Raw genomic sequence first — 72,089 nt, 5'->3', positions numbered from 1 at the left:
CGCAAAGGGCGGCCTTGGCAAAAGTTAGAGCGCAAAAGGAGAGTGAAAATACTCGAGTGAACCTGAGCCTGAACTACGTAAGGATTGATTCCCATCTTTGGGATACGTAGGCAACTTCACCTTGAAGTTCAGCCATAAATTCTTCCCCGATCAACTCTGTCCATTTTGATCATCTCAGTCATCTTTATCCATCAGCATTTATCGCGATCTCCGGCACAGTGCTATTCAGACTAGGGGCAACTTTCCGTTGCCGCGACGGTGCAAAGTTACTCAGACTAGGGGCAACTTTCCGTTGCCATGCAGTGCCGCATTGTTCTTCAGACTAGGGGCAACTTTCCAGTTGCAGGGATCTGGGGTTGTGCATCTCAGTGACAGATCTTCGGCGTGTCCAGTTCTGATCCACATCGAAAATAGTTTTGAAAAGTTTTAATAAAAGTCGACTTTGTTCAAATTAATGTTTTTACGACTAAGACCATTTTTGGACCAAAGCGGAAAATTTTCAGTACCACAACCTTCAATTTCATTGATTTCAAAACAGAGTTCTCCTGCTCTTGCATACAATCGAGGTTGCTTTTTTATTACATTCATAAAGAAAACTTGAAAATACTAATAAAGCAATAAATTTGGGGCATAGTCGAGTCAAGTATCTCTGCGCCTCCTCCCAGAGCTGGTCGAAGCATCTGATGCCAAGCTAGGCCCAACCTGTGCCTCCTCGTTGAGCCAATCCAAGCACTCGTCAGACAAAGTGCAACTGAAAGTGGGAGCAGGAGCCAGAAGCTCTCTAGTCCTCCATGCTGTGGCATATCGGGCAAGCTGTGCACCTCGGACCGGGAAAGCAGCTGGGTACTCAATCCCCTCCGGTGGGCAAATTTGATCATGACCAAACTGGCGCAGGAACCGGAACGGGAAGTAAAATACACAGTGGGTGAGACCAACCAACTGGATCCCAATCAGCCGGGACATACTATAGCTCATTGCCGGGAGGTTGAGCCAAGGACAACGCCAAGCAATGCGGTCTGCGGACAAATTGCACATCCAATCAAACCACCACCTTTCGTCAAGAGCATTGACTAGGCGCTGCCGAAAGAAGTAGCCTCGAGCTGAATAGGCCGGGCAAGAGTCCACAACCTGCAACTTGTCCATTAACCATACCTGGGGGAGGGATGGAAAATGAGAGAATAAAGAACAGAGAGATGTACGATGAGAGAAAAGTAAGACAAGGGTTTTGTGAGAAAAACCGAGCCCGAGGGCCGAGTGATGTGAGCAAATATATATGTAAGGTTGGGTGGGAAGCATTACCTGCAGCAGCAGTGGACTCCCGACAAACCTAGTCGTCTCCCGGTGATAGACAGAATCCAAGCCCATCAGCGTCTCGGCCAAGGTCATGGCGATGCAGCTCTTTCCTTCTCTCAAACCTTGGGCAACTTCAATCAGACGGATGCTAGCTCCGCCGAAGCCCGAGGAAAGCAGAAAGTAAGACAGCAAACACAAGCAAAGGGCGTGTTGCCGGAAACCCTGCCAATAATGGTTGCTGCGGTCACCGGCGTTGGAAAAGCGATGGATCAAGCCGAGAATATCCAGTTCCCCACTGCAGATCAGAGATCGAGCATCATGCGCCGTGAGCCCACACATCCGCCCTAAAGCCTGGGCATGGCCAAAACGGAGCTGGGGCAAGATCACTTCAGAGCATTCAGACTCCATCAAAACCTGAAAATCTTCGAAAGTGGGACATACCTCTTGGCCGCCGAAGCTAAAAACGTGCGTCACTGGGTTCCAGAACCTTGCCGCGGCATGGAGAAAAGGGAGATGTAGCGGAGTACGGCTCAGCGTGAATAGTGCATTCAAACCAAAACCCCGGAAGTTCAGCTTTTCCGAGCCATCTAGAGAAGAGATCCAAGATGTGAGATTTTCTGCGAGAAACGCCTCCATCTTTGTGTAAAACTAAGATGAAATGAATGTTCCCGAAGTTGAGGCTTTTATAGAGGGAAAAACACTATTCAGGAGGACACGTGTCAAAATTTGGGTGGCTGCAGGGGTAAGTGGCCGGCCGGCCACCTTTTCTGGCTGGCCGGCCATTCTCTTTTTCAAAACTAGTCGGCCATTCTCTCCCTCTCCATAAAACTGGCCGGTCGGCTCCCAAAGGTGGCCGGCAATGCTCCAGTGTATCTCCTTGGCCCTGTTTTACCCTTCGAGGGAAAGTTTCGAGCATTTCCATGCGACAGATGTGTCAAAAGCCTTCGTTTCCCTCCGTTTTGGATGCATTCCGTCGCCCAGATCGTCCGGAGTATGCTTTGTGTTGTTGAGTTTTGTTTATCGAGTTGTTGTTTTGATTATCGAGTTGTCGTTTTGCTTATCGAGTTGTTTGTCGAGCGGACGTGTTTCGTGTTTTCGAGTCATTGCTCTCTGTTTAAGCAATCTTTGTTTAAGTTTTGTTTATTTGCGTTGTCAACGCTACTGCATTTTGTTTATCGAGTTGTAAACTTGCTAAAGTTCTGTTATATCTTAGTAAGTTGAGTTGTTTAGTTTGTCGCGTCGGTTCACTACCTGACTTGGTGATTACACAATGCACATTCCCATTCAATTTCATTTTTGTGCAAAATAAAATGATGCGATACGATGCTAAAAGTTTAAAATACAAACACCTTTTCAAAAGCTGTTTCATTCCATCATGTTTTACAACGAACAAAGGTACAAGTTTTACAAAAAATAAAACTACCTAACAATGTGCAAAGTGCTACAAACTACTAGCAAAAAGAAAAATAAAGCAGGAAACAGCAGCATCAATGCCCTCAGGAGCGGGAATGAGAAGCACTCCTCATCCTCTTCTGCGGGACAACCTCTGCACCATCATCATCATCCGGGTCGGAGCTGTCGTCCTCAGGATCCCCCCCAGCCTCGCCTCTGCTCCTCGAACCAAGACCGGAGCCTCCCTCCTCAGCAGATGTCTCTGACTGACGATCTGTGGCCTCCTCCTCCTCCTCATCAGGCTTCGCCTCTACAACATGTGCCCTGCGCCTGCGGGAGGACCCTCCTCGAGCTCCTCGGAAAGGCCTGGAAGGCCCAGCTCCTCAGAAAGGCCTGGATGGCCCCGCTCCCTGAAAAGGCCTGGATGGCCCGGCTCCGTGAAAAGGCCCAGATGGCCCAGCTCCCCAAGGAGGCCCAGGTGGCCCGGCCCGCGGCTGAGCATATACAGGAGGCATCTGAAAATGAAAAGTTCAATACATCAGTTCAAATATGAAAATCAGATACGAGTACAGTATATGAGTGGGGTGTGTGTCGGATGTGCTCTACAATGCAGAAGAATGTTCAAAACCAGTGTGTCATCAGAAGTGTGATAAATACAAGAAAGATGAACGGTACCTGCACAGCCATAACGGATAGGTGTGTCTCTCTCCGAAGGACCATGCCCTCAAGTGCGGCCATCACCCCGAGCATCTCGTCCACATACTCAACCGGAGGCTGCAGATACAAATGCAAAACTATCAGTAAAGGAATGAATGTCCAAGTACCCGACTGATAAATCAAAGCTATAAATCATACCGGTGGTGAATCAGGATCCCTGACATATCTATGGTTAGGAAGTGGAGGCTCTAGCGGAATCGGGTAAGGAGTCCCAAAACGCCATCCCGTCAACTCGGACGGCATGCTCGGCCATCCAGGATGAGGATAAGTCGGAGGAGTCGGAGGAACCGATCTACCCCCACCTCTCGATGTACCAGCCCTACTAGTAGAAGGGGCGTCTGCAGCCCGAGCCCGGGCCTGGCTCGAAGATGACGTACCAGCAGACCTCGTCATCGGGGTGCGAACCCCCGTCAGTGGAAGCATCAAATATGTATGACGGTAAGTGGCATAGTCCCCCTCCTCGAGGTGCAACAGGGCATCACTACCCAGCATAGCGCCGACTACCTCCTGGTGAGAGAGCCTATCAGCAGTCCGCATACTGACTGGGGGTGCTGCGGGAGGGTCCTGAGAAGTATACCCCCATACCTGATGCAGAAAGCGTTCCCCCAGAAACCATGCTCTACCAACAGGTCCTTCGAGCAGGAACCTGTATTGGGAGGTGCCCGATCCTCCGGGATACTGAAATCGGAGACCATCACCCAAGAGCGCCCAGGGCTGCCATGTAATCTGCGGATAACAAGTCCATAAACCAATCAGAAATCAGGAATATGCGTAGCAAATCAAAGATGAAAATGAAAGGGACTGAGAGTTCTGAAGTACCTCCAATGGCCGCATAGTGTCAAAGTACTGCCGAAGATAAAGGAGAGTCTCTCGGGGTCTCGGCCGGTGCGGGCCCTCGAACACCAGTGAATATGGGGTCATGGGGGGGCCTCCCACTTCCAACTCTGGGGCTAATACCGGGAAGTATACGTAAACCCATAACTGAGAAAAGCAGTGCAGAATGTAAGTACAAAGTGCTGAGGGCAAAATACAGACTGTAAAGTGCGCTGTGTGTGCAATGTACAAGTAATGAGGAGCGGAAATGTAAATCAAGAGGACAGAAAGTACCTCCCAGGCTCTCCAGTAGCCGCCAAGTAAATCTCCCTGCCTGCGGGAGGTCGCGCTCATATAGCAGTAAAGGGTAGCCAGGCCAGCGCCACCCCAGTCGTATCGACTGACCTGTGATAGGTCAACCAGAGCGCTCAACAGATATAGCCCAACCGTGTTCCCTCTATCGGCAAACAGAGTAGTCCCGAAGAGGAACATAAGGAAACCACGGGCATACTGCTCTGTCTCCTCAGAAGTCTCGGGCTCCATCTCCGCCCGCCGGAAGTGAGAAGAGAACCAAGTATATCGAACTCTCCCGGAAGCTCTGTCGACAGGCGGGCGAGCTCTTAGTAGATATATCCAAGCGGCCTCCCACTCGCCCATGTCCTCGTCATAAGGAATGGACCAACCCCCTATGTCCAGGCCGGTCAATAACGCAAAATCCAGAGGGGTCATAGTCATGTCCCCAGTGGCAGAGAAATGAAAGGAGTTGGTGGTGTCCCACCATCTCTCCACCAAGGCCGCCATCAGTGTCCTCCTGGCAGGACAACGTGACAATCCAATGCAGAAGGCCCCGAACCCTGCCAGATCTACTAAATCCCGGACAGTCTCTGGGAGCTCAACATACCAATCCCGCGCGGCGGTGGTGCCATACCCCCGTAAACTGCGAGAACCAACCTGCATTCAGAATGAATACATGTGTCAGTATAAAATGAATGAGTTGTGTGCCAATGAAATGAATGAGCTGTGTGCCAATGAAATGAATAAGCTGTGTGCAAGTAAATAAGCTATGTGTAAATGAAGAGTGTGGGCTGCGCGTTCACTATCAATCTGGGCTGCGTGTTCAGGAAATTAAAGTTTGGGCTGCGTGTTCAAATTTCAATCAGTGTGGGCTGCGTGTTCACTATCAATCTGGGCTGCGTGTTCAGGAAATTAAAGTTTGGGCTGCGTGTTCACTATCGATCTGGGCTGCGTGTTCAGGAAATTAAAGTTTGGGCTGCGTGTTCAACTTTCAATCAGTGTGGGCTGCGTGTTCAGGAAATTAAAGTTTGGGCTGCGTGTTCAACTTTCAATCAGTGTGGGCTGCGTGTTCACTATCAATCTGGGCTGCGTATTCAGGAAATTAAAGTTTGGGCTGCGTGTTCAACTTTCAATCAGTGTGGGCTGCATGTTCACTATCAATCTGGGCTGCGTGTTCAGGAAATTAAAGTTTGGGCTGCGTGTTCAACTTTCAACTAGTGTGGGCTGCGTGTTCACTATCAATCTGGGCTGCGTGTTCAGGAAATTAAAGTTTGGGCTGCGTGTTCAACTTTCAACTAGAGTGGGCTGCGTGTTCACTATCAATCTGGGCTGCGTGTTCAGAAAATCGGAGTTTGGGCTGTGTGTTCTACTCTAAGTCAGTGAGTGCTATATGTTCACCAATCAATTCGGGCTGTGTGTTCGACAAATCAGTGTGTGAGCCGTGTGTTCATTTCTTAACTAATGTGTGCTGTGTGCTCGCAATCAATTAATGAGCCGAGTGTTCAGAAATTCAAGTGCTTAAGCTACACATTCAGGATGCAAACAAAGTACTATGTCATAAGCTAAACTATGTGTTCAAGCATGGCAAAAACACGAAATTCACGAAAAATGCGGAAAATGAAGTAAATACCTCTCGTGCCTCGTGGGAGAGGTGATGCTCTGGCTCCAGCAGGAGTAGATCTCCAGGTGCTCGCTCATCAAAATCAGTGAAATGACGAAAAAACGGCCCGAGGGAGGACATGTGCTGGCGGAGCATACCTCCCGGGAATAAAGGGGCGGACCCTCGGGGGCAAAGTCATGGCATCAAAATCATCCCCAGCACCCGGAAAACCTCCACCATGAGGAGAGTTACCTGCCATTTTCAGAAAATCTGCAAAAGGGGCAAAAATGAGCAAAAATGAGCCAAAATTGGAAAAGTCAACAAAAGTCAACTCTCGGGAAATGAAAAGTCAACAAAAGTCAACTCCCGAGAAAATCTTCCAAATATTGAGACAAACTCACCTTAAGTGGCGAAAATGAGAAAAGAAGCCCCGAAACCAAAATTTAATCAGTTCAAAGTGCATGAAACTGAATATTTTTGCGAAAACAACTTGCGTGGGGCCTTGAAAAACGCGTATGAAACTCAGATCTGAGGGAGAGAATGGTGTAGGAAGCAAGAGAAGAAGATTTCGTGGCTGCATTTATAGGCTCAAAGTGTTTGGGTAAGAGAGCATAAAGAAAAGGAGGTGAAAAGACCAAATTAGCCTCGGATTTGGGCAAATGGCCGGCCGGCCACCTTTTCCGGCCGGCCAGCCATTCTCTTTATGGGAAACTAGCCGGCCACCTTCCCCCTTTCATAAAACTAGCCGGCCATGTTCCCCACAGGCTCATCTAGCTCTCTGCAAATTTTGAGGAAGATTGGAGTTCCCGGGACCTGAAAAAGTTCAAGAAAAGTGCACTTTTTGTCGCGAAATTGCTCCGCCGGAACTTCAGCTTCAAGTTCTGACATGTGTCTCATCATCATTCATCGAAATCAAGATGCATCCTTTTTGAATGTGTTGTACCCTTTCCAGGAAGTGGATTGGAGGCCGTGATCGAGTCGCCATCGCCGAAACACGCGTTCCTTGCTCGTTTATTTCGTAACAAACGGGCGCCTTGATTTATGCTCGTTTTGCACTATCATGCGCATAACTTACATTCTCATGAGCATACTTGCATTGTTTTGCACATCTCTTGATATCGCCATACCTCTGTGCTTGAGCACGCGTTGTCACGCGCGTTCCTTTCTCGAATCGCGATGCATTCACTCGCCGGCACTGCGTGTGTCGAATTTTCGGAATTACATTTGAATATATGTTGTTAGCATATTGTGCTTGTTGAATTTCTCTCTTTTTCAGGCACGATATTGTATGTACGGTTCATTTGAGGCTGGTGCGACCAGACGAATCGCACAGGTATCGTATCTTCTCCGTGTGAGACGCGACGAGAATTGAACAAATCTCCGCATTCTTAACTGCATGAAATGTAGTTGTTGCTTTGCATTCTTGCTTAAAACTGTTGCATCTATTTGCGAATACTTGCTTCATTACAGCTTGCTGCATTTGCATGATCATTGAGTTACCTCCGGCTCTGTGCATATCGCTTTGCATTTTGCCCCTGCCTGCGGGCACATCTCCGTTTATCTTGTACGTTTGTCTAAGTCTTCGGCCTTGTCAAAAATGGGTCGTCTCTGGGCTTTGACATTCACTCCCGTCACTTGTGACTTCCGAGTTCTGTCAAAGAGGGGCAACTGTAGACACCCCATTTTTGACCGACCTTAAGACTCAGACGTCACCGATTAAGCGCTTGGTGATATTGCATAATGTGCTCGTTCAGAAGTTTCAGAGTTGCGGCCGTGAGCCCTGTCTCTGGACTTCCGAACCCTCTTCTGTGCCTTGCCTCGGTTTGCGAACCAGACTCGGTTTTCTCTATTTCTTTTCCTGAGGGGAGGGAGAGATCCCGTAGACCATCTCTCAGTGGCCGTGGGCTACATTTTGTGGCTATAGGCCATTTTTCCCATTTCGGGACCCGGTTCCCGGTTTTCGGAGCCGTCAGGCCGTGTGCCTCGGTTCGGTACCGCTTAACCATCTCCATTTGCTCTGATTTTTGGCATACATCTTATTTTCTCCCTTTTGAGGGACACTGTGGTCTGAGAGACCCACTTCGTGGCCGAACGCCACTTTTGGTGCTTAGCAGCCCATTTTCGGGACCCCGAACTGTGTGTTTTGGCCCCCGAGCGTTCGTTTTGCATCGGTTTTCGTTCATTTTTGGCGGTTACCTCTGTTTTATCACCAGGAAGGTCATTGGAGGATGGGAGGCCAGCAATTATCTTGGCAACCAGTTATATTCCACTTTCGCCCTCCGACACCCGTTTTTCTCACTTCCGAGCCAATGTTGAACACCTCTGGGCCATTTTCTTGAACTTTTAACCACATATTTGTGATGTACACACATAGGAGGACCCTAAAAGTTGGTGGCCGGCCACTAGTGTTGCTTGACCCTTTTGAACCCCTCCTAAAATTGGCCTATTCTCTCTCCTGTTTTACAGTTTGCAATTTTGAACCACAGGGTTGTGATGAGGGGACCTGGGAGGACACCTTTTTGTGGTGGCCGGCTACAAAATCAACTTGACCTTTTTGACCCCTAGCCGGCCGGCTAGGGGTGTGGCCGGCCGGCCACCTGCAACTCTGAAAAGAGGCCGGCCTTGATCCTTGCAATATGAACTTTACAGCTGTATAGCTGTTTCCCCCAGAAAATATCTCAATCCGGAGGACAGCTGTTGGGGGAGAACTTGGTCTTTTTTCCCCCACTCTTTCCCTCCCTTTTCTCCCTCTCCTTGGTCCATATAACCAGGGGCCAGCATTTGTATTAGGGGTCACAAAAAAATCCATTAAGCCTCTTGCATTATATCCCCTCTCCTTCTCTCATTTCTACCCTAAAACATCCAAGTTTCATCCCCTTTTCTTCACTACCACCTAACACCATCACCACCATTCCATTTCCAGCAGCAAGGAGGGCTTCTCAGAGGCTAAAGGTGCTGCAACTTGGTCCAAGAAGCAACCAAAGATTGGTCTACAAGGGTGAGTTGCCATTTCCCCCTTTTTGAGCTTATTTTTTCCAACATTTCTTAACCATATATGCTTACTGTTTTGAGTTTCGGCCCTAACTGAAAGTGGCCTTCTTTTGAGCTCTTTTTCACTTTTTCTTAAGGGCTCAACCCTGTTTGAGGCCCCCATCTTGCACTTGCTTCAATATCTTCCTTGAATGCTATTTTCTTGCATGCTTTGGCAGCCCATTATGCTTTTGGGTGTTTTACAGAACTGAAAATAGGCTTATTTTGAGCCCCTCTTCAACATTGAAGAAGGGCTCATCACTGTTTGGGACCTCCATATGCTACTTCATGTTATATCCCTCTTTGGGTCCCATTTTTGCATGTCTTGGCAGCCTATTGTGCTTTGGTTTTTGGTCATTTTACATCACTGAAAATAGTCTTATTTTGGTCCATTCTTCATGTTTTATTAAGGTCCTTTCATGGTTTGGGACCTCCATATGCTACTTCATGTTATATCCCTCCTGGGTCCCCTTTTCTTGCATGTCTTGGCAGCCCATTATGCTTCCATTTTTGGGCGTTTTACAGAACTAAAAATAGTCTTATTTTGGCCCATTCTTCATGTTTAATTAAGAGTCTTTGGCTGTTTGATGAATATTTTGTGTACTTTGTGTTATAGCCACTTTTGAGCCTCATTTTGCATTGCATTTCTAGCATGTTTGTATACTGATTTTGGGGCTGCCATAAACTGTAAATGTGCATATTTTTGGTCCCTCTTCAGTGTTGTAGAAGGGAATTTTTCAGTTTGGATTTTACATATACCACTTGTTTCATTGCCCTCTCTTGGCCTCTATTTTTGCATGCCATTGTTGCCCTATCTTTGCTTGCTGTTTGGCCATGATTTGTACTGGTAAAATGCTAATTTTTGGGCTGCCTTGCTACTGTCTATTCATTGCATGTCCATATTGTGCATATTTGGTATAGCTATAGGCCATTTCGGGTGCCAACTTTATGTTTCGGGACTATTCCATGCATCGGGTGCACTTTCGCCCCATTTCGGGGCTGTTTTCCCCCACATTTCAGTGCTGAAATTCCATTAGCATGTTTGCATATCATTTTCCATGCTATTGCATTGCGTATGCCATTGCCTCGGTTTGCGTGCCCGTGTGCACGCATTTCGAGGCACTTCATTTTCATCCATCGGCCTCTTATGTGAGTGTGGCTGAGGCTCTCTCATGTTAGTATAAGTCCATGTCGCATTCTATATGCCATTTTAGCCATATTGCATTGCATATGCCATTGCCTCGGTTTGCGTGCTCGTGTGCACGCATTTCGAGGCACTTCATTTTCATCCATCGGCCTCTTATGTGAGTGTGGCTGAGGCTCTCTCATGTTAGTGTAAGCCCATATCATATTTCCATGTCATTTGCATTGCGTATGTCATTTTCTCGGTTTGCGTGCCCGTGTGCACGCATTTCGAGGCATCTCATTTTCACAGCATAGTGCATACTAGGTTGTATCTTAGATCCCATTCTGTCATTTTCTCAGTTTGCGTGCCCGTGTGCACGCATTTCGAGGCATCTCATTTTTACAGCATAGTGCATACTAGGTTGTATCTTAGATCGCATTCAGTCATTTTCCTCGGTTTGCGTGCCCGTGTGCACGTATTTTGAGACACCTCATTTTCATAGCATTGTGCATGCCAGGCTGTATCTTAGTTGCATTCATGCATATCATGCATATTGCATCGTGTCCGGGATAGGAGTTAGCCCGGGCACGGGAAACGAGGTGCGTTTCGTACTCCGAGTGACGGAACGTGTCTCAATTCCCTAGTCACCGACACTCCGGATCATCCATGATGGAGTTAGGTTCTTGTTATGTTTATACGTACATTCATTCTATATTGAGTTGCACATTTCGACTCCTCTGCCATCATGCATTGATATGCGCGATTGGTGGCACGAGGATCGAGGCATGCATATATCTGTAAAAATACATTGCTATGCCCCTTTCCTGCTCTCTGTTGCAGCAAATGAAGAATCAGCAAACTTCTGGAGTTTGGCGCGCTTTCCAAGAAAAATCACAAAACATAGGCTAATCGGGGCATCCCAGTGGATTTCCGCGCAAGGCAACCCAGACATGCATCATTCATCAGGAGCAAGGCAGTCCCTGGCTTGCATGCCAGTTTTACAGCTTTCTTAGTTAATTTGATTAATTAATTAGGAATTTGTATATTATTTGGACTGTAATATTCTTTTATTCGGGATTGTATATTTATTCGGACCCTCTGTGCGAGGGCATAACTGTAATAAGTGTGCGTGTGTGTGTTGTATGTCTTCCAACCCCACGTCTTTCTCCCTTTTATTTACCAGCTTATGATGGTTAGATTAGGGCATATTTCAATTAGCATACAGTATGATAGCATGTTTGCATTCATTCATCTGTTTTGCATGCACCGGGCTCGGCGCATCATACTAACTGCATTGTACTTTCAATTCCAAATTGAATATGTGTTAGCTGTAGCATTCCATATGCCATGTTTAGAATAGCCGAGCCTGCTATAGTTTGCATTCTTGCATGTGTTGCATTAGGCATTTCTGTATACTTAAGATTCATGCATGATTTCTAATGAGTTTTTGTTTTGGCTTGGAGTACTCGGTGAGTTTTATGCTTTAGCATCCTTGCATGCGTGTGAGTGAATGCCATGAATAGCATGCTTACCATGAGGCAATATGCTTATGTGATATAACTGCCTGAATGCCTGTGGGTGAAGGTTGGGTTACTTAAATTGGAATAAATCATCAAATGTTTTAGGCCCACTAGATAGTGGCAAAAACATCTTTTCCTAAGCCCACCTGCAGGTGGCAAAATCTGTATTTTAAGCCTACTTGCGAGTAGCAAATCATCTTTCAAAAATAAACATGAAATGTTTTGTTCCAATTCAGGCGACCTGGTCTATACTTATATGCTGTGTACATCACATAGTAACCTAGGCTAATAACCGGAATAAGGATACACAAAGTTTTCAAAAATAGATATCATGGTTAGTAGAGGCCGATCTTTGATCGGGCGAGCGGGGGTGCTCACGAAGTGACCTTCCCCAATTGTACCCAAGTTCCCGAGCCGAGGCAACTTTGGTGATGACAGACACGTGGCCTTTGGCACCGAGTCAGGGTTTCCTAAATTTCCCATTATAAAATATTTAGGTGGCTACTCTGTATCTGGCAAAGCAGTCCATGTTTGGCACTTCTTTCAAAATCTGTTTTTTCTCAAAACGATTTGCCGGATTTGGACTCTTTGGTTCAGACTTAAAATCGTGACAATTTGAGAGTCCTAAGCTGTAGTGACCCCAAATGAACGGAACGGGAGCTCGTTCCTCCCGGGGCGTTCGGGGACGTCTACAGTTTCTGGCGACTCTGCTGGTAAAATTAGAGAACTTGACTCGAACTCATGATATCTGTTTTTGACTACACTTGTGTGTTTTTTTGCATTGCATTTGCATTGGTGCGCCTAGGACACCGTGTTTGCCATCTGCTATTCCTGAACGGTTTGCCGGAGGCTTGTCTTGTCAAGGCATGACCATAAGGCTGACCGGTTGTGGGCTCTGCCAGTATGGGAACACAAACCCCGGTTTTACCGGGGCACCCTCTTTGACCATTCGACCTAGTGCATATTCGGATCCATAGTGACCATTCCAAACTAGGACAGATTGCTTACCCGTTTATAGGTTGTTTGAAACCGCTGTGTGCGTAGTGAAACCCTAGCTCCTGACAAAATTGGACAGGGAAACCCTACCCCAACATAGGGGTGTTTTGGCTCTCACTTATCTGTTATGTGCTTTAGAGTGCGTCTCTATAGGAATGCATGTATCAGTGTATGAGTTTGGGCATCAGGCCTGCGGGCATCAGTTCCGTATTGTGGGTATCAGGCCTGCGGGCATCAGTCAGCATTTGAGAATCAGTTATCTGCGGGTATCAGATTCAACTTTTGGGAACAAGTGATTCAGGGATAATAACCAGTGTTTGAGGACAGTGTGTATTCAGCTTATTGACTGTGTGTTGTTATGCCAGGCTGTGTGTCATGAATTTTATTTTAAGCTGTTATGCTGTCCGATTATCTGTTTATTTATTTCCTTTTCGCTTTATTTATCTTTTGCTAGGTCAGTTCTAGCACAATTGCTTCCAACCCAGCAGGCATTCCCCAAGCACTTTGGACACGAGGTCGTCGACTCAATCGATCTGAGGATCTAATCGACGGACAACCAGTGTTCCATTCTCTACCCCCCGTTACCAAAAGAAAGCCGAGAAAGCGCAGTGTGTCAGAACAGAGGTTGTCAGAGCAGTGGGTTACTTCATCAGAGGACTGTAGGACTGAGGCCTCAATTACTGCTATAGAAATAGACATACCAGTTAGACAGATGGATCAGCAAAATACATCAGGGATGGAGGCTCTAATGCGCCAGATGCAGGAGAGCATGAGACAGATGCATGATGATGCCGCCCGTCAAGCGGAGTTCTCCAAACAGCAGGCCGCGATCATGGCCCAACAGGCCGAACTAATCACCAGACTGCAACAGCAGAATGCGGCATCTGCTTCACACCAAATTCCTCCTCCGGCAGGGGTTCCATTACCCGAGCAAACACCTACCGTTCAGAATGCTCCCCCAACCACTCAGAACACCGTGCCAAATATCCAGAACCTGCAAGAGGACACGAATCTTCCAACGGGGCCAGCTCCGCCCCCGCTTCCGCCACAACTGTCCAAGGTCCATACACCCAATCACCCGGACTCTCCCTTCGAGTTCAAGATTGATCATACAGCTCTGAAATTGAGCAAGCTTGAGAAGCTCTTCAAGAAATCCCAGGGGGTCAAGGCTATCCCGGATATCGAGGATGGATATACCGACGTGGCCGTAACATTGCCCGATAGGTTCAAAATGCCTCAAATTGACCGCTTTGACGGGTCCGGGGACCCCATGGTCCATCTCCGACTGTTCTCAGACATCTTGCGGCCAATGGGCCTAACGCGACCACAGAAGCTTTCATTATTCAGCCGAACCCTATCGGGTGTGGCCGCCCACTGGTACGCAAAGTTAGAGGATGAAGTGAAGAAGAATTGGGATGAAATGTCTGAGGCCTTTGTCGCGCAATATTCGTACAACACTCAGATCGAGATTACAACTTGTGATCTTGAAACGACAAGGCAAGAGCCCAAGGAAACTTTCTCGGACTTTGTAATCCGATGGAGGGCAAAGGCGTCAATGATGACTCTAAGGCCCACGGATAAGGACCAAATCCGGATGATTGTGCGCAATCTCCACCCAAAGTTGATGCAGAGAATGATTGTAATCCCCTTTCCTACTTTCTCAGATTTACACGAGATGGGGGTGCAAATCGAAGATGCAATGAAACAAGGTCTGTTTGACCACGATAGGGAACAACCGAGGAGGACTTTCAACCGTAACAACAATGCGGGCCCGAGTGGCGCTGCAAATACAAGAGCCTCGGAAGTCAGTATGGTCACCACCACTCCCCCTCCCCCTCCAAGGCCCATGGCTGCCACACCCTTCTCCGGCGCCTCCGCAAGCAACACACAAACCACCAGATTCCAACCTCGAGGCCAAAGAACCTTCACCCCATTATACATGCCCCTGTCCAAAGCTCTAGGGGTATTGATCAGGAAAAAGCATTTGAAACCCCTGGAGCCGAAGCCACTACTGAATCCACTCCCTCCCTCTCATGACCCAGCAAAGTACTGCGCGTATCACCAACAACACGGTCATGACACCGACCGTTGTTTCAGATTGCGTCATGAGATCCAAGATCTTATCGACAAACAGGTGATCGCGTCTCCCGATAAACCCAATGTCACAACCAACCCTCTCCCACCACATAACCAAGCTCCCCCTCCCAACAGAATCAATTTTATCCAAACTGGGGTTGCATCTTACGATCCCAGTATCTATATCACCCCATCCCACCTACCCAAGCCGGAGGTGTTCCTCCCCGATTGCACTAACTTCTTGTGCATGGTGGACATCTCCAAAACCCAACCAGAACCGACGGTGGTGACCGTCGAAGATGGGGCAGGGCAGATTTCGGGAGAGAATGAGATTGTTGAATCTGGGGCTGAACAGAGTTTTGCTGGGGGAGCCTATAATCCGAGCGAGTATATCCTATCAACAAGCCAGATTGGGTTGGGCATAGAATTGCCAGAGATGGGAGAACTGTGTGTAATCCAGGGAGATGGATTCAGGCAAGGGGCAGATGATCTGACAGCTATAGAGGAGGACTTCGCCAACCTGCAATTTTTCGATGACCAGGAACCGGGGGATTCGGCAATCAACTGGTTCGACTATGAGGAATCGGCGGAGGCCACTGGATGGCTCGAGGATCAACCAGATGAAGTGGGGAAATCCCAACCAGAACAGAGCTCGGCAGGGGCAGGAGTATCAGCTGTGGCCGGAATGGCCGGAAGTCAAGTTGTATCGCCGGAGAGCGCCGGTGCTAAGAATTCCGCTCGAGACATGGGCATTATGGATACGGGAATTGTTGAACAACCAGCTGTACTGATGCAGCTGGAACGAGAAAGGTTTGAGGATGCCGAGAGAATTAGGAAAGCTAAGGGCCCTGAGGGGACTGAAAGTGCTGTGTGCACGAAGATAGAGAGTGCTGCGAGCATGTGGACAGAGAGTACTGCGAGTGCAACTGAACCGGAGCCAGACAGGTGTCTGTTGGCTGCCGACGGAATGTGGTGGGAAGACGATGACTTATGTCTTGCCCACACGGATGAAGACTGGGGAAATAATCAACCGGATGACACTTGGTACCTCGATGAGGTTGACCATATGACGAGAAGTGGGCGGTACTTTAAACCCCCACACCTAGACCAACCCGAGGCATCCGGGAAGGATAGAGAAGCCGAAAGGCAAAAGGAGAAACAGATTGAGGAGGAAGCTGTGCTGAGACAGCTAAAGAAGATACAAGCAGACATCTCCATCTGGGGACTGCTTATGGCTTCGCGGGTACACAGACAAGCTGTTTTAACTGCTATGGACAAATCCAAACTCTCCATCGATACTACACCAGAGCAGCTGGTTGGGCTGGTTTTCCCGGGAGGAGGTTCCCCGGCATTGACCTTTTCAGACAAGGAATTACCGCCTGAGGGCATAAATCATAACAAACCCCTCTACATTTCCGTGGAATGTAGAGACAAGTGGATACCGGTGGTACTTGTTGATACCGGGTCCGCTATTAATGTCTGCCCGACCAGAACAGCATATACCATCGGGTTGAAGCCCGCGGACTTTGTACCAACTACGCAGGTAATCAGAGCATACGACAATACCAGCAGAGAAGTGATGGGGACTGTTAAAATTCAAACCAAGGTTGGTCCAGGACAACACAGCATTGAATTTCATATCTTGGACGTTCCCGCAACCTTTAACCTACTTTTAGGGCGACCGTGGTTGCACCAGGTCAAGGCAGTCTCTTCCACTCTACATCAGATGCTGAAGTACCCTCACGGGAAGGGGGTAGCAATTGTTTTTGGGAATTCATCAATCCACCCACCACCGGAAGTGTCCACGCCTGTTTTGGAAATCGAGCACGGCACCGAAGATGTGTTTTTATCCGGATTCACTTTGGCTGAGGCTCGAGTGGTACAAAATATCATGGCTGTAAATGAGGGGATGTACGTCAGTGCTCAATCTGTCTACCTCATGAACAAGCTACAACATATCCCCGGAATGGGATTGGGAAGGAGCGGCCGGAAGGGCGTCTCAGCGTTGGCCGAAGTGCCACACAACCCTCACACCATTGGACTGGGTTATCTGCCCACCAAAGAGGATTGGGTGAGGAAAGGAAAGGAAATGGCCGGAAGAGCCAGAGCAAAGAAGGCTGGGAAGCCATTTGAGTTAATGCATAGGCCCATCTGGGGTACCCTAAACGGACGCTTCGTCCGGGAGGGGGAAGACTTTCCATTCTGCGGCTTCCCAGAACCATGGCTGAATGTGGAGAGGAAGCGCGTGCCTGGTTTCGAAATCTTCTTCGACTTACAATTACCTGGGGATGACGTTGCCGAAGCGCAGACAGACCCACCAACTGAGGTTGAGCAGTGTAAAGCAGTGGATTCTGAGAGCATCGAGCTTGAAATGGGGGTAGCACTGGCGTGTCTACTTTCAGATCCTTCGATCGACCAAGAGTGCTTGGGGGATAACTCTTCGGTTTCCATGATTGGAGATGAAATAGCTGCGGGCTTTCCAGCGCCTATCTTGGATGCATCTATCGCACCTTCTCTCATCTGGCAATATGAAGAAGGCTTTTTATCTAGCAGCACCGGGTCAGGTAGTGAGCCGGAATCTGATTCCACCGAATCTTGTGCGTCGGAATCAGGTTCTAGCTCGACTGAGTCTGAGTCCGGTATTCCTGGGGGTGATAACCCGGATGCCACAGTCCTGTCTAGGTCGTCATTTTCATTTTCTTTTGAGTCTGTTGTAACAGAGGAATCCGACGGCTTGGAAGTATTTAATGAGAACGATGTGGATGTGGTTTCTGAGTATTTTTCTGTGCCTTTGATTTATTGCTTCAATCAGGATTTTCAAAATTTTGATGAAAACAACGAGGGAGAAATTCCTCCGGTTTTGCAACGGTTAATTGATCAAGAGCAGGAAATATTTGTTAAACCCTTAATGGATGAAATCACTACCGTAAATGTTGGTACTGAGAAGGACCCGCGACTGGTCCAGATTGGGTCCACGTTGTCTTCGGAGGAACGCGAGCGCTTAGTCGCTTTATTAAAAGATTTCAAAGATGTTTTCGCGTGGTCCTACGATGACATGCCTGGAATCGATCCTGAGATTGTACAGCACCGGATCCCTCTTGACCCCGAGGCTCGACCTGTCAAACAAAGACTCAGAAGGATCCGCCCGGACTGGGCCCTCAAGATCAAGGAAGAGGTCACCAAGCAAATCGACGCAGGCTTCCTGCTGGTATCAGAATACCTGACTTGGTTGGCCAACATTGTTCTGGTGCCGAAGAAGGACGGCAGAATTCGGGTCTGTGTAGACTTCAGAGATTTGAACAGGGCCAGTCCGAAGGACGACTTCCCCTTGCCGCACATTGATGAATTGGTGGATTTCACGGCAGGACACGCCTTGCTTTCGTTTATGGATGGCTTCTCAGGCTATAATCAGATAGTAATGGCACCCGAAGACCGGGAGAAGACTGCATTCACTACCCCGTGGGGTACATATTGTTATAGAGTGATGCCATTTGGGTTGAAAAACGCTGGAGCTACTTATCAATGGGCAGCAACTACAATATTGCATGATATGATCCATAAAGAGGTCGAGGTGTATGTGGACGACATGATTGTCAAGTCCAAAGAAAGAGAGGGCCACTACACCGCCTTACAAAAATTCTTTCAAAGGATCAGAGAGTTTCGGCTGCGGTTGAATCCCCAGAAGTGCACGTTTTGTGTTACAGCGGGAAAAATGCTAGGGTTTCTGATTACACAAAGGGGCATCGAGGTCGACCCTTCCAAAATCAAGGCCATCTTAGAAATGCCACCACCAAGGACTGAAAAGGAGTTGCGAGGCTTTCTGGGTAAAGTGCAATTCATAAGACGGTTTATCTCAAAATTAACCTTGACTTGTGAACCACTTTTTGGTCTCCTGAAGAAAGGAAAGAAATTCCAATGGGACGGCCGATGTCAAGCAGCTTTTGAACAGATCAAAGAATATCTCCAGAACCCGCCCGTGTTGTCACCACCAGAGCCGGGGAGACCGTTGATATTGTACCCTTCGGTAACTGAGACTACCATGGGCTGCATGCTCGCACAGGAGTCAGAAGACAAAGTGGAAAGGGCCATCTACTATCTGAGCAAAAAGATGCTGGATTACGAGACCCGCTATACACCGCTGGAGAAGGCTTGTTTGGCCTTGGTATGGGCTACCAGGAAGCTGCGGCACTACCTGTTAGCTCACTCTGTAATGTTGGTTTCACGTTTGGATCCCATCAAATATCTTTTCGAGAAACCAGCACTTACGGGTAGGCTAGCTCGTTGGCTGCTGTTACTCTCTGAATTTGATTTGAAGTATGTAACGCTCAAGTCAGTAAAAGGAAGAGCGGTAGCAGAGTTCCTTGCCGACCACCCGGTTGAGGGGGATGAAGCGGTTGAGTACCTATTCCCAGATGAAGCCATTCTGCACATCGAAGATGAAACTTGGACGATGTACTTTGACGGAGCGTCAAACCAGTATGGGTATGGGATAGGGGTGTTGCTGATAGCGCCTAACGATTCCCGTATCCCTTTAGCATTCAAGCTCCGGTTCAAAGTCTCGAACAATGAAGCAGAGTATGAGGCATGTATTGCTGGCCTGGAAGCAGCCCTAGAACTAGGGGCAAGATGGTTGGACGTCATTGGGGACTCAAACCTTGTTGTATCTCAAGCAAAAGGAGACTGGAAAGTCAAGGAGGAAAGGATGATAATTTACCACCAAACCTTGGATTTATTAATTCCTCGGTTTGAGAAGCTAAATTTCACCCACCTCGTAAGAGAGAACAACAGGTTCGCAGATTCACTAGCAACTCTATCTTCCATGATAGACATCCCGTCCGGAGTCCGGATGCGTCCAGTCATTATTGATCAGAAGTTTGCGCCAGCATACGAGTCGATTTCCGCCATAGATGAGGCTCAAGACGACAACCCCTGGTATTACGACATCTGGAACTTCTTGGAAAAGGAGACGTATCCACTAGGGGCAAATGCCAAGGATAAGAGGGCCATCAGAAGAATGGCTGCTCAGTTCATCATCTGCGGGGGTAAGCTGTACAAAAGGGGTCATCTGGGAATGCATAAGCTCTGTGTAGAAGCTGAAGAGTCGAAGCGCCTGATGGAGGCCATCCATGGAGGGGAGTGCGGTGCACATATGAATGGAGTAATGCTGGCCAGAAAGATCCTCAGACAGGGCTACTACTGGTCAACCATGGAGGAGGATTGCATCGGCTTTGTTCGGCGATGCCACAAGTGTCAAATTCATGCGAACCGCATGAACATCCCGCCGTCAAAGCTGTACAACATGACTTCGCCATGGCCTTTTTCAGTTTGGGGAATTGATGTGATCGGAGCTGTCACCCCGAAGGGGTCAAACGGGCATGAGTTTATCCTGGTAGCGATAGATTATTTCACAAAGTGGGTCGAGGCCCAATCATACGCGGTGTTGAAGGCGTCGCACGTCGCAAAGTTCATCAGAAACAACATCATCTGTCGCTACGGGGTGCCAAACGAGATAATTTCAAATAATGGTTCCCACTTCAAGAAGGAAGTGATAGACTTGTTGGAAAAATACAACGTGGCTTTCCATAAGTCATCTACATACCGGCCGCAAACCAACGGAGCGGTTGAGGCCGCCAACAAGAATATCAAACATATACTGCAGAAGATGGTGGAAACCTACCGGGATTGGCCAGACAAGCTGCCGTTTGCTCTGTGGGGCTACAGGACTTCAATCAGAACTTCTACTGGAGCGACTCCGTATTCATTGGTCTATGGAATGGAGGCTGTTCTATCCATCGAGATTAAGGTTCCGTCGTTACGAGTATTGGCTGAGTGCCAAATAGCCGAAGCAGATTGACAGCAGAGTAGATTTGAGGAACTCATGCTCTTTGATGAAAGAAGACTGAAAGCACTGTACCACATTCAAGGCTATCAACGCAGAATTGCCCGGGCTTTCAACAAGAAGGTTAAGTCCAGGAATTTGAAAGAAGGAGATTTGGTGCTCAAAGACAACCGAGCTCCCATCCACGACCCAAGGGGCAAGTTCAAACCCAATTGGACTGGTCCTTACATCATCAAAGCTATCTGGTCAGGTGGAGCTGTGGTTCTGATGGATCTAGATGGCCTAGAGTTTTCACAACCGATCAACATGGACAAGTTGAAGAAATATTGTCCTTGAGAGGCTCGCTAGGCCGAAAACCCGAAAGGGCGACCCAGGCAAAAGTTAGAGCACGAAAAATTGGAAAATATAAAAACTGAGCTCGCAAGGTTGAAAACCCGCAAAGGGCGGCCTTGGCAAAAGTTAGAGCGCAAAAGGAGAGTGAAAATACTCGAGTGAACCTGAGCCTGAACTACGTAAGGCTTGATTCCCATCTTTGGGATACGTAGGCAACTTCACCTTGAAGTTCAGCCATAAATTCTTCCCCGATCAACTCTGTCCATTTTGATCATCTCAGTCATCTTTATCCATCAGCATTTATCCCGATCTCCGGCACAGTGCTATTCAGACTAGGGGCAACTTTCCGTTGCCGCGACGGTGCAAAGTTACTCAGACTAGGGGTAACTTTCCGTTGCCATGCAGTGCCGCATTGTTCTTCAGATTAGGGGCAACTTTCCAGTTGCAGGGATCTGGGGTTGTGCATCTCAGTGACAGATCTTCGGCGTGTCCAGTTCTGATCCACATCGAAAATAGTTTTGAAAAGTTTTAATAAAAGTCGACTTTGTTCAAATTAATGTTTTTACGACTAAGACCATTTTTGGACCAAAGCGGAAAATTTTCAGTACCACAACCTTCAATTTCATTGATTTCAAAACAGAGTTCTCCTGCTCTTGCATACAATCGAGGTTGCTTTTTTATTACATTCATAAAGAAAACTTGAAAATACTAATAAAGCAATAAATTTGGGGCATAGTCGAGTCAAGTATCTCTGCGCCTCCTCCCAGAGCTGGTCGAAGCATCTGATGCCAAGCTAGGCCCAACCTGTGCCTCCTCGTTGAGCCAATCCAAGCACTCGTCAGACAAAGTGCAACTGAAAGTGGGAGCAGGAGCCAGAAGCTCTCTAGTCCTCCATGCTGTGGCATATCGGGCAAGCTGTGCACCTCGGACCGGGAAAGCAGCTGGGTACTCAATCCCCTCCGGTGGGCAAATTTGATCATGACCAAACTGGCGCAGGAACCGGAACGGGAAGTAAAATACACAGTGGGTGAGACCAACCAACTGGATCCCAATCAGCCGGGACATACTATAGCTCATTGCCGGGAGGTTGAGCCAAGGACAACGCCAAGCAATGCGGTCTGCGGACAAATTGCACATCCAATCAAACCACCACCTTTCGTCAAGAGCATTGACTAGGCGCTGCCGAAAGAAGTAGCCTCGAGCTGAATAGGCCGGGCAAGAGTCCACAACCTGCAACTTGTCCATTAACCATACCTGGGGGAGGGATGGAAAATGAGAGAATAAAGAACAGAGAGATGTACGATGAGAGAAAAGTAAGACAAGGGTTTTGTGAGAAAAACCGAGCCCGAGGGCCGAGTGATGTGAGCAAATATATATGTAAGGTTGGGTGGGAAGCATTACCTGCAGCAGCAGTGGACTCCCGACAAACCTAGTCGTCTCCCGGTGATAGACAGAATCCAAGCCCATCAGCGTCTTGGCCAAGGTCATGGCGATGCAGCTCTTTCCTTCTCTCAAACCTTGGGCAACTTCAATCAGACGGATGCTAGCTCCGCCGAAGCCCGAGGAAAGCAGAAAGTAAGACAGCAAACACAAGCAAAGGGCGTGTTGCCGGAAACCCTGCCAATAATGGTTGCTGCGGTCACCGGCGTTGGAAAAGCGATGGATCAAGCCGAGAATATCCAGTTCCCCACTGCAGATCAGAGATCGAGCATCATGCGCCGTGAGCCCACACATCCGCCCTAAAGCCTGGGCATGGCCAAAACGGAGCTGGGGCAAGATCACTTCAGAGCATTCAGACTCCATCAAAACCTGAAAATCTTCGAAAGTGGGACATACCTTTTGGCCGCCGAAGCTAAAAACGTGCGTCACTGGGTTCCAGAACCTTGCCGCGGCATGGAGAAAAGGGAGATGTAGCGGAGTACGGCTCAGCGTGAATAGTGCATTCAAACCAAAACCCCGGAAGTTCAGCTTTTCCAAGCCATCTAGAGAAGAGATCCAAGATGTGAGATTTTCTGCGAGAAACGCCTCCATCTTTGTGTAAAACTAAGATGAAATGAATGTTCCCGAAGTTGAGGCTTTTATAGAGGGAAAAACACTATTCAGGAGGACACGTGTCAAAATTTGGGTGGCTGCAGGGGTAAGTGGCCGGCCGGCCACCTTTTCTGGCTGGCCGACCATTCTCTTTTTCAAAACTAGTCGGCCATTCTCTCCCTCTCCATAAAACTGGCCGGTCGGCTCCCAAAGGTGGCCGGCAATGCTCCAGTGTATCTCCTTGGCCCTGTTTTACCCTTCGAGGGAAAGTTTCGAGCATTTCCATGCGACAGATGTGTCAAAAGCCTTCGTTTCCCTCCGTTTTGGATGCATTCCGTCGCCCAGATCGTCCGGAGTATGCTTTGTGTTGTTGAGTTTTGTTTATCGAGTTGTTGTTTTGATTATCGAGTTGTCATTTTTCTTATCGAGTTGTTTGTCGAGCGGACGTGTTTCGTGTTTTCGAGTCATTGCTCTCTGTTTAAGCAATCTTTGTTTAAGTTTTGTTTATTTGCGTTGTCAACGCTACTGCATTTTGTTTATCGAGTTGTGAACTTGCTAAAGTTCTGTTATATCTTAGTAAGTTGAGTTGTTTAGTTTGTCGCGTCGGTTCACTACCTGACTTGGTGATTACACAATGCACATTCCCATTCAATTTCATTTTTGTGCAAAATAAAATGATGCGATACGATGCTAAAAGTTTAACATACAAACACCTTTTCAAAAGCTGTTTCATTCCATCATGTTTTACAACGAACAAAGGAACAAGTTTTACAAAAAATAAAACTACCTAACAATGTGCAAAGTGCTACAAACTACTAGCAAAAAGAAAAATAAAGCAGGAAACAGCAGCATCAATGCCCTCAGGAGCGGGAATGAGAAGCACTCCTCATCCTCTTCTGCGGGACAACCTCTGCACCATCATCATCATCCGGGTCGGAGCTGTCGTCCTCAGGATCCCCCCCAGCCTCGCCTCTGCTCCTCGAACCAAGACCGGAGCCTCCCTCCTCAGCAGATGTCTCTGACTGACGATCTGTGGCCTCCTCCTCCTCCTCATCAGGCTCCGCCTCTACAACATGTGCCCTGCGCCTGCGGGAGGACCCTTCTCGAGCTCCTCAGAAAGGCCTGGAAGGCCCAGCTCCTCAGAAAGGCCTGGATGGCCCCGCTCCCTGAAAAGGCCTGGATGGCCCGGCTCCGTGAAAAGGCCCAGATGGCCCAGCTCCCCAAGGAGGCCCAGGTGGCCCGGCCCGCGGCTGAGCATATACAGGAGGCATCTGAAAATGAAAAGTTCAATACATCAGTTCAAATATGAAAATCAGATACGAGTACAGTATGTGAGTGGGGTGTGTGTCGGATGTGCTCTACAATGCAGAAGAATGTTCAAAACCAGTGTGTCATCAGAAGTGTGATAAATACAAGAAAGATGAACGGTGCCTGCACACCCATAACGGATAGGTGTGTCTCTCTCCGAAGGACCATGCCCTCAAGTGCGGCCATCACCCCGAGCATCTCGTCCACATACTCAACCGGAGGCTGCAGATACAAATGCAAAACTATCAGTAAAGGAATGAATGTCCAAGTACCCGACTGATAAATCAAAGCTATAAATCATACCGGTGGTGAATCAGGATCCCTGACATATCTATGGTTAGGAAGTGGAGGCTCTAGCGGAATCGGGTAAGGAGTCCCAAAACGCCATCCCGTCAACTCGGACGGCATGTCCGGCCATCCAGGATGAGGATAAGTCGGAGGAGTCGGAGGAACCGATCTACCCCCACCTCTCGATGTACCAGCCCTACTAGTAGAAGGGGCGTCTGCAGCCCGAGCCCGGGCCTGGCTCGAAGATGACGTACCAGCAGACCTCGTCATCGGGGTGCGAACCCCCGTCAGTGGAAGCATCAAATATGTATGACGGTAAGTGGCATAGTCCCCCTCCTCGAGGTGCAACAGGGCATCACTACCCAGCATAGCGCCGACTACCTCCTGGTGAGAGAGCCTATCAGCAGTCCGCATACTGACTGGGGGTGCTGCGGGAGGGTCCTGAGAAGTATACCCCCATACCTGATGCAGAAAGCGTTCCCCCAGAAACCATGCTCTACCAACAGGTCCTTCGAGCAGGAACCTGTATTGGGAGGTGCCCGATCCTCCGGGATACTGAAATCGGAGACCATCACCCAAGAGCGCCCAGGGCTGCCATGTAATCTGCGGATAACAAGTCCATAAACCAATCAGAAATCAGGAATATGCGTAGCAAATCAAAGATGAAAATGAAAGGGACTGAGAGTTCTGAAGTACCTCCGATGGCCGCATAGTGTCAAAGTACTGCCGAAGATAAAGGAGAGTCTCTCGGGGTCTCGGCCGGTGCGGGCCCTCGAACACCAGTGAATATGGGGTCATGGGGGGGCCTCCCACCTCCAACTCTGGGGCTAATACCGGGAAGTATACGTAAACCCATAACTGAGAAAAGCAGTGCAGAATGTAAGTACAAAGTGCTGAGGGCAAAATACAGACTGTAAAGTGCGCTGTGTGTGCAATGTACAAGTAATGAGGAGCGAAAATGTAAATCAAGAGGACAGAAAGTACCTCCCAGGCTCTCCAGTAGCCGCCAAGTAAATCTCCCTGCCTGCGGGAGGTCGCGCTCATATAGCAGTAAAGGAGTTGGTGGTGTCCCACCATCTCTCCACCAAGGCCGCAATCAGTGTCCTCCTGGCAGGACAACGTGACAATCCAATGCAGAAGGCCCCGAACCCTGCCAGATCTACTAAATCCCGGACAGCCTCTGGGAGCTCAACATACCAATCCCGCGCGGCGGTGGAGCCATACCCCCGTACACTGCGAGAACCAACCTACATTCAGAATGAATACATGTGTCAGTATAAAATGAATGAGTTGTGTGCCAATGAAATGAATGAGCTGTGTGCCAATGAAATGAATAAGCTGTGTGCAAGTAAATAAGCTATGTGTAAATGAAGAGTGTGGGCTGCGCGTTCACTATCAATCTGGGCTGCGTGTTCAGGAAATTAAAGTTTGGGCTGCGTGTTCAAATTTCAATCAGTGTGGGCTGCGTGTTCACTATCAATCTGGGCTGCGTGTTCAGGAAATTAAAGTTTGGGCTGCGTGTTCACTATCGATCTGGGCTGCGTGTTCAGGAAATTAAAGTTTGGGCTGCGTGTTCAACTTTCAATCAGTGTGGGCTGCGTGTTCAGGAAATTAAAGTTTGGGCTGCGTGTTCAACTTTCAATCAGTGTGGGCTGCGTGTTCACTATCAATCTGGGCTGCGTGTTCAGGAAATTAAAGTTTGGGCTGCGTGTTCAACTTTCAATCAGTGTGGGCTGCATGTTCACTATCAATCTGGGCTGCGTGTTCAGGAAATTAAAGTTTGGGCAGCGTGTTCAACTTTCAACTAGTGTGGGCTGCGTGTTCACTATCAATCTGGGCTGCGTGTTCAGGAAATTAAAGTTTGGGCTGCGTGTTCAACTTTCAACTAGAGTGGGCTGCGTGTTCACTATCAATCTGGGCTGCGTGTTCAGAAAATCGGAGTTTGGGCTGTGTGTTCTACTCTAAGTCAGTGTGTGCTATATGTTCACCAATCAATTCGGGCTGTGTGTTCGACAAATCAGTGTGTGAGCCGTGTGTTCATTTCTTAACTAATGTGTGCTGTGTGCTCGCAATCAATTAATGAGCCGAGTGTTCAGAAATTCAAGTGCTTAAGCTACACATTCAGGATGCAAACAAAGTACTATGTCATAAGCTAAACTATGTGTTCAAGCATGGCAAAAACACGAAATTCACGAAAAATGCGGAAAATGAAGTAAATACCTCTCGTGCCTCGTGGGAGAGGTGATGCTCTGGCTCCCGCAGGAGTAGATCTCCAAGTGCTCGCTCATCAAAATCAGTGAAATGACGAAAAAACGGCCCGAGGGAGGACATGTGCTGGCGGAGCATACCTCCCGGGAATAAAGGGGCGGACCCTCGAGGGCAAAGTCATGGCATCAAAATCATCCCCAGCACCCGGAAAACCTCCACCATGAGGAGAGTTACCTGCCATTTTCAGAAAATCTGCAAAAGGGGCAAAAATGAGCCAAAATTGGAAAAGTCAACAAAAGTCAACTCTCGGGAAATGAAAAGTCAACAAAAGTCAACTCCCGAGAAAATCTTCCAAATATTGAGACAAACTCACCTCAAGTGGCGAAAATGAGAAAAGAAGCCCCGAAACCAAAATTTAATCAGTTCAAAGTGCATGAAACTGAATATTTTCGCGAAAACAACTTGCGTGGGGCCTTGAAAAACGCGTATGAAACTCAGATCTGAGGGAGAGAATGGTGTAGGAAGCAAGAGAAGAAGATTTCGTGGCTGCATTTATAGGCTCAAAGTGTTTGGGTAAGAGAGCATAAAGAAAAGGAGGTGAAAAGACCAAATTAGCCTCGGATTTGGGCAAATGGCCGGCCGACCACCTTTTCCGGCCGGCCAGCCATTCTCTTTATGGGAAACTAGCCGGCCACCTTCCCCCTTTCATAAAACTAGCCGGCCATGTTCCCCACAGGCTCATCTAGCTCTCTGCAAATTTTGAGGAAGATTGGAGTTCCCGGGACCTGAAAAAGTTCAAGAAAAGTGCACTTTTTGTCGCGAAATTGCTCCGCCGGAACTTCAGCTTCAAGTTCTGACATGTGTCTCATCATCATTCATCGAAATCAAGATGCATCCTTTTTGAATGTGTTGTAGCCTTTCCAGGAAGTGGATTGGAGGCCGTGATCGAGTCGCCATCGCCGAAACACGCGTTCCTTGCTCGTTTATTTCGTAACAAACGGGCGCCTTGATTTATGCTCGTTTTGCACTATCATGCGCATAACTTACATTCTCATGAGCATACTTGCATTGTTTTGCACATCTCTTGATATCGCCATACCTCTGTGCTTGAGCACGCGTTGTCACGCGCGTTCCTTTCTCGAATCGCGATGCATTCACTCGCCGGCACTGCGTGTGTCGAATTTTCGGAATTACATTTGAATATATGTTGTTAGCATATTGTGCTTGTTGAATTTCTCTCTTTTTCAGGCACGATATTGTATGTACGGTTCATTTGAGGCTGGTGCGACCAGACGAATCGCACAGGTATCGTATCTTCTCCGTGTGAGACGCGACGAGAATTGAACAAATCTCCGCATTCTTAACTGCATGAAATGTAGTTGTTGCTTTGCATTCTTGCTTAAAACTGTTGCATCTATTTGCGAATACTTGCTTCATTACAGCTTGCTGCATTTGCATGATCATTGAGTTACCTCCGGCTCTGTGCATATCGCTTTGCATTTTGCCCCTGCCTGCGGGCATGCCTGCGGGCACATCTCCGTTTATCTTGTACGTTTGTCTAAGTCTTCGACCTTGTCAAAAATGGGTCGTCTCTGGGCTTTGACATTCACTCCCGTCACTTGTGACTTCCGAGTTCTGTCAAAGAGGGGCAACTGTAGACACCCCATTTTTGACCGACCTTAAGACTCAGACGTCACCGATTAAGCGCTTGGTGATATTGCATAATGTGCTCGTTCAGAAGTTTCAGAGTTGCGGCCGTGAGCCCTGTCTCTGGACTTCCGAACCCTCTTCTGTGCCTTGCCTCGGTTTGCGAACCAGACTCGGTTTTCTCTATTTCTTTTCCTGAGGGAGGGAGAGATCCCGTAGACCATCTCTCAGTGGCCGTGGGCTACATTTTGTGGCTATAGGCCATTTTTCCCATTTCGGGACCCGGTTCCCGGTTTTCGGAGCCGTCAGGCCGTGTGCCTCGGTTCGGTACCGCTTAACCATCTCCATTTGCTCTGATTTTTGGCATACATCTTATTTTCTCCCTTTTGAGGGACACTGTGGTCTGAGAGACCCACTTCGTGGCCGAACGCCACTTTTGGTGCTTAGCAGCCCATTTTCGGGACCCCGAACTGTGTGTTTTGGCCCCCGAGCGTTCGTTTTGCATCGGTTTTCGTTCATTTTTGGCGGTTACCTCTGTTTTATCACCAGGAAGGTCATTGGAGGATGGGAGGCCAGTAATTATCTTGGCAACCAGTTATATTCCACTTTCGCCCTCCGACACCCGTTTTTCTCACTTCCGAGCCAATGTTGAACACCTCTGGGCCATTTTCTTGAACTTTTAACCACATATTTGTGATGTACACACATAGGAGGACCCTAAAAGTTGGTGGCCGGCCACTAGTGTTGCTTGACCCTTTTGAACCCCTCCTAAAATTGGCCTATTCTCTCTCCTGTTTTACAGTTTGCAATTTTGAACCACAGGGTTGTGATGAGGGGACCTGGGAGGACACCTTTTTGTGGTGGCCGGCTACAAAATCAACTTGACCTTTTTGACCCCTAGCCGGCCGGCTAGGGGTGTGGCCGGCCGGCCACCTTCAACTCTGAAAAGAGGCCAGCCTTGATCCTTGCAATATGAACTTTACAGCTGTATAGCTGTTTCCCCCAGAAAATATCTCAATCCGGAGGACAGCTGTTGGGGGAGAACTTGGTCTTTTTTCCCCCACTCTTTCCCTCCCTTTTCTCCCTCTCCTTGGTCCATATAACCAGGGGCCAGCATTTGTATTAGGGGTCACAAAAAAATCCATTAAGCCTCTTGCATTATATCCCCTCTCCTTCTCTCATTTCTACCCTAAAACACCCAAGTTTCATCCCCTTTTCTTCACTACCACCTAACACCATCACCACCATTCCATTTCCAGCAGCAAGGAGGGCTTCTCAGAGGCTAAAGGTGCTGCAACTTGGTCCAAGAAGCAACCAAAGATTGGTCTACAAGGGTGAGTTGCCATTTCCCCCTTTTTGAGCTTATTTTTTGCAACATTTCTTAACCATATATGCTTACTGTTTTGAGTTTCGGCCCTAACTGAAAGTGGCCTTCTTTTGAGCTCTTTTTCACTTTTTCTTAAGGGCTCAACCCTGTTTGAGCCCCCCATCTTGCACTTGCTTCAATATCTTCCTTGAATGCTATTTTCTTGCATGCTTTGGCAGCCCATTATGCTTTTGGGTGTTTTACAGAACTGAAAATAGGCTTATTTTGAGCCCCTCTTCAACATTGAAGAAGGGCTCATCACTGTTTGGGACCTCCATATGCTACTTCATGTTATATCCCTCTTTGGGTCCCATTTTTGCATGTCTTGGCAGCCTATTGTGCTTTGGTTTTTGGTCATTTTACATCACTGAAAATAGTCTTATTTTGGTCCATTATTCATGTTTTATTAAGGTCCTTTCATGGTTTGGGACCTCCATATGCTACTTCATGTTATATCCCTCCTGGGTCCCCTTTTCTTGCATGTCTTGGCAGCCCATTATGCTTCCATTTTTGGGCGTTTTACAGAACTAAAAATAGTCTTATTTTGGCCCATTCTTCATGTTTAATTAAGAGTCTTTGGCTGTTTGATGAATATTTTGTGTACTTTGTGTTATAGCCACTTTTGAGCCTCATTTTGCATTGCATTTCTAGCATGTTTGTATACTGATTTTGGGGCTGCCATAAACTGTAAATGTGCATATTTTTGGTCCCTCTTCAGTGTTGTAGAAGGGCATTTTTCAGTTTGGATTTTACATATACCACTTGTTTCATTGCCCTCTCTTGGCCTCTATTTTTGCATGCCATTGTTGCCCTATCTTTGCTTGCTGTTTGGCCATGATTTGTACTGGTAAAATGCTAATTTTTGGGCTGCCTTGCTACTTTCTATTCATTGCATGTCCATATTGTGCATATTTGGTATAGCTATAGGCCATTTCGGGTGCCAACTTTATGTTTCGGGACTATTCCATGCATCGGGTGCACTTTCGCCCCATTTCGGGGCTGTTTTCCCCCACATTTCAGTGCTGAAATTCCATTAGCATGTTTGCATATCATTTTCCATGCTATTGCATTGCGTATGCCATTGCCTCGGTTTGCGTGCCCGTGTGCACGCATTTCGAGGCACTTCATTTTCATCCATCGGCCTCTTATGTGAGTGTGGCTGAGGCTCTCTCATGTTAGTATAAGTCCATGTCGCATTCTATATGCCATTTTAGCCATATTGCATTGCATATGCCATTGCCTCGGTTTGCGTGCCCGTGTGCACGCATTTCGAGGCACTTCATTTTCATCCATCGGCCTCTTATGTGAGTGTGGCTGAGGCTCTCTCATGTTAGTGTAAGCCCATATCATATTTCCATGTCATTTGCATTGCGTATGTCATTTTCTCAGTTTGCGTGCCCGTGTGCACGCATTTCGAGGCATCTCATTTTCACAGCATAGTGCATACTAGGTTGTATCTTAGATCCCATTCTGTCATTTTCTCAGTTTGCGTGCCCGTGTGCACGCATTTCGAGGCATCTCATTTTTACAGCATAGTGCATACTAGGTTGTATCTTAGATCGCATTCAGTCATTTTCCTCGGTTTGCGTGCCCGTGTGCACGCATTTTGAGACACCTCATTTTCATAGCATTGTGCATGCCAGGCTGTATCTTAGTTGCATTCATGCATATCATGCATATTGCATCGTGTCCGGGATAGGAGTTAGCCCGGGCACGGGAAACGAGGTGCGTTTCGTACTCCGAGTGACGGAACGTGTCTCAATTCCCTAGTCACCGACACTCCGGATCATCCATGATGGAGTTAGGTTCTTGTTATGTTTATACGTGCATTCATTCTATATTGAGTTGCACATTTCGACTCCTCTGCCATCATGCATTGATATGCGCGATTGGTGGCACGAGGATCGAGGCATGCATATATCTGTAAAAATACATTGCTATGCCCCTTTCCTGCTCTCTGTTGCAGCAAATGAAGAATCAGCAAACTTTCGGAGTTTGGCGCGCTTTCCAAGAAAAATCACAAAACAGAGGCTAATCGGGGCATCCCAGTGGATTTCCGCGCAAGGCAACCCAGACATGCATCATTCATCAGGAGCAAGGCAGTCCCTGGCTTGCATGCCAGTTTTACAGCTTTCTTAGTTAATTTGATTAATTAATTAGGAATTTGTATATTATTTGGACTGTAATATTCTTTTATTCGGGATTGTATATTTATTCGGACCCTCTGTGCGAGGGCATAACTGTAATAAGTGTGTGTGTGTGTGTTGTATGTCTTCCAACCCCACGTCTTTCTCCCTTTTATTTACCAGCTTATGATGGTTAGATTAGGGCATATTTCAATTAGCATACAGTATGATAGCATGTTTGCATTCATTCATCTGTTTTGCATGCACCGGGCTCGGCGCATCATACTAACTGCATTGTACTTTCAATTCCAAATTGAATATGTGTTAGCTGTAGCATTCCATATGCCATGTTTAGAATAGCCGAGCCTGCTATAGTTTGCATTCTTGCATGTGTTGCATTAGGCATTTCTGTATACTTAAGATTCATGCATGATTTCTAATGAGTTTTTGTTTTGGCTTGGAGTACTCGGTGAGTTTTATGCTTTAGCATCCTTGCATGCGTGTGAGTGAATGCCATGAATAGCATGCTTACCATGAGGCAATATGCTTATGTGATATAACTGCCTGAATGCCTGTGGGTGAAGGTTGGGTTACTTAAATTGGAATAAATCATCAAATGTTTTAGGCCCACTAGATAGTGGCAAAAACATCTTTTCCTAAGCCCACCTGCGGGTGGCAAAATCTGTATTTTAAGCCTACTTGCGAGTAGCAAATCATCTTTCAAAAATAAACATGAAATGTTTTGTTCCAATTCAGGCGACCTGGTCTATACTTATATGCTGTGTACATCACATAGTAACCTAGGCTAATAACCGGAATAAGGATACACAAAGTTTTCAAAAATAGATATCATGGCTAGTAGAGGCCGATCTTTGATCGGGCGAGCGGGGGTGCTCACGAAGTGACCTTCCCCAATCGTACCCAAGTTCCCGAGCCGAGGCAACTTTGGTGATGACGGACACGTGGCCTTTGGCACCGAGTCAGGGTTTCCTAAATTTCCCATTATAAAATATTTAGGTGGCGACTCTGTATCTGGCAAAGCAGTCCATGTTTGGCACTTCTTTCAAAATCTGTTTTTTCTCAAAATGATTTGCCGGATTTGGACTCTTTGGTTCAGACTTAAAATCGTGACAATTTGAGAGTCCTAAGCTGTAGTGACCCCAAATGAACGGAACGGGAGCTCGTTCCTCCCGGGGCGTTCGGGGACGTCTACAATGTTGGCCATGCTTTAACTGATTTTTGTGCTTATTATGTCATAATATAGCTCTGTTTTTAGTTGGTTTGGACATACCTTGCATGCCTTGCATACATGTCTTGTAATGCTACATTTTTGCCTTAACATGCTTTAGATGTAGACCCTTGTTCTAGCATGATTTAGGCTTAGCTTTGTGAAGCCTACGTGCATATTTTGATGTGCTAAGGGACTGTTTTAGGTCATTTGAGTCATTCATGTCTTGCTTTGTATAGCTACCATGCAATCCCTCTTGAATGCCTTAAGCTTTGGCCTCTCTAGCATGCATTACTTGCATTGTTTCAGTGGTTTGGAACCACTTACCATGTTATTTCAGTCCTTATAACATGCTTGTATGCTTGCCTTTGATGCCTCTTTGATGCCTTATGAGGTTGTGCCTTGTGCTCCATGTTTGGTCATTGTGCATGCCCTTGAATTTAAGTCATTTAGATGCCATCTAAGTGGTCTTTAGGCTTTGTTTTAATATGTTAAAACTCTGTTTTGATCATTTAATTCATGCCATGTTTGGTTTTGCTAAGGGTAGTTCAATACCTCCTTAGCTTGCCTTAAGTACTTGGACCATTATTACATGCTTTGCATGTTTTAATTACTGGGTTTGGCAACTCTCTTTCATGCAATTTCAGAGCTTATGATACATGCCATATGCCCATGTTTGTCTTCCTTTAAGTGTGCTTAAAGGTTGCTTATTTGATGTTCAAGTGTTAGCCCATTTGCTTGCATGTGTGTTTGTGTATTGGTTATCATTTCCACAGCATTAGCCACTGTTTTAGGCTTGTTTAAGGGCTGCCTAATTTAGTTTAAGTCCACCATTTGGCATGTTGTTGCATGCCTAGCTTATGACATGTTGTTGCATGTTGAAATGATGTTGCATTTGGCACGTATTCTCCTCCTTGTTTTGGTTGCTTAACATGCCATATGTTTTACATGCTTGTGTGTTGACATTGTGCCTTGTATACTCATTTAACTTGCATGCTTGTTATATGCCTTGCATGCTTCCCATATGCTCATGTTGCATGCCTAGTTAACATATTTAGGTTGCATCGCATTTGCATGCATCTTTCATCTCTTGATCAAGCCATGATAGAGGTTGAAAGCCCCTTTGTTTGCTTATTTGCATTGCATATCATTTAAAATCAAAGTGCATACTTGGTTTCTTGGGCCATCATGCATTGAAATACGCGATTGATGGTCCGAGAATAGAGAACCATGTCCCTTTGAGTCATAAACATGATAGGGGATATGTTGGTGCATACATTTGCTTGAAATACATTGCCATGCCTTGTCTGCCCTCTGCTGCTGTCAAACAGGTTTCTGCAGGAAGTTTTGGCCGGCCGGCCATATATACTGCCGACCGACCAAATATATTTGGCCGAGAGCTCAATGGATGGTTAATGACCACTTCAAAATGGCCGGTGATGATCCCACTCAGCCGGTGGTATTCCACAATACTCAGAGAAGCAACCTTGGGAGTTGTGCAATTTTTAGAGAAGCAGAACTGTCAAAGCAGAGGCAAACTTGTGCATGGCGTTGGATTTCTGAGCATACCCGAGCACGCACGCATTGGATCCTCTTCCCGAGGCCTTTACTGCTCTCTTAGCTTAGTTAATTTGCTTAATTAATTAGGAGGTCTGTAATAATTAATTAGCTTGTAGGTTAATTAATTTGTATTATTCTTTTGTCCCTCCGAGCAAGGGTGAATTTGTAATAAGTGTGGGTGCGTGTGTGCATGTCTTCTAACCCCCAGTTCTTTCTCCTTTTTACTTACCTGCTTTGATGGTTAGTATTAGGACATGTTTACTTTAGCATACCTTATGCTATGCATGCGTGCATCATTCATTAGTCTTGCATGCACCAGGCTCGGCGCATCATACTAACTGCATAAGTATTTCAAATCTAACTTGAATACGTGCTTTTTGTGCATTTTCACATGTCATTTATAGACTAGCTGAGCCTACTCTAGTGACATTCTGTATGCGTTGCATTAGGCATTTAAACATGGACTTGGATCATGCATGATTGCTAACATGTTCTTGTTTTGGCACGGAGTACTAGGTGAGCTCTTTATGCTTTAGCATCTCACATGAGTGTGAACGTTAACATGATAGCATGACTACCATGAGGCTAGATGCTTATGTGATATAAACTGCTTGAATGCCCGTAGGTGAAGGTTGGATTGTTTGAGTTGGGATAACTCGTTGAAATCCGTATTTTAGCCTACTTGTGAGTAGCAAATTCCAAAGCGTTTTCCAAACAAACGGATATGCAATGTTTTGTTCCAATTTAGGCGATTTGGTCTATACTTGTTTGCTGCGCGCATAACATAGTAATTCTAGGCTAATAAATGGAAGAAGAACACATAACGTTTTCAAAACTGGATATCATGGTTAGTAGAGGCCGATCTTCGGATCGGACGAGAGGGGGTGCTCATAGCTAACCTTCCCCAATCGTACCCAAGTTCCCGAGCCAAGGCAACTTTGGTGATGACGGACACGTGGCCTTTGGCACCGAGTTAGGGTTTCCTAAATTCCCCCATAAAAAATATTTAGGTGGCGACTCTGTATCTGGCAAAGCAGTCCATGTTTGGCACTTCTTTTCTAAAAATCTGTTTTTCTCAAAACGATTTGCCGGATTTGGACTCTTTGGTTTAGATTAGGAACCGTGACAATTTGAGTCCTAAACTGTAGTGACCCACAAAACGAACAGAACCGGGGGGGGGGGGGACTCGTCCTCCCGGGGCGTTCGGGGACGTCTACACAATGGTAGAGAACATGTGGTGAGGTTCATTGAAACTCTTGGTGTCCATGGCAGTGACCAATCTCTGCGCCTTCGGGAGTTCTCCAAGTCACTTACCGAGAGGGCTTACAACTGGTATGTGAACTTGGCTCCCAACTCGATCAAGAGTTGAACAAGTTCCATACGAAGTTTTTCCAAGTCCAAGAGAAAGTTACAACCCTCACACTTGGGCGAGATGTCCAAAAAGAAGGCGAAGATATATTGGACTATGTTAAGCGGTTCCAAGATAAAGCTATTGACTGTTATGAACCAGTGGATGAGGCTCACTTAGTCAGTATATGTGTGAAGGGTGCCATACGCGACTACAAAATTTTCTTGGTGAACCATAATCTGTCTACGTTTTTAGCTTTGATTAAGGCAGCTAAGAACCTCAGCACCACTGGTCCCTTGAATAGATCTCATGACAGCCATCGCTACCCTCACAGTAGCAGAGTTGTTGTGGTAACCTCTACAGAAGGGAGCCGCTCGCAAGGGAAGGTGTCGTCCTCTCGAAAGAGAAAGAGTTATGACGACAGAAATTCATATCCTTGCAACCTTGAGAATGTTAAGGCCTTGGTTAAAGAATGGGTAGCTGATGGTGAACTTACTTTGTCTCCAGTTGATCTCACTCCAACCAAGAAGGACAAAGAAAGCCTAGATTATTGTGCCTATCACAGAACCACCAGACACCCTACTAGGGACTGTTGGACTTTGAAAAATATCTTCAAGAAGAAAGTAGACGTAAATGAGTTGAAGTTCAAGGATGCCGGTAATCGTGACGTAAGGAAGGACCCTTATCCTAATCACAAAGAGAAAGGGAAGAATGTACATATGATTGGGTACCTTGGGCTCGTGCGTGATCAAGTGCACATGGCGTCCTACTATGATGAGTTAGAAGAAATCGCTAAGGGCCAGCTCCCTGAGACAGTACCTGCAGAAGCAACATTTGCAGATGATACTTATGCTCAGGCCTTGTAAAACTCTGATAAGTTTCGCACCTTTTTTAACTAGCTGGGGCTGAGCCAAGCCACCAGGTTGGAACCAAAAAAGGCCCTCATTAACATCTCTGAAGTGCACCATGATGAAGTTGTTGAGGCTAAGGAGTATGTGCCTCGGCGCATCCAGGAAGATTATGGGGCCATTACTTTTTCAGAAGCAGATAGAGCATACCTATTTCTTCATAACTGTAGATGCGCCCGCGTGAGGCCTTCGTGCTACAGTTCGGACTCAATTTGTGTCACGGTTCTTAATCTGAACCAAAGAGTCCAAATCCGGCAAATCGTTTTGAGAAAACAGATTTTTAGAAAAGAAGTGCCAAACATGGACTGCTTTGCCAGATACAGAGTCGCCACCTAAATATTTATTTTTTGGGGGAATTTAGGAAACCCTGACTCGGTGCCAAAGGCCACGTGTCCGTCATCACCAAAGTTGCCTCAGCTCGAGAGCTTAGGTACGATTGGGGAAGGTCAGCTATGAGCACCCCCTCTCGCCCGATCCGAAGATCGGCCTCTACTAACCATGATATCCAGTTTTGAAAACGTTATGTGTTCTTATTCCAGTTATTAGCTTAGAATTACTATGTTATGTGCACAGCAAACAAGTATAGACCAAATTGCCTACATTGGAACAAAACATAGCATGTTTGTTTTGAAAATGGTTTGCTACTCGCAAGTGGGCTAAAATGCAGGTTTTGCCACCCTCGAGTGGGCTTTTAGAAAAGATGGTTTTGCCACTATCTAGTGGGCTTAAAACTCACAGTTTTAATGCACTATTCCAATTTAGGTAATTCAACCTCCATCCGCAGGCATTCAAGCAGTTATATCACATAAGCAGCTAGTCTCATGGTAATCATGCTGTTATGGCAACAATCACACTCATGCAAGATGCTAATGCATAAAAGCTTACCTAGTACTCCGTGCCAAAACAAGAACATGTTAGCAAACATGCATGATCCAAGTCCATGTTAAAGTGGCTAATGCAACGCATACAGAATGCGATTAGGATAGGCTCGGCTAATCCTAAAATGGCATGTAAAGTGCGGCAAGTAGCATGTATTCAAGTCAGATTTGAAATACGATGCAGTTAGCATGATGCGCCGAGCCCGGTGCATACAATACTGATGAATGATACACGCATGCATAGCATGAGGTATGCTAAAGTAAACATGTCCTAATACTAGCCATCAAAGCAGGTAAGTAAAAGGAAGAAAGAAGCGGGGGTTGGAAGACATGCACACACACACCCACACTTATTACATAATTGCCCTCGCTCGGAGGGTCCGAAAGAATAATACAGTCCGAATAAATAAACCAACTATCCTAGCTAATTAATTATTACAGACCAACTAAATTAGTCAAGCAAATCAACTAATCTAAGAAAGCGATTAACGGCCTCGGGAAAAGAGCCCAATGTAATGCAAGCTCGGTCTTGCCCGGAAGTCCACTGCCATGCACAAGCTGCCTTTGTTTTCCCTGCTCTACTCCTCTGAAGACTGCCAAAGTCCCAGGATGTGCTCACTGGATGTTGGGGAATGCCACCGGCTGGAGGGAATCATCATCGGCTGTGATTTGGTGTCGATCGGCCAAAAATGAATCCATCGGCCACCGATGGATTGCCGGTCGGCACTCTGTGCAGTCGATCGGCAAAAAGTTCCTGCAGAATTTGTTTGACAGCAGTAGAGGACAGAGCTTTGCATGGCAATGCAATTCAAGCAATGTATGCACCAACCATATCCCTTATCATGTTTATGACTCAAAGGGACATGGTCCTTGGTTTTCGGACCATCAATCGCGCATTTCAATGCGTGATGGCCCAAGAGATCAAGTTATGCATGTTGATTTCAAATGCAATGCAAACCAACAAACAAAGGCCCAACTCCCATCACTAAATCAAGGAACAAGGCATGCATGCTAGATGGAGTGCAACCTAGGCATGTGAACTAGCATGCAACATGGGTATACAATGCATTTATGCAAGTATGCAAGCAAACATGCAAGGTAAGCATGCAAACAAGCAAAGGATGGACTTAAGCTCGTTTGGGCAGCCCTTAAGGAAGCCCAAAACAATGGCCATCAACCAAGGAAATGAGGCCAAATGCACATGCAAGCATACATGACAACATGGACCAACATTTAAGCACATAAGGGCAACTTTTAAGCGCACTTTAAAAGAGGCATAGCATGGACAATTAACATGCAAATGAAGCTCTGAAAATCATGCTGTAGGAGGTGCCAAACCAACTAAACAAAGCAAGCATATCATGCAACCAAGCCCAACGCCTAAGGCTCACCAAAGAGGCATTGGACTACACTTATCAAGACCAAACATGGCATGATTTAAGCAACTAAAATCAGGGTTTTAGCATGTCAAAATGAACCCTAAAAACCACTTAGATGACATCTAAATGACTTACACATGGAAGCATGCACAAATGCACTTTCAAGGAGCATGAAACACAAACTCTTGAAACATCAAAGAGCCATGAAATGCAAGTATACAAGCATGCTAAGTGGACTAAAAGGACATGGAAAATAGTCCCAACTCACTAAATCAAAGCAAGTAATGCATGCTATACACTCACATACTTGAAGCCTACAAGCTAAAATGCAAAGGGGCTATGCAATGCATGCTAAATTCGACCCAAACAACTAAGGATAGACCTTAAACATGGCAAAATAAATATGAAAGCTTCACAAAGCCAAGCCTAAAGCATGCTAGAACAATGGTTTACAACCTAAGGCATGTTAAGGCAACAAAATGGCATTACAAGGCATGTATGCTAAGCAAGCATGGTGTACCAAAACCAACATACAACAATGCTATATTATGATATAATAAGCTTGAAAATCAGTCAAGGCATGGTCAATACATACTCAAACTATATTCTCCCTCAAGAGGCTAAAAATGGCCCTTTTCAAGGACAACAAGGAGAGGGGGTGGCCCTCTCCTTCTTGGGACCTCAAGGCACCATCCTCACCTCTGAAATCCCTCAAGATTTCAGTGGTGAGGAGGCCCAAACATAATGATCCCGGAGCTCAACCAAAATGGCACAAAATGGAGCCTTTCAAGGCTTAAGAGGGGTCAAACAACCCCAAAACTTGAAACACCCTTAAGCAACTACTTAGAGCAAGTAAAAAAACAACTTTTATATGTTATACACTAAGCTCAAAAACAGATGCAAGATAGGCTAAAAAGCTATGCAAAAATGGGGTAAAAAGGGGCAAAAGTCTTACCCTTGTAGACCCTCTTCATAAATGGTGGACCAGCAGTCTCTTTAGGTCCAAACCAGCTCCACAACTCCAAAAACAACCCTCAAGGGCCTCAGCTCCAAGAAAAGGTGTGATGGTGGATGTTTGTGTGCAAAACTAAGACAAAACACACACAATACACAAGAGAGAGGGAGATATAGAGATGGAGGATATATGAACCCTAACCCTAAAACTCAAATCCCTCTAAAAATGCTGTCTAAAATGTCTAACCCTTCAACAAGAGAGAAGACCCTCTCTTTTGTAGACCAAATGGTCTTGTAAAGCTTCCAAAGGAAGCTAACAAGAGGGGGTGAAAGTGTATGCCAGCTGCATAAAAAATATCTGCAAAGGCAGATGCACAGTAATCGGCCGGCCAAAAATGCAATTCACCAAAAAAAGATAGCCGGCCGGCCATATATAGTGCCGGCCGGCCAAACATTTGGCCGGTGGAAGCAAAACACAGCCGGTGGCCTCAAGCCCTGGCCGGTGATGTGTGGGGATGGCCCACAAGCCATTCCCTGCCCCTCCAAGGCAAAGCACAAGTGTTTGGTGCAAAACCAGACACAAGACAGTCGAGTCGAGAGATCCTGAGGCAAGGCGCGTAGCCGAGACCTCCGGGAACTCAAGATGAACACAAACATGGATGATCACCGAGTGTTCGAGCGGTGACGTCCAAGTCTTGAGGACGGTAAAAAATGGGGTGTTTACAATAACCGTCCTCTTTTGTCAAAGCTTACATCAATGATGTAGAGTTCAAGCGTGCTTTCCTTGATGGTGGGGCATCCATAAACATCATCACTACCGACACCTTTCCAAAGGCTGTGAGACCCCTAACTTTTGTAAACCTTATTAGGTCCATAAATTTTGAGTTATTATAATAAAGCCCTTAATTCGTTGATTGTTTGCATCACGGACGGACCCATACAAACCCTAATCGACCCTGGAAGCTTAGAAATCATTTCTAACACTTTATTATTAATTATTTAACTATCAAATTTTAGATCAATCGCTCTAAACGTTAACTTCCAGTTTTCACAGTCTTCGTTCGGTTATTTACCTTTAAATTCAAAGCAAGATAATACAAACCGAATTATTTTTTCTAACATTGATTTATTAACTCTACACTTGAAATAGATACTTTAATTGAGCCCAAGCCCTCATATTTTTATTAAATCACAAATTGACTCCAAATAAGTACCATTATATATTTATATATACACTTGTACCCTAAAATCTTTTTTTAACATTATATTTTACAATTTCCAAGATTTGTACACAAAAAAAATATAAAACAAGTCCATCAATTCACCATCACATGGCTAGCCATCATACCTCCTAGGCTATAATCATTGTACTTTAGTACAAACAAATCCCTTGAAATCTTGGAGCAATAATGACTTTGGTACTTATAAAGATTTGCTATACATATGTGTGTACTTCTAACTAGAAGGTATTTAAATTAGCCCTAAACCTAACTAGATCATAATTAAATACATAATTAAGGTTCTAATCCTCCCTCATTCCATTGAATTTAAACTAAATCAAGGCACTATTCAATTGAATTGGAACCAATGGGCATTTGGGACTTTTCACACCAAATTCTCAATAAATATACCACTCATCCCCATTTGTTGAGCACATATACACACCCACACACACACCCACACTACATTCAAGTGAGAGAAGAGAGGGAGGACGGTGAGCTTGGTGGAAGATAAGAGAAAAAGTTTGCTAGTGTGACAACCCTCACCACTGTTTACTGATAATACTACTGACTACTGCTAAACTGTGACTGAACATGATTAAGTAACTGATTTGACTGACATTCTGAACGGATTGATTGAGTATATTAGTTTAAATGCATTTCTATCTGTTTGACTATTAATTGATTTGTTCATGTTTTAAGTTTCGGACTGTGAATTGAAGGCCTTATCGGCGGTCGAATCCAGAACTGATTTGTGCCATGTGTTAATTAGAATTTATGTGATTTTATGGTATGTTTAACTGAAATTTGATTTGGTATGATTAAATTAGATTAAATAGTATTGAATCACATTAGTTTGAAGTATTTACAATTTTGCCATCTAGTGGGCCACTTCACAAATTTTGTTGGAAGCTTAGTCTTGCATCATTTTCTTGTTCATCTTTGAGAGACAAAACTGACTAGAGAGAGAGAGAGACAGAGTTAGGAGAAAATTGGTTGCCACTAGGAATTCTTGCTTGAACTTGGAAGAATTGAAGAGAGGATTGCATAATTGAGCTTCTAGGCTTGAAATTGAAGATCTAAGGTAGGAGAATCATCTTCTTGAGCTTGAATTCTAGTTGGTTCTATCATGGTTCTTGGTAATTTAGAGTTTAAAGGCATGAATTAGCTTAATATGTTGAATTGAGTAGGAAATCATGCATGCATGTACACATTTGTGAGTTTTGAGGTTGTTTTCATGAAAATTGTTACATGCATGTCCATGTCTTGATTATAGTTCATGAATTCATCATGTTTTTGAGAGAGTTGGCTCTTTGGAGCATGTATTAGAAGCTTTGAACTCATTAGAACACATGCATGTCATATGTTCATCGTGTTCATGAAGTTTTGTTGAATTGTGTTTTAATTGACCTACCCTTGGGCTTTGATTTTGCAAATTGATCTTTGAAACATGTATATTATGAGTTTACAAGGGTTTTCCAGAAAATTAGCCCAAGAGGATCGAAATTGATGCTTTAAATGTTGAATTTGAGTGTCGAGGTTCAATCTGAAAATTCCAAAATTTGGACCCACGCTCGAGTGTAGGACTTCACGCTCAAGCGTACACTCTGGGTTCATGCAGTCTGCTCGAGCGGGAAAAGTAACGCTCGAGCGTGAAATGCGTGTATCCAGTACTTTGCATTTGTTTACAGTCCGCTCGAGCGAGGACTTGTGTCTCACGTTCGAGCGGGGGTCGAGCGCCCGTCGAGCGTGAATTGCATGCATCCAGTACTTTTGCCTGAGTTTGCAGTCCGCTCGAGCAGGGGAAGTCATGCTTGAGCGAAGATCCTTTGTTCTATATGTCCGCTCGAGCGGGACCCCTGTTTCAGCAAAAATTTGAAAAGTGTTTTAAAGTGCATCTTTGCACCCTCATTCCATCATAGGCATTCCTAGGCCTAGTTTAAGGCATCTTAATGAGGTTGTTGATGTAAAACCACACCAAGTCAAGATAGAGACTAAGTTATTGTTTCCTAAACGTGCAACGTAGTGTGTGTTCATCTTGTAACTGTGTAGGGTTAGCATCTGAGGACGCTCACTAGCCTATTTGTAGCCTAGAACTCTGTGAGTAACAATGTTTTAAAGATATATTCAATCATGAATACTTTCTGAATAATCAATTATACTGCTTTCTAAAATGATATTTCTTACTGAATGAATGCTTGTTCCATTTGCGAACTGTATTCGTGGCATCCATAGCAATTTACTATTACTGTACTGTACTGCTACTGACACAGAGATCTCTGTCGGTTCCCATGTTTGGAACCACTACTGTTTACTGATATGATGGCCATCAACTGACTGTTCGGTCTGTTAAGACCTACTGTACTGTTTGCTATTGGATGTACCACTTATGACTGCTATGATCGAATAACTGATATACTGTTCAAATGACTGTTTTAAATACTGAAGGGACATCCATTCCTAGCCTCTTTACGCATATGTTATTCACTGGGCTTTAGCTCACTGTTTATATATGTATGTAGGTGTCCAGGCACCGGATCGGAGCTAGGAGCGTTGGGTTTAACTCCCTTTTTGTCAAGCCAACCACTGTGCCTCACTGAGAGGTTCCAAGTCCTTCAAGCTAGGGCTTTTTGGGGTGTTTTAGATTCAACCTTTCTGTCTCTGTTGTTGTATAGACTGACTGTACCTGTATTGTACTGTGAATAGGGATTAGGTCCCTATCCTGGATGATTGTATATGTTTGTATATACTGTTTGGGTTCTGAATGTAAATATGTATGAAAAGTCTTTTTGCATACAGACTGTCACAGCTCATTAGACATCCTTTATTACTGTTTTGGCTTCCGCCAGCCCCTGTACTCTATGTTACTGTTATTACTGTTAAGTAGGCCTTCGGTAATCACGAATTACTGGCCGGTTACGGTGCTAAACCTATAGGGGCGGGTTTGGGTTGTGACAGTTAGCAATTCCAACAACCCTCAAGTAAGCCACAACACAACTCTCTCTTCCATTTTCCTTTTTCAAATACATGTTATTAGAATTTTAAAATGGTATTTTCAGATGTGTTATAATGGTATTCTTGTGTCAAAAATGAAAGGAGTGAGCCTTGATTCTACCCTTCTTCTATCTCTCTTAAACGGTATAAGACTACATTTTTCCCTATCAATCTCTCTAAATTTTAAAAGGCACACCTTTACCTTAAATTTTTGCATTTAATACATATTATTTAGCATGTTTTCATCGCAAGATAAGTGCAAAATTTCCCCTAGCTGACCTCTTTTCTCACCAACTTTCTATTTTCTAAAACTGTGCTAGAAAAATCTGTTTTGCAGCCACCTTACGAAAATTGTAGAAAAATATTCTGGACCGCTATTTTATGTCAAAATCTTTCTTAAGGAGTTATCTTTTAAGGAAAATTGGTTTCATTGAAAACGAGTGAGCGGTTGTGAGAAAATCTGATTTTTGTAACGGTCGACGAATCTGGACAGAGTTGGAGTATTTCTGAAATAACTACAAATCTGAAAAATTTATTCCATTTCCGAAAAATGTTCTGAAAACTAGATAAAATTTCCTACGAACCATAGGAAGGCCGAGCTCCAAAAAAAAAAAAAAAAAAAAAAAAAAATCTGAAATAGCCCTTTTATGTATAATCTTTAGGTAGTACTGAATTTGGAAATTTTGTTTTCATTGGTGTTTTAAGCTCTTGTGTTCATGAATATGCTTATTAATTTATGATCATGTCTCGGTATGATATTACATGTGCCATAAGGTTTATGTATTTTATTTTAATCCTTTGATGGTGCTCACACTTATGCAAATCTGGAAATTATGTTCTTGTGCGAAGTTATCCCCTTAACATCATGAATATGACTAGAGCTGCTTGTGCCTATCTTCATATGTGGATCTCATGTGTTGTAAAGTTATTTCCTTCTATTTGTACTATTTAGTTGTTCATACTTGTGCAATAGATGTTGTTTCAAGAGCATGTCCTAACTCTGACTTAAATTATCTAACTCAAACGGGAAACTTAATAGGTGGTAATGGGTTGCGAATTTTTGGACAAGATTACTAAGATATTGATTGGTTGACGGGTTGCGTTCCCAATTTGGATGTTAAAATCTTACCCAGATGGTTTCGGAACCCGTGAACGGAGCGGTTGTATTCGGACCCTAGGTATTTGGTGTATGGAGGGATTTGGGCAACTCCCATTATTACCGTCTCTTTTGAGGCCCTGCGGTTGGCGCTACGTGGTATATAACCGTTGGTAGGCATCCGAGGTTAGTTCTGCAACAAGGCAGCAAAAGAGGGGACATACCGAATAATCCGCGTCCGATTCTTGTGGTTGGGAGGACGAAGTCTCTTTGGGGGATTTTTAGATTTCTAACATCTAACCTTGTAATCCCTTATTATTGAATGATTATCATGCTTCATTACTAGCTTGTTATAATTGTGATGGTGTATTGGATTGGAAAAAATGGATGGGGTGTGTGTGCATTTACTGGGTATTTAAAGCTCATGGTGTTTCATGCCAGGTATCGAAAAAACGTACGAAGCCAACGAAGAGTCATTAACGGGTTGATTGGTGGTAATGGGTTACGAATTTTTGGACAAGATTACTAAGATATTGATTGGTTAACGGGTTGCGTTCCCTATTTGGAAGTTAAAATCTTGCGTAAGTGGTTTCGGAACCCTTGAACGGAGTGTTTGTATTCAGACCTTAGGTATTTGGTGTAAGGAGGGATTTGGGCAAGGCCCATTATTACCGTCTCTTTTGAGGCCCTACGGTTGGCGCTGCGCAGTATATAACCGTTAGTAGGCATCTGAGGTTAGTTTTGCAACAAAGTAGCAAAAGAGGGGGCATATCGAATAATTCGCGTCCAATTCTTGTGGTTGGGAGGACGAAGTCTCTTTGGGAGATTTCTAGATTTCTAACATCTAACCTTGTAATCCCTTATTATTGAATGATTATCATGCTTCATTACTAGCTTGTTATAATTGTGATGGTGTATTGGATTGGGAAAAATGGATAGGGTGTGTGTGCGTTTACTGGGCATTCAAAGATGATGGTGTTTCATGCCAAGTATCGAAGAAACGTACGAAGCTAACGAAGAGTCAAAGACATTTGAAGACTTAAGTTTTCCTTAGAGAAAGTTTGGAACTATTTCGCTCAATAGTCCAATTGTGACTTTATTTATTCTTTTTGGATTGTAATAGTAATGGAACTCATTTTGTAAATTTAAAATTTGAGACACTGTAATTATTATTTACCTTGTAATCCTATGCCTATCTCTGCGTTGCTTATGAGACCTTGCGTCAATGCCTTTTAAGATCTGTCAAAAGGGTAGTGCGCTACCTAAGAAAGCTGGACCTAGAAGGGAGGCTAACTTGACTACTTCGGTGACCTGGGATCTTACTCGGTTATTGGCCATAGGACTCATTAATGCCGTTTCCTAGACTCCTAACCTTAGGTAAACCCTGTATTTAATTGACAATATATTCTCTGAAGTTCGCGATTTTTGGGACGTCACAAAGGCTAGTATCCCAGAGTCCAGGATGGTTCACAAACCCATCACTATAATGGGATTTGGTGGTGAGAAGAAGGTTACTAAGGGTCATACTATAATGGACTTAGCAGTTGCTGAGATCCACTCCACCACAAAGTTCCATGTGATTGAAGCGGACACAATCTACCACATGATACTTGGCAGAGCTTGGATGCACTGATATGGAGCTATCCCGTCGATTTATCACCAATGCGTAAAGGCAAAGTTAGGAAAGCGCACAGTAACCATAAATGCGTCTGAAAGGCCATTTGGAGTGGAGGAGGCACACTATTCAGATACAATTTTCTTTACTGAGTTGTTAACAGATGAAACTCCAAGGATTGGTAAAATTGTAAGGGTATAATTGCCGAAGTGGGAAGACATTCGAGATGCAGAGTCTGCTCTAAAAAGCAGTGGATAGAAAAGGAGCAGCAAATCCATAAGTCCTTCGCCCAAGATTGTTAAGGTGCGCGAGGGCGGTAGGGCAGTTTATTACTTATGACAGTCTTGGGGGCCAGACTTCATACCTTAGGAGGATGGCCCCGAGACGAATAAATGTGACGGTGATAAGCCCCAACAAGGGTTGGTGGAGACACTTGAGCCTGCCCCTGAATGCATGCAAGATAGGCCCAAACCGCAACAGGAGGTACTTGCTGAGGTCAACCTCAGTGACTTACCTAGACAGAGCAAGCCAGTGTTTATTAGCGATACAAGTGCTCCAATAGCTAAGACAGAGTTGATAACACTACTGAAACAGTACAGTGATGTCTTTGCTTGGACATACGACGAGATGCCTGGTCTTGACCCATCTCTTGTCACTCATCATCTGGACACTTTTCCTAACTCTAAACCAATCAAGCAGCATGCTCGAAAGTATCACCTTGATCTTGAAGCAAAGATTAAGGCGGAGGTAGAAAAGTTGTAGAGTGCCAAGTTCAATGAGCCTATACAATACCCAACTTGGCTAGCAAATATTGTGCCTGTGCAGAAGACGAATGGTTAGATCAAGGTCTGTTAGACTTCGCGACCTAAATAAGGCCTGCTCGAAAGATGAGTTTCCATTGCCCCATGTTGACACACTTGTCGATTCTACCGCGGGCCATCAGATGTTCTCCTTCATGGATGGGTTCAGTGGTTATAACCAGATCAAAATGGCACTAGAAGATGCAGAAAAGACGACTTTCAGAACGCCCTTGGGATTTTTTTTCTATACGGTGATGCCCTTCGGTTTGAAAAGCGTAGGGGCAACCTACCAATGGGCTATGATCGCAATGTTCCATGACATGTTGCATTATGAAGTGGAAGTATATGTGGATGATCTGGTGGTCAAGTCTGCTGAGGCAAACCGACACCTCTGTGACTTGGAAACTGTTTTTCAGTGCTGTCGCAAATTCTACCTAAAGATGTACCCTCTCAAGTGTGCCTTCGGAGTTACCACCGGCAAGTTTCTTGGCTTTCTTGTACACCAACGGGGGAATCGAAGTAGATGGGGATAAGATCAAGTCAATCACGGAGATGCCACTGTCACACTCTCAAAAGGCCTTGAAGAAATTCCTAGGCAAAGTGTCATACCTGAGGAGATTCATTCCACCCCTTGCTGAGATAACCTTTTCCTTTGGGACACTGCTGAAAGGGAATCACAAGTTTGAATGGTTGCAAGAACACCAACTGGTGTTTGATATGGTGAAGAAAGCACTTATCTCTCCACTTACAATGATTGCCCCACAGCCCGAAAAGCCTCTGCTACTGTACCTGACCTCTACACCTCGGTCTATTGGAGCTCTACTTGTCCAAGACATAGATGGCATTGAGAAACCATTCTATTACATCAATCGCAAGGTCAATGGTGTCGAGTCGCGATATACCCCAATTGAGAGGCATTGTTTAGCCTTAATCTTCACAGCGCAGAAGTTGTGCCATTTTTTTTTGGCACACTTGATCTAGGTTGTGACCCGGAGTGACCCAGTCCGTTACTTGCTGAGCAAACCCGCTCTGACTAGGAGAATGACAAGATGGCTCTTGGCTTTAGCAGAATATGACATCACTTGTGTTACTCCCAAGGCTATTAAGAGCCAAGTACTTGCAGACTTACTAGCCCAATTCCCATCTGGTGAACATGAACATGAACCAGCAGAGGTACCTCTACCAGGTGAGGTCTATGTCTCAATAGCCGCAATTGAGACTTATTGGGACTTAAAATTTGATGGAGCTTCCGGAGCTGGGAAAGGTGGAGCTAGCGTAACACTAACCAGTCAAGAAGGAGAGAAGTTTCATCTATCATATAAGCTTGGTTTTAAGTGTTCAAACAATGAGGCTCAATATGAGGTGTTGATACTGGGTCTAATAGTTGCCCAAAAGAAGGGCCTCCGCAAGTTGAAAATTTGGGGTGACTCCAAGTTGTCAAGCAAACAATGGGTGATTTCGCCTTGAAGGAGCCTCTGTTGGCCCCATATTGCACTGTAGTTCAAAGGTTGCTTACTTAGTTTGATGATGTCCAAATCTAGCATACTCCTCAAACACACAACCATTTCCTCGATGCCTTGGCTACACTAGGGGCAAAGGTGGAGATACCAGATGATAGTATAGCCATCGTCATCGAGAAAAGAACAACACTGGCAGTGCTAGCCGAGGAACATACAGAGCAAGATGCTGAGCGGTGGAAAGCAGATATAATCCAAAAGTTGAAAACATGCCAGGAAACAATCAGACCAGCAGAACTTGCATCATTTCTGCTCCTCAGAGGAGAGTTGTATTTTCGCGGTCCCAACAACTTACTGGCATGTCACGACCCAAACCCACCCCTAAAAGTTGTCCATGACCGGCCTGTATATAGGCCTCAAACAAAATTTCATGAATATTTATTCAAATACGGGGCCTTAAGCAGAAGCAAATACCAACATAAAGATAATGCCCATTGAGCTTGTGCATACATGAAGACTTAGATTAATTTATGCATTTAAATATAATTCCATATTTACATATATAATCATAGAACTTACATAGATTTCACACACAAATACATAAGACTCAATAAAAGACATAATTTTCCAATACAAAGTTAAAGCCTCGACACGAAGGCGTAACCTGGTTGGTTTGACAAAGAGGCGGACCTCGATACAACTCTAGTGTTGATCCCCAATGGCTCACCTACATATATAAAATAAAAGGGGTGAGCTGATGCCCAGTGAGTAATATTAGAGTAAAGAGGTTAATGAATGATGTCTTTAACATTAGGAAAACATATTTCATAATTCTGAAACGTATCTTAAATAATTTCAAAAGAGACATTTACAGTATCATCATTTATGCCTTTTCAAATGGAATACATATTTTAAACTAGTACAAAACATTTTACATGGTACATGGTACGCTCACTTATACAAAAGGATAGAAACACATTTCAAAATAGGACATCCATTGATGCATATAAAATAATACTTCGTAACATGAGTCATATAACGACGTAAAAACATTTGTATTCATTTCACATGTTCTGAACGACCTCGGGTCCATGTATAACAAAACGGCCTCAGGCCCAATCATATTTCAAAATGACCTTAGGTCCAAACGTATCATATCGTATCATGGAGTAGATGGAACATCGACATGTCCCCACCTCTCCTCGGGCCCAATTCATGTATGTATGGATCCAAGAGGTGACTCGTACGGACTCTAGAGGTGACTCCCACTGTAGCACTTAGTTCCGTACAACACTTTGTTCCATAATAAAAGTCCATATGTCTTAAAGACCAAACAATCATGCCATAGCATCAACGAAACAAATAAGCAGAATGGCCTTGGGCCTACCATATCATATTATAAACAATTCACATTTTTTATTCATAACTCATTTTATTTTTCTTGGAAACTTGTGTATTTTAGCAAAATATAACATTTAGAGAATCATGTCACACATTAGTCAAAATAGATAATGAAAACATATCTTTAGTATACTATTACTCACAGTGATGGGCTTTTGGTAACAATGGAGCGATGTCCTCGTTTTGACCTACAAACACAATGCACATAGCATAATATGAGAATATAATCAATCCCTTTCTTGTTCTTTAATCAGTTAGTCATGGTGGTTCTAAACTCATTAGTCATCACTAGGTCATAATCCATGTCTCAGAAAATAGGAAGAATCGAAAGGAAAATGGTTTAGAAGAAGAAATGGTATAAAATCGGTAGATAGAAAGTGAACAACCTTCACTAATTTGAGAATATCTATGTGTGTACTTAGAATTTGGGTGTGAGACCACCACCATTGGAAACTAGACTTCCGGGGCTTGAGTTTAGGAACAAGAATCACTTAAAATGGAGTCCGGATGCAAGAGATATGCTTATTCGAAGTTGGCTGAAACAGGGCTGTCCCGCACCTGCGAGAAACAGGACCGCACGTGCGGGAATTGAGCTGCACGTGCGGGACAAGGTGCTTTAATTTTAGATTCATTTTTGGTGCTGGAAGGGGACTGCCGCACGTGCGGCCTTGGGCAAATTCTGCGGTCCGAAAATGTTTGTTTGCTCTAACATTTGTTTTTTCATTTTCTAAGCTTGGTTCCAACTCTAATCACCCAAAAACATGTAAAATTACCCCACAACATGATAGACTAACATCATTCAAGTGTAATTTCATTCCAAACAAATCAATCTTTGCCTCAAGTTCAAGATCAATGTTCCATCTTTCAAAATCCTTAAAGTTCTCAAAACACAACCCACAAACACACTTGATTTTTTCATAATCTTGTTCTATGGACAATCTAGAGTTCATTTCATATGGTATTCATAAGGTTGAGCTCCAATCATAAACAAAATCATAGGATTCAAGTTCTAATTTCTGAAATTGAGGTCAATTAAATACATACATAAAACCCTAAACCAAATGGGTTTCAAATCTTCTAATATCATTATGATTTGATGAAATTGATGCATTAATCATAAAGATTCAAGATAGATTTCCATAACTTAGCTCAATCTTTGCCTTTCTTTTAGCTCTCTTCAATTTTCCAAGATTCCACGGTTGATCTTCTTCCTCTCTCTTCAATCTCTTCAATTTATCTTCAACCCCCATGAATGTTGAGCTCTCTCTCTCTCTTAGAGAAGCTTTGTCTCTCTTTTGCCCCCTCTCTCTTTCTCTCTCTCTCTCTCATGGTTCTCTCCCTCCTCCTCTCTCTTAGATATTTTTGGACTCCAATTGATGAGTTCAATAACTCATATATATATATATATATAAAAGCTTATCACAATTAGGGAGAGCCAAACGCGCCCTTACGAATTGTACGAAATCAAATTCCAATTAAACTTCCCAGATGACTCTAAAAATTATGCTGATCATAACTATGTACTCCGTTCTGGTTTTTGAAGCCTCTAAGGCCTTCAATTTGGAGTGCAAAGTTAGCCACCCAAACACACCTTAACAAATTAGACGAAATAAATTTCTAATTAACTTTCCCAAATAGCTCTAAAAATTCCCATTAACATATCCAAGTACTAAAATTTGATTTCTGAACCCGTAAAGGTCGGCAATTTCGGTTTTAAAGTCGTAAATCAATAGATAATTCCTTAATTCAAATAGATATAATCACATTAAAGCACATTAACCCATAGGTAAATAAAGATTATTCCTTTACGTATTTTAGGGTCATTACATGGCAAGGTGTGTCGGCAGACAAGAAGCAACTTACAAACTTAAGCAGATCTATGCTAAGTCCTGTAGAGATGGAGTTATTAGTCTATACCAACGGATATAGAGGCAAGGGTATTATTGGCCAGAGATGGAGAAGGAAAGTACTGAGTTGCAGAGGCAATGTACAAAGTGTCAGTCCTATTCTAAGGAAGAGGAAGCCCATTTCTTAAGTAGTGAAGAATGGAGGCAGCCATATATCGACTACCTTGGAAAGGGCACACTGCCTGAGAACAAAGCCGATACAATCATAGTTAAGAGGTGAGCCCTTTAGTGTGCTTATCAAAAGATGAGGCAAATGAGGTGCTGAGGGAAGCCCACAAGACAGAGCATCAAGAAGAGCAGCAATTATATGGACATCTCATTCACTTCGGCTACTACTGGCCGACAATGGAAGAAGATGCTAAAAACTTTGCGAGGAGATGCCAATCCTGCTAGAAGTTTGGGAACTTGATACATCCACCAGCAGTTGAACTACATAACATCAAGACTCCTTACCCGTTCCATACTTGGGCATTTGACCTGGTAGGTTCTATAGCGCAACAATCAAAAGGCTACAGATGGATACTTGCAGCAACTGAAGTTAGCACCAAGTGGATAGAGGCTATACTGATGAGGAAGACAGACAGGACAGGAGTAGCCAACTTCATCAGAGAAAACATAATCTGCAGGTTTGGCATACCCAAAGTAATGCTGTCTGATAATGGAACTCCTTTTGTAAATCGCCATGTGGAAAGACTACTGGATGCCTACAAGATCAAGCACCACAAGTCTTGTCACACCCCAAACCTGCCCCTAAAAGTTTGGACATGACCGGCCTGCATCGAGGCCTCAAACTGGTTATTTAAAATATTGCTTAATCACGGGGCCTGAACGAAAGCTAAGTAATGAAAGAACAAACATTCATTGAGCTGTGTCTAAGTGCCAGGATCATGATGTATTACAGTACATACCACCATTTCGTGTTACACATTACAAAAGATAGGTAAAGGTTAATTCAAAGGTCAAGTTTCTACAATACTTATATACATGCATATTGTTCCCCCAACATTATAACAAAACATCCCATCATAGGGATTTTTGAGACATAACGAGGGCCATCTTAGTTGACTCTGCAAAACGGGTTTGACTTCGGGCATCTGGGCTAACCTAGGGTTGACCGGTAAGTTGAGTACCTACAAAACATTCAGAAAGTAGAATGAGCAAGGCTCAGTGAATGATAGCAGAGTAAACAGATTAAAGTAGATACATGAACCAGTACTGCATATTCACAATTTACTATTTCACTTCTTATTTCTGAACGGCCTTGGGCCCATATTAAGCAGAACGGCCTCGGGCCCATATTAAACAGAACGGCCTCAGGCCCATATTAAACAGAACGGCCTCGGACCCAATAGCATGCAGAACGGCCTTTGGCCCATCATAATCAACAGACAAAAGATCTCGGGACCATACATCATATGCCAAAGTCTCACATATCAACATATTTCATATAACTTTATATTAAAGAGTGAGTAGGATTTTAAATAGCATGTGCACCATGAAATATGTAAACAGAACATTATGTTATGCTACTATCACTCACGGTGATGTGGGTGGATGCCGGTTCCTTCCTGCGAATGCCTTACACCAAGCACATAGATCATTAGAACATCCCCTTTTCTTCATTTCTCATTGTTTAATTTTCCATGTTTTACATAATTAAGTGCACTATGGAAACATCAAATGGCATAACCATATTTTTAAGAGGTCGGGATGAGCGAGAGGAGGTCGCAAAATTTTTTAGCTTAGACCGTACGTGCGGGAGTCCCCGCCGCATGTGTGGTTAGGTGTGTCGCACGTGCCTTTTTAGCAGAATGCATTCCTTCTTTTCCCCTGTTTCCCACACGTGCGGCTATGAGCCCCGCACGTGCGGCTGAGTCTCCCGCACGTGCGGCTATGGGCCCTGCATGTGTGGCTGTTTACCCTATTTTTAGTCCGGAACTTCAACATTTCTAAGGCACAAGGGGACTATGTCATAGCTATAGTTAAGACAAATTCACCCCAAGAATGGAACATATCAACATGTGAACATGTGATTTTATATAGATCAAGATCAAGATTTGTTCATGGACCTCTACATCCCCAATTCTTCATAAATTCCTCATTTTTATCATGTTGATATATATATATATATATACTTGTGAATCATAGGGCTCAAATACACACAAGAGGAATAAGTTTCAACATAGCATGGAGATCAAATTTCCCTCATACACTCCTAAAAGATGCATGATCCTTTGTAGAATTAATTACTCATAAGCAAACACAATTAAACCCTAGTTCTTATCCTTTATAGAGGATGCATCAATTCAAGTCTAATTCAACCAATGGAAGAGAAATTGAGGGTTTAATAATCATCTAGACTCACCTTTAGGTTAGATTCTTCAATTGCTCTTAGCAAGCTTCTAAATCCCCAATTAGGATGATCTCCCTCTCCTCCCTCTCTCTCTACTCTAGATTTTGCCACTCACTTTACTTGTGTTAAGAGATGAGTTCATTTAAAAGGGAGTTATATAACATTTCTAAGTCCTTGGTTCTTGTCTTCGCCAAACAAGCCTTAATGAATCATACAAAATAAATTTTTAATTAAATTTCTCAAAAAGCTTTAAAAATTCCTACTACCATGTTCACATACTTGATTTCAGTTTATTACATCTCCACAGCTTTAAATTCAAAGTTAATGTTTTAATTTTAACAGATGTTTTCCAAAAGCAATATATAGGTAACCATAAGTTAAAAATTTCCACATGTAAACTTAACCTTTCACAAAATCCCATATTAACATATAATGCCCATAGCGTGGGAGATACAGAGCACATAGTAGGGTCGGGTTATTATACTCTCCCCCCCTTAAATAAGTTTGGTCCCCAAACTTGACTTACCGTAGGTTGTAAATAATTCTGGATACCGTTGTCTCATTTCCTCTTCTCGCTCCCAAGTAGCCTCTTTCCCGTAATGTTCTTGCCATTCGACTTTTACCATAGGAATCGTCTTGTTTCGTAATTACTTCATTTGCCGATCCAAAATCTGAATTGGCTTCTTCTCGTAAATTAATTTATCATCCAAGGCAATGTGTTGATAGTCTATCACAGGGGATGGATCTTGTAAATAACTTCGTAACATCGAAACATGGAATACATCATGTACTTGATCCATATTCGGTGGAAGAGCGACGCGATAGGCTACCGGACCTGTTCTTTCTTGAATTTGAAATGTACCTACGTACCTGAGTGCTAATTTTCCCTTCTTGCCAAATCTTGAGTGCCCTTTTATCAGTGTGACTTTCACCAAAACATAAGCACCTACTTCGAACTCCAAGTCCCTTCGCCGATGATCAGCTTAGCTCTTTTGTCTACTCTGTGCAGTTTTTAACCTTCCTTGAATGCGCTTAATTTTCTCTGTTGTTAGTTGCACAATCTCTGGCCCAATTAATGATTTGTCACTTACTTCAGTCCAGCATACAGGAGAGTAACATTTCCTTCCATACAGAGCTTCATAAGGTGCCATTCCTATACTCGAGTGGTAGCTGTTGTTATGTGCAAATTCTACCAACGATAAATGAGTTTCCCAATTCCCTTTAAAATCCAACGCACACATTCGAAGCAGGTCCTCCAATGTTTGTATGGTCCTTTCCTATTGTCCATCTGTTTGAGGGTGGAAAGCCGTACTGAATTTCAATTCTGTCCCCAAGGCATCTTGTAGACTTTGCCAAAACCTTGATACAAACTTGGGGTCTCTATCAGATACAATGAAAACCAGAATATCATGTAGTCGTACAATTTCATCCACATATATGGTAGCCAACTTGTCCGCGTTGTACTAAGTCTTTACATGAAGGAAATGAGCTGATTTTGTTAGTCTATCAACGATAACCTAGATGGAGTTCATTCCCCGGGAAGTTTGTGGTAAACCCATAATAAAATCCATAGTGAAATGTTCCCATTTCCACTCTAGAATTAGGAGAGGTTGTAGTAAGCCCGCTGGTCGTTGATGTTCCACTTTCACTTGCTGGCATTGCAAACACTTTGAGACATATTCCGCAATTTCCCTCTTCATGCCCGGCCACCAAAAGGTTTGCTTCAGGTTGTGGTACATTTTCGCACTACCCAGATGCATTGTAAATTTGGAGCTATGCGCCTCCTCCATGATCCTCTTCTTGATCTCTGGTACATTGGGAACACACCACCTACTTCAAAATTTCAAAATTGAATTTTCGACTATGAACCTGGGCTTTGGTTTTGTTTCCAGTTCATCACAAATTTTCTGCAGAAATTCATCTTCCAGTTGCCGTTGCTTAATCTCTTCCATAACTGCTGGTTGGGCTGCCATTGCTGCAATTGTTGCATCCCACTCATGTAACACAATTTCCACGTTAATCCTTCCCGAATCATGTAATAACTCCTCCTGTCTCGTGAGTAAATTTGCCAAACTCCTTGTGCTCTTACGTCTAAGGGCATCCGCCACTGTGTTAGCTTTACCGGGGTGATAATGAATTTGCAGGTCGTAATCCTTAATAAGCTCCAACCACCGTCTCTATCGCATATTCAACTCCCTTTGGGTGAAGAAGTATTTAAGACTCTTATGATCAGTATAAACCTCACACCTAACTCCATACAGATAGTGACGCCATATTTTCAAAGCAAAAACCACCGCGACTAGCTCCAGGTCGTGTGTGGGGTAGTTCTTTTCGTGGGGCTTAAGTTGGCGAGAGGCATAGGCAATAACCCTCCCATTTTGCATAAGTACGCTGCCTAACCCTTTGTGAGAGGCATCACTGTAAATCTCAAATCCTTCGCTACCGGATGGCAAGGCTAGAACAGGTGCTGTAGTTAATCTTGTCTTAAATTCTTGAAAAGCAGATTCCTGTTGGTCCAACCATTCAAATGAAACACCTTTCTGAGTTAATTAAGTAAGCGGTACCACGATTTTAGAGAAATCTTTAACAAATCTACGGTAGTATCCGGCCAAACCTAAGAAACTGTGCACCTCTGACACAGTAGTAGGTGTCGACCAGTTCACAATAGCTTCAACCTTGTGCGGATCAACAACAACACCCTCCTTTGTCACCACGTGCCCCAAGAAGCCTACTTCGTATAGCCAAAACTCACATTTCTTTAATTTTGCATACAACTTCTTGTCTCGCAGAGTTTGAAGAATTAACCGTAAATGATTCTCATGAGCTTCTACACTTGTTGAGTAAATAAGGATATCATTGATAAACACAACTACAAAGTCATCTAGATAGGGCTTAAATATTCGGTTCATCAGATCCATGAAGGCCGCTGGCGCATTAGTGACCCCAAATGGCATAACCAAAAATTCAGAATGTCCATAACGGGTCCGAAAGGCAGTTTTCTCCACATCCTCAGCCTTAATCTTTAGTTGGTGATATCCCGACCGCAAATCTATTTTAGAGAAGACCTGTGCACCCTGCAATTGATCAAATAAATCGTCGATTCTGGGCAAAGGATATTTGTTCTTTATGGTTACTTTATTGAGTTCCCTGTAGTCAACACACAACCAAAGGGTCTTGTCTTTCTTTTTCACAAAAAGGATTGGTGCCCCCCAAGGGGAAATACTTGGGCGAATGAATCCCTTGTCTAGAAGGTCTTGCAATTAAACCTTCAACTCTTTCATTTCGGTGGGAGACATTCGGTACGGAGTTTTTGAAATGGGCCGGGTTCCTGGCACGAGGTCAACTGTAAACTCAATTTCGCGATCTATTGGCTCTCCTGGTAGGTCTTCCGGAAAAACATCCGAAAAATCCCGCACAACTGGAATTGTATCAATATCTTCACTCACTGATTGTTCACTGAAAATACTATACAAATATCCTTGGCAACCCTTTTGCAACAACTTATGTGCCTTCATTACGAAAATCAAATAGGGTGGAGAAACTAGGCCTTGGCCCGTAAAAGCAACCTCAGATCGTCCTGGGAGTTGGAAAGTAACTTGCTTTGAGGCACAATCTATAGTTGCATGATATTTGCTTAACCAATCCATCCCCAAGATAATGTCAAAATAAACCATATCAAGAGGTAACAAGTTTGCATCTACCCGAACATCCCCAATTAGGACTTCACACACAAGGTAAATGGATGTACATACCATGGACTCCCCTGAGGGTGTAGATACACACAAAATATAGGACAGTGGTTCCATTGGCCTATTTAAATGTCTAACAAATACTTTCGATACGAATGAGTGAGTGGAGCCCGAATCAAATAACACATGTGCAGAATGACCATTAACAGAAAGTGTACCTGATACCACGGCCTCAGTATTTTGCACGTCGCCCGGAATTAGCGCAAATACACTTCCTTGTTTAGCAGTGTCTTTGGTATTGGTGGGTTTTTAGCTGCCTTTGTAGTTGGGGTAGGGGTTGATCCCGCTGAACTCGCGGTGGTTCTATTCCCATTCTGTTGATTCCTTTAAGGACATTCTCTGGCCAAATGACCTGTCTTTCCACACTTAAAGCATGCCCCCATTGCTCGGTAACAGATATCACGATGTCTCTTTCCATAATCTGGACAGCTTGGTGCAGAGTCACGGGTAGATGCGATATGCTAAAAGCTCTTGAATTCAACTTCTTATTCAGTGGTGTCCTCAAGCCCTTAAAAGTTTGAGTGTTTTGCCTCTTCCCTCACCACTTTGAGGCCCAATTTTGAGCAACAACATTGCCCTCAGCAATCACGGCCCTTTCTAACACGTCAACATACGTGGGTAATTTCAATACATTAATCTGGTCAAGAATAGCGGTCCCCAACCCACCTTCAAACTTTCTCGCCTACTTGTAATCTGTGTCCACCATGTGCGGTGTGAACCGGGCCAATTCAGCAAATTGAGCCTCATATTCTGCAACAGTTCTATTCCCTTGCCTTAGGGTCTCAAACTCAGTCACCTTCTTGTCTCGCATGTTCTGGGGGAAATACTTGTCATAGAACAATTCCAAAATCTATCCCATGTCAACCCGTGATGTACAGTTCTCGTAAGCATCCACCACCTCCGTGCTTCATCTTCTAGGGTGAAGGCAGCAAGTTGCACTTTTTGAGCTTCAGCACAAGGAAAAATTTCAAATAGCTTTTCTAGACCCAACACCCACGCTTCAGCTTTCATTGGTTCTATCCCACCTTTGAATGATGGCGACTTCATTTTTTTAAATTCCTTCGTGACTGTGATTGTTCAATCCTCAGCTTGATGATCCTGTATCCCTGGCGGTGGTATTGGTATGGGTGGTGGGGGACGTTGCTGTTGCTGTTGTTGCCTCAAAGTTTCTGCCATCTCCATAATCATCCTTTTCTATTCTATCCAACCGTGCGCTGGTGGCACCTTCCGGATCATCTATTCTGGTTCTCACCATGATCTATATAGCTATTGGTCATAATACATACAAAATACACAAATAAACATGGATCATGGTCATTATCAATATGTTTATGCACCATATATCATATGCTTATGACTCATGTCTTTACTAAACGCCTTAAAGCTCAATGAACTCGTGCGTGAGGTAACAACTCGTGCTCTGATACCGACTGTCACACCCCAAACCTGCCCCTAAAAGTTTGGACATGACCGGCCTGCACCGAGGCCTCAAACTGGTTATTTAAAATATTGCTTAATCACGGGGCCTGAACGGAAGCTAAATAAGGAAAGAACAAACATTCATTGAGCTGTGTCAAAGTGCTAGGATCAAGATGCATTACAGTACATACCACCATTTCGTGTTACACATTACAAAATATAGGTAAAGGTTAATTCAAAGGTCAAGTTTCTACAATACATATATACATGCATATTGTTCCCCCAACATTATAACAAAACATCCCATCATAGGGATTTCTGAGACATAACGAGGGCCATCTTAGTTGACTCTGCAAAACGGGTTCGACTTCGGGCATCTGGGCTGACCTAGGGTTGACCGGTAAGTTGAGTACCTACAAAACATTTAGAAAGTAAAATGAGCAAGGCTCAGTGAATGATAGCAGAGTAAACAGATTAAAGTAGAAACATGAACCATCACTGCATATTCACAATTTACTATTTCACTTCTTATTTCTGAACAGCCTTAGGCCCATATTAAACAGAACAGCCTCGGGCCCATACTAAACAGAACGGCCTCGGGCCCATATTAAACACAATGGCCTCGGGCCCAATAGAATGCAGAATGGCCTCAGGCCCATCATAATCAACAGACAAAAGATCTTGGGACCATACATCATATGCCAAAGTCTCACATATCAACATATTTCATATAACTTTATATTAAAGAGTGAGTAGGATTTTAAATAGCATGTGCACCATGAAATATGTAAACAGAACATTGTGTTATGCTACTATCACTCACTGCGATGTGGGTGGATGCCGGTTCCTTCCTGCGAATGCCCTACACCAAGCACATAGATCATTAGCACATCCCATTTTCTTCATTTCTCATTGTTTAATTTGCCATGTTTTACATAATTAAGTGCACTATGGAAACATCAAATGGGCATAACCATATTTTTAAGAGGTCGGGATGAGCGAGAGGAGGTCGCAAAATTTTCCGGCTTGGGCCGCACGTGCGGGAGTCCCAGCCACACGTGCCTTTTTAGCAGAATACATCCCTTCTTTTTCCCTGTTTCCCGCACGTGCGGCTGTGAGTCCCGCACGTGCGGCTGTTTACCCTGTTTTCAGTCCGAAACTTCAACATTTCTAAGGCACAAGGGGAACATGTCATAGCTATAGTCAAGACAAATTCACCCCAAGAATGGAACATATCAACATGTGAACATGTGATTTTATATAGATCAAGATCAAGATTTGTTCATGGACCTCTACATCCCCAATTCTTCATAAATTCCTCATTTTTATCATGTTGATATATATATATATATATACTTGTGAATCATAGGGCTCAAATACACACAAGAGGAATAAGTTTCAATATAGCATGGAGATCAAATTTCCCTCATACACTCCTAAAAGATGCATAATCCTTTGTAGAATTAATTACTCATAAGCAAACACAATTAAACCCTAGTTCTTATCCTTTATAGAGGATGCATCAATTCAAGTCTAAGTCAACAAATGGAAGAGAAATTGAGGGTTTAATAATCATCTAGACTCACCTTTAGGTTAGATTCTTCAATTGCTCCTAGCAAGCTTCTAAATCCCCAATTAGGATGACCTCCCTCTCCTCCCTCTCTCTCTACTCTAGATTTTGCCACTCACTTTACTTGTGTTAAGAGATGAGTTCATTTAAAAGGGAGTTATATAACATTTCTAAGTCCTTGGTTCTTGTCTTTGCCAAACAAGCCTTAATGAATCATACAAAATAAATTTTTAATTAAATTTCTCGAAAAGCTTTAAAAATTCCTACTGCCATGTTCACATACTTGATTTCAGTTTATTACGCCTCCACAGCTTTAAATTCAAAGTTAATGTGTCAATTTTAACAGATGTTTTCCAAAAGCAACAGATAGGTAACCATAAGTTAAAAATTTCCACATGTAAACTTAACCTTTCACAAAATTCCATATTAACATATAATGCCCATAGCGTTCGAGATACAAAGCACATAGGAGGGTCGGGTTATTACAAGTCTAGTCCATACTACCCTTAAGGGAACGGACAAGCTGAGGCGACCAACAAAACCCTCATCCGAATACTGAGTAAAATGATAGACGAAGCAAGGGGCACATGGTCTGAACAACTCTCCGTAGCACTCTGGGCGTATAGAATGTCAAAGAGAAATCCAACTCAGGCAACCCCATTTTCCCTAGTATATGGGTCCGAAGCTGTGTTACCAGTTGAGTTGGCAGTACCCTCAGCAAGAATTGCTATGTCAGCACCCTTAGTTCTAGACAACAGGAAGAATGACATAGAGTCAGCTGAAGAAAGAAGAGATTGGGCTTCGCGAGCAGTGGAAAAGTATCATCAATCCATAGCCCGTGCCTACAATCAATCTATTCAATATAGAAAGTTCAAGGAGGGGGACTTGGTATGGAAAACAGTGGATGCAATCATACGGGGGTAGCCAATTCCTAAGTTCTCACCCAGATAGGAAGGCCCCTACAAAGTTGCTGAGGCAAGCAACAACGAGTACTACAAGTTGACAAGAGTAGATGATGGGTTCAGAATTGGCCCTGTCAACGCCAAGTATGTCAAAGAATATTTTCCTTAATTTCTTTTGTTTAGGAAAATGAGTTGTAAAGTTTCTTTGTTAGTACTTCCAAAGCAAAGTGTAAAGAAAATGTCATACACTTAGTAAACCTTATTACTCTCATATACACTTAGTGTGAGGAAAGTTTTCCATACTTAGTGAAATTTTATCCTTGTTAAAGCTTAGTCATGATGAAGTTTTGTTCACTGCAAGAGTTTTGCTTATCTTTAGAAATTGTATAAAAAGCAATGTAAGGAGGGCGAAAGAATGAAATTCAAAGTACTACAAAATATCCACACTTTTCATTAAAGTCAAACTTCCAGAATATGATTACTATATTTGAAAAGAAGTTATGACAGAGAAGAAGAAAAGAAAAGGCGCCGCAAGCACAATGAAACAACAAAATAAAGAAAAGAAAATGGAGAAAATCATAATAGAGTTACATCAAATCAAATCAAACCCTTCAAAAAGGAGTCCATCAGGGTCATATCTCAAGGCAGCTGGGCAACCAACGTAGAGTCCTCCTCTTTGAACCGAGCTAGGTTCTGCCGATGTTTCTCCAAGGCACCTTCACACTCCTTGATAGTCTCCTCCAAGGACGTAATCATCGCTACATTGTCTGCATGCTCAAGGAAACCATTAACTGTCTGAAGCCTATCCCTCATCCACGATAGGTCCAAACCGTTCATCTTAAAGTCGCTCAGGTTGGCCTCAGCACTTTCCACGAACTTGCTAGGGGTTGTCAGGATCTGTTTGGTAGCAAGGTCACAAATGAAGCTGGCAAGTGACTCTAGCAGCGTCGTCTACACTATAGATCCAAGAACATTAAAGGCAGTAAAGGTATTCGGATGCAGTGCCTGGATACGAGCAAGAGTGGGAGCAGCTTCGGAGGAGACCCAATAACTTAGAAAGGAAACTTTCTCTGAGGACTGAGGGGGCTCTCTTATACCACCACCAGCTTCAATCATTGGAGGGAGACTGGCAGAGCGACCAAAGGTTTGAGGGCGATGCACTTTCCCTGAAGATGATTGCCCAGCCGCATTATAATGGTTAGATGCTGGCTGGCGACCGGGTGAACTGGCCTCATGAGAAAGGCCAAAGCTGCTTGCACCATCATGTCGCTCCGAAAAGAGGCCGTCCATCTGGTAGTCTCCAACATTTAGATCTGGAACAGCAGTGGTATCCATCCCAGTATAAAAATCCTAGGATAACCCAAGGTCAGTGGGGTATAAGTCTGCCAGCTGTTCAGAGGTTTCTGAAGCAACTGGGTCAGAGGTCCAAGCGACAGCAGTAACAGTGTGGGCGGGTAAGGTGACAGCGACCTTTGCAAGTTGGTCTAAATTTAGAGAGGCCACAGTAGGAACAGTGGAAGCAGCCACTACACTTGTATTTCCCTTAGCCACTTGGACATTTGGAAGTGGAGTCTGTTGAACCAACAGAGACTCAGTGGACTGGGAGGAACTGCCAGATGCAGCTCCAAAAGGAGGTGGTGCAACTTCTAGTGGCTCTTTCACGCCGCGATCTTCCCTTGGGGTCTCAGGGACAAAATCATCTTCGTCGACAGAGGAACGGTCGGAGTGCACAGAATCAGCGGGGTTTGGAGGCTCTGAACCCTCAGCAACTATATCACCTGCTGCAACTTCCATAGTAGGGGGAACTTGTACATTGTCTGCAGTCTCCACAACTGGCTCAGCCTCGGCCTCAGTAGTTGATTTGGTTTTAACACTTGGTTCCTTTTTAACATCTGGAACTACAGTCCTGCGGGTTCTGAATCTTGTGACGCTTGTAGCAATGGGAAGGTTGTTGTTATCGTTTGAATCTGAGGAAATGCCAATGGCAATAGAAAAACCTTCGGGGCCCGAAGGTGGTATGGTCGATGGGCCCTAAAAAGGAAGAAGATTATGTGATTACTAAAGTAAATATAAGAAGCCCAAGGAAGTAATGCAAAAATATTTTCTAAGTGTGAATACGTTTCGGAGTCTCTTCCTACTTGGTGAGGCATGTGCCTCGGCAAATGATACTGCTGCTGCTTGGGCTGCCCTCAGTCTGGAGTGGGTCACGCTTACTGTTGTGCTGACTTGAGGGGGAGCAATTTGCAAGGGTTGAACAGACATTGCCCCGGGCGGTTGAGGCTCCTCCACAGCAGACAGGGATAAAAGCTTAAAGCGGCAGAATATACTAGTTTTTTTCCCTCAGCCAGAAGGCAGACGAAGAGATAAGTCAGGTTGTGGGATAGGTTCCATCGCAGGGACAACGGGAGTGCTGTTGCAAAAATTGAAGAAAGAATTGAGGTTGAGGTGCCAGAACAGCTTGTTACTAGGAGTAAAGGCGCCCTCTCTCCCAAGTGAGGGAAGCTCTATGAAGCCTAAGCCCTCCACAAGTAGAGCGGTATAGTCATGGGCAAATCGCTGAAAGCTCTGATGGAAATCAGTCTGAGGCAGAGGGGCATGTGGGACACCTTGATCCATTCCGAATTGCCTAAAGACCCTGTCCGGTCGATAGACATGCCCTCTTCATTCCACACGCGTAGAAATCTGGGGCGTATCATAGCAGCAATGAGAAGGGAGTTAGCTTGGACACTGTTGAGAGAAAAATCAACGTGATGAGCCTTTGAAAAATAAAATGGGATAACAAAAATGCTTGGAAGAAGCTGAGTGAAAGGGTGGAACACGAACTCCGCCATGTGGTCGACGTAGTCTGCAAAAGGTCTGTTGGTGCCAAGGCCAGACCACCGAGAAATGCGAGGGAGGGATTGACGCACTTGCCTCATGACAGGTCAACCCTCTGCATCTAGAACAAGGTGGCCCTCTACATTAAAGACTTCATTGGTGAATAAGGGCTCATGCTCTTTAAGGATATGGCCTATGGCAGGGAATCTCTCATAGAAAAAAGTAGTCAGGAACTGAGTGTGCACGAAGCTCCACAGATCATAGCGGCCCATGGATTGTTTCATGTTCGAATGGATTAGGTCAAGGTGGAAGTATAAGTTCCCCAAGAAAAGGGGGGCAAGAGGAATCTGACTGCCGTTGCAAAGCTTGACAGCCAAAGGAAACTCCAGGGGATTAATGCTCTCGGCAGGGTTACTAGGTAAAACAAAAAAGAAGATGAAATAACTGACGAAGGCGGCCAAGTACAAGTCACTGCGGTAGCTCGGCCCAACTACAGAATCGCGGCTCTCCTTTGTGATGTCACCTACAACTGGTTGCAGGTCCTTGAAGAAATGCTTCAGCCAGGAAAGATAGGTGGTTTTGTCCCTCTTAGGTCTCTCCTGGAGCAGTTCCCCAGTCCTAAGGTCATACCAGGAGCCATACTTCCGCGCCTCCCGAAAGACGTTTTGGAGGGCAGTGACGGTAACTTGCTCTGCAGGAGTTAAGGACGCTGGATCAAAGGGGTGGTCTCCACAGGTGCTTAAACGTAAAAGGACGACAACATCTTCGAGGGTTAAAGTTATCTCTCCCTATGCCAAGGCAAAAGTGTGAGTGTCGCGGCTCTAGGGGGAGACAACCATTTCAGTGTTGGTCTATACCTTACACACTGATAATTCCCTCGAAATCAAAATGGCATTGAAGTGACGGACATCTCACAAGCACTGCTCGAAGTCGCCATCTGTAATGATGTCATTGACCTAGAGGGACCAATCTGCTGGAGGGCTCGAATGAGTGCGATAGTAGATGTATAAATGTGGAATGTCGCTACGCTCCACGCAAAATCGTAGCACAGAGACTGGGTTCACCATGTCTGCATCATCCAAAGTAGCCTCCCCAAAAGGGAGCAGAGGCTCCTCTAGAAGAAGGGCATCAGGAATGAAGGAGTTAATTATTTTTTAGAAGGGGTCAGCCAGCCCTCCAAAATATGGAGCCCTCCTCCACTCAGTAGCGGGTGGGGTAGCCCTGTCGGGTAGAAACCTTATGCTGGCCATGAGGAAGAGTAAAGAAACGTAAAGAAGACTTTGGAAAGTGGGGACAAAGGAGAGAGAAAGACAAGGAGAAAGAAAGGGTATTTGGGTAAAAGTGGGGGACTAGTGGACCCAAGGGCACTATTTATAAAGGAAGCAACGAAAGGGCACCGACGCGCCTCCCTAGGTCCATTATGACCTGTCAGTCAAAAGAGGACACCTTTTCAGAGCCGATGCAACTTCTGACCCAATTGACGCAACCCTTGGGCTACTTGCTGATGTCATGCACGTGCGGAAAACTAGGAGTGTGTTGCCTAAGCGTGCAGGGGGCAAATATAGAGGGTCAGAAATTAAGCCCCAAACTAAGTATGGGCCTAAGTACTGAGGTTGCCTCAAAGAGGTGACAAGAATGAAAAAGAAGCATGGGCTAAAGCCCAAGGAAAGTGGGCCAACAGTGGGCCGAAGCAGGTCCGACCCGCCAAGGGACCAAATGGACTCCACAAAGGAAAATGCCTAAGTCAAGTTGCGGAGGCAACACCTGCAATGGTGAAGTTGCAGAGGGAACATGTGCAGCGGGAAAGTTGCTGAGGCACTTTGCCTCAGTGCCGCCATTCCTAATATCTTCGGTTTCGCCACCATCTGAAGTTGCTGTGGGAAAGAAAAAGTCGATGCAGCTAAGTTGCAGAGGCAACACTTACGATGGCCAAGTTGCGGAGGCCAAGTTACAAAGGCACTTTGTCCCAGCGCCGCTGTTCCAAGTAATGTCGATGCTGCCGCTATTCCAAGGAATGTCGGTACCACAACCATCTAGAGTTGCTGAGGAAACGAGAAAACCGAATCAACTAAGTTGCAGAGGTAGTACTTGCAGCGCCCAAGTTGCAGAGGCATTCTGACGACACCGCCATCTCTAATATCTTCGGTCCTGCCGTTTGAACTTGCTGCGGGAAATGACTACCACATCAACTACTATGGTAGCAACTATGACCGCAGCAACTAAGTTTCAGAGGGAATATCCTGCCAGGGTGATAGTAGCCTTTGAGAGAGGCTTCCCTCTGCCAGTAGAGACTAATGTTTGGGGCTGACAGCAGGCCCCAAGGTATTACTAACCTAGGGCTGATAGCAAGCCCCAAAGTTCATTTAACTTGGCGCTAATAGTAGGCCCCAAGACTTACTGGTTGGAGCTGATGGCAGGCCTAAAGATACCGGTTTACCGCGGCAATCCCGCGAAGATGGGAGCAGGGTAACTTGAACATAAGGGACTCCCTTTCCATTACCCAGGTCATGGACTTGCCTTGGCCCGTATAGGAGGACTAAGGAGGCCCTCTTGGGCTTGGTACTAAGGCACAACATGGCTGATAGTAGGCTTAGCTGTGGCCTTCGCCTTGGGAAGTTGAGGAGTTTGTGGTTAGGTGGCTAAGGGTGGAGGCTTCGCTGAGGTGAACACAAACATAGACGATAGCAGACTAATGAAGTCCTGAGAATGCGTGTACTAGCCAAGTAGAACTGAGAAGGCAAGTGCAGCAGCAAGGTTCACCGCTGCAAGTGCACTTGCTGAGGTTCAGGCTGAGAAGGCAAGTGCAGAGGCAAATATTCCTGCTGCAACTGCACTTGCTGAGGCTCAAAAGGGAGTTGCCGCGCCGAACACTCCCGTTGCAACTATACTTGTTGAGGCTCAAAAAAAGTAGTTGTTGAGGCAAATAGATAGTACACAGTACATGCAAAGGGACGCGTGGCACCTTTAGCCTGGTGGCTCAAGGCAGAATATTGCATGTGATCCTCTGGGACACATGTCTTCTCTCTATTTGGCCACTTGGTGTCCCCTTGGTACCAAGGAAAAGCCTATAAATAGGACCCATTTCCCAAGGTTTAAAAAAAGAGGAATTTTGGAGATTTGAGGGAGATGCTACCCATTTTGGCACTGCCATACATTTCTTCTTGAGTCACTTGCTTCACCCTCACCTAGCTACACACTCTCTAACTCTCAGATAGTTGCTGCTACTCATTCTCTAGCCACTTCCACCATTGTTGGACCATTAGTATAGTTTTACTTCTTTAATCACATCTCCAACCTTGAAACCCCCTACACTTACTTTCTGTGATCAAAAAACAAGTTGATAATAGAAACCACATATCTATATTTCTATTTACACAATTACAATTCAAGCCCTAGAAGACTAACAATATTGTTAATTAATTTCTATGATAACTGTTCCTATCAACTAATCTATTTTATTATATAAATTAATGTCGTTATTGTCAAATTTTGAGAGTTGCTTATGACTTTTGACTTTTTTATTTACTTTCTTTTGGTAGGTTTTCATTCATTCATCTTAAAAAAAATAAAGCGAATTTGAAGATTCTAAACCTCTTAATTAAATTTTATTTATTTTTTATTTCAAAAAAAAAAGTATACTAGCAGGCGTGACACTTTATGTCATCTCTTCTTTATAATACATAATAATACAATTATTTCCTAATAAATAATAATACAATTATAAATAATGAAAAATTTAAAAGAACCAACACTGATATGTAAACAACAAAAATTAGTTCATAGAACAACTTTAGACTAGGCATATGCAAAATCCATCAAGCAATGTTCTGAAATTCAGACAGTTGGCCAAACCAAAAAAGAGATCGACTCAAATGTCATTGATTCAAACATTGAGTCAATTAAAATCGGATTGTAATATCATAATTATATCATAAATATATTAAAATTATATTTAAATTAAAAAAAAAATATTCATGTATTTTTAAATATATATATTTACAATAATATGTTAACCAAATATATAAGTTTTTTTTTTAGATGGCAACCAAATATATAAGTTCATACATGTATATTGTTGCTAAGAAAGTTAATTAAACTAATATTTACGACAAAATAGATGTTATGTAATCAATTATTTAAGTTTACATTGAAAAAAAATATAGTAAAAAAAAAAAAAAAAAAAAAAAAGTAAGAGGGCTTGCATTGGGCCTTGGGCCTTGGGCCTTGGCTTTAGAACTGATTGGCTCACCCAGCACCATCAAAGTGTATAGCTATTGGGGCCTTTTCCGGTGTTTGTTGTCAAACGTGCCCAAAACATATCCCTAAAGCAATCCTTATCGTTGTGTTTGATTATGAAATTTAAGAAGGAATTTGAAAGAGAAAAAAGAAAAGGCGAGTAAAATTAAGTAAAATGTACATATATTTTATTTACATTTTACTTATCTTTTTCCTTTCTATTTCAAAATCTCTTCTCAAATCTCCTAAGCAAACACAACGTAAAAGACATAAGGGATCCATTGTCAAAATCCAACCCCAAAATTGATCATGAAAAATATTCTGGTAGTTTTCATTTTCTATAACACCTAACATTAAAATATAGAATAAATAAAAAATTAGTTACTGAAATAAACGGAACGAAAGTAAAACAAACGTGAAGTGTTACTTTGTTAAAATCAGATAAATTGCAGCAATTGCTTAGAAAGATGAATAAGTTTGAGGTCGATTAACGATTCTATTTATGGGCTAGATTAAACCTATGTCTCGTCCGCGATTAGAGTAGAGAGGAGTTACTTCTCAAAAATCAAATATAAAATCGAATACAGAGAACACATAAATAAATAAGAGTATTTTGAATTGAATTTCACGACATAATAATATATTTTATATATTATGTGATAGTAATAATAATATTTTTTTATGTTATTTGACAGTTATTATGATATTTTTTTTATCTAATTTCGGCCCACGCGTGACTTGCACGGATGGGGCTACGAATTCAGAGCCTTTTTTATCTTCACTAATCGTGATATCCAAGAAGGGCGCTCCGAATCCGGAGGCTTATTTGGTCCATACGTGACCTGCACGGATGGTGCTCCGAATTCGAAGGCGTTTTGATCTTGGCCAATCGTGATATCCACAAAGGGCTCTCCGAATCCGCAGGCTTATTCTCCCCATGCGTGACTTGCACGGATGGTGTTCCGAATTTGGAGGCTTTTTTATCTTGGCCAATTGTGATATCCACGAAAGGCGCTCTAAATTCGGAGTCTTTATTCATGCCAAACGTGACTTTCACGGATGGGGCTCCGAATTCAAAGGCTTTTTGATCTTGGCCAATCGTAATATCCACGAAGGGGTCTCCGAATCCGGAGGCTTATTCGGCTCATGAGTGGCCTACACAGATGGTGTTCCGAATTTGGAGGCGTTTTGATCTTGGCAAATCGTAATATCCACGAAGGGCACTCCAAATCCGCAGGCCTATTCGGCCCCTACGTGACCTGCACGGATGGGGCTACGAATTCGGTGCCATTTTTATCTTGGCCAATCGTGATATCCACGACTGGCGCTCTGAATCCGTAGGCTTATTCGGCCCATGTGTGACCTGCACGGATGGGGCTCCGAATTCGGAGGCTTTTTGATCTTAGCCAATCGTGATATCCATGAAGGGCGCACTGAATCCCGAGGCTTATTCGGCACTTGTGTTACCTGCACGGATGGTGCTCCGAATTCGGAGGCATTTTGATCATGGCGAATCGTGACGTCGACGAAGGGAGCTCCGAATCCGCACGCTTATTCGTCCCCAACGTGACCTGCACGGATGGTGCTCCGAATACGGAGGCTTTTTTATCAAGGCCAATCGTGATATCCACTAAAGGCGCTCCAAATCCATAGGCTTATTCGGCCCATGCGTGACCGGCACGGATGGGGCTACGAATTCGAAGCCATTTTTATCTTGGCCAATCGTGATATCCACGAATGGCGCTCTGAATCCGGAGGCGTATTCGGCCCATGTGTGACCTACATGGATGGGGCCCCAAATTCGGAGGCTTTTTTATCTTGGCCAATCATGATATCCACGAAGGGCACTCCGAATCCAGGGGCTTATTCGGCCCATGCGTGACTTGCACGGATGGGGCTCTGAATTCGGAAGTGTTTTGATCTTGGCCAACCGTGATATCCACGAAGGAAGCTCCGAATCCGCAGGCTTATTCGGCCCCTACGTGACCTGCACGGATGGTGCTCCGAATTCAAAGGCTTTTTTTATCAAGGCCAATCGTGATATCCACGAAGGGCGCTCCGAATCCGGAGGCTTATTCGGCCCATGCGTGACCTGTACGGATGGTGCTCCGAATTCGTGATATCCACGAATAGTGCTCCGAATTCAGAGACGTTTTAATCTTGGCCAATCGTGATATCCACGAAGGGCGCTCCGAATCTGCAGGCTTATTCGCCCCATGCGTGACTTGGCCGAATGGTGTTCCAAATTTAGAGGCTTTTTTATCTTGGCCAGTCGTGATATCCACGAAGGGCGCT

The sequence above is a fragment of the Camellia sinensis genome, chromosome 5, assembly GCF_055761805.1.
Source record: "Camellia sinensis isolate YWXY chromosome 5, ASM5576180v1, whole genome shotgun sequence".
Lineage (NCBI taxonomy): Eukaryota > Viridiplantae > Streptophyta > Magnoliopsida > Ericales > Theaceae > Camellia > Camellia sinensis.
This window is presented reverse-complemented; position numbering follows the sequence as displayed.